At 35.2% G+C, this 72,089-nt stretch overlaps 3 protein-coding genes across 3 annotated transcripts; 1 reads left to right on the top strand and 2 right to left on the bottom strand.

The window, feature by feature from the left end:
- Positions 1-14,983: 14,983 nt before the first annotated feature.
- On the top strand, positions 14,984-35,456 carry LOC110906940 (homeobox-leucine zipper protein ATHB-22). Its single transcript, XM_022151995.2, has 3 exons — positions 14,984-15,192; positions 21,649-21,986; positions 34,993-35,456. Exons 1-3 carry the CDS (start codon positions 15,084-15,086, stop codon positions 35,290-35,292), a joined length of 747 nt encoding a protein of 248 aa, XP_022007687.1. The 5' UTR covers positions 14,984-15,083; the 3' UTR covers positions 35,293-35,456.
- A 1,983-nt stretch (positions 35,457-37,439) lies between these two features.
- LOC110924681 (threonine dehydratase 1 biosynthetic, chloroplastic-like) lies at positions 37,440-43,731 on the bottom strand. The gene is made up of 9 exons (XM_022168675.2): positions 43,161-43,731; positions 41,415-41,594; positions 41,047-41,316; positions 40,171-40,377; positions 39,216-39,464; positions 39,044-39,117; positions 38,363-38,480; positions 38,106-38,240; positions 37,440-38,008 (listed from the first exon to the last, which is right to left on the bottom strand). Exons 1-9 carry the CDS (start codon positions 43,590-43,592, stop codon positions 37,868-37,870), a joined length of 1,806 nt encoding a protein of 601 aa, XP_022024367.1. The 5' UTR covers positions 43,593-43,731; the 3' UTR covers positions 37,440-37,867.
- A 1,288-nt stretch (positions 43,732-45,019) lies between these two features.
- On the bottom strand, positions 45,020-55,659 carry LOC110924685 (aspartic proteinase-like protein 2). Its single transcript, XM_022168679.2, has 10 exons — positions 55,123-55,659; positions 53,955-54,084; positions 53,619-53,866; positions 52,605-52,832; positions 52,284-52,446; positions 50,492-50,565; positions 50,296-50,392; positions 50,118-50,181; positions 48,579-48,650; positions 45,020-45,524 (listed from the first exon to the last, which is right to left on the bottom strand). Exons 1-10 carry the CDS (start codon positions 55,365-55,367, stop codon positions 45,388-45,390), a joined length of 1,458 nt encoding a protein of 485 aa, XP_022024371.1. The 5' UTR covers positions 55,368-55,659; the 3' UTR covers positions 45,020-45,387.
- Positions 55,660-72,089: the final 16,430 nt, after the last annotated feature.

Here is a 72,089-nt window from a genome sequence, read left to right as displayed (position 1 = left end):
ATTACGATCAGATCGATCCGGAAGAACTGGAATTGATAGATATTAAGTGGTGTATGGTAAGTTTAGTTCGAAGAGCTCAACGATTTATGGAAATCACTGGTAGAAACAGTTTGTCGGGTCCGGATCAGAAATTAGGTTTCGATAAGACCAAGGTCACCTGTTTTAAATGCAAAGAGAAAGGTCATTTCAAGCGAGAATGTCCGAATCGTGAGGTGACAAATCATCAGAATCCGTTTACCAATGATTATTACAGACAAGCTATATATCATCGGCCGAACCAACAGCCTACAGTTCAGAGACCTCAGATCGAGAACAAACCTGAGAAGGCGTTGATCGTAAACCAAGATGATGAGAAGGTTGCGTCTGGTTTTAGTTGGGATAAGTATATTCCAGGAAAAGACGATCAAGCAATGATGGCTGAAGTTGTAGAGATTACTGAGACGGGTGCTGAACCAGAAGTTTTTGAAAAGGTAGTTGCTGAGAATGTTGTTGAAGAAGTTACTGAAATTGCTGAGTCTGGCTCTGAGGTGGTTGATAAAGCAGTTACTGAAGCTGTTGAGTCTGTTCCTGAGATCGTGGTTGAAGAGGTTATTGAAGTTGTTGATCAGGAGGTTCCGGAGGTCGTTAAAGATGTTTCTATGGAAGATTCTGCAAAAACTGAGGAATCTGTATCTGATGGTCTTAGTTTTAAATCTCGACGGGAGGAATTTGTCTATACTATGAAATCAATTTTACCTCCTAACGTTTTTGGTTCTTTTGCAGATTATTTTGAAGATCCAAGAACCGGAACCTGTCCGAGATTCGTAGCAGAGAAAGAAGAAGTCGAGGAGATTATCGATGTGTCGAAGGAAATGACTGAAGAAACTCTAAAGGAGATTGCGGATAAAGCACTAATGAGCAAATTAAAAGAGGTAGATTCAGACATTCAGGAGTCAGTCGATAGGGTGTCAAGTCTAGGAGAGGAATCTGGAGTCTTAGAAGTCAACATGGTCAAGTCGTCTGAGTTGGAGTCAAATCCTGTTGGTAAAATTGTTTGTGAGAATGAGATTATAGTAGAAAAAGTTTCAGTCTCCGATACACCGTGCCAACGCTGTTCACAACCATGCACGGAGTGTCTTGAAAAAGACACCATGTATCAGGAACTGAAACGACATGCAGACCTGATGAAGTTTGACTTAGGGCAAGTAAAAGAGGCGTACGACACATTGTCTAGGTCAATAAAAATGATCCAAAAAGAAAGTCTTGAAAACGATAAAGCAACCAAGCTGGCACAATCAACTTTATTTGATAAACAAAGAGAAGTAAACTTTCATTTAGACACAATCGCATCTTTAAGAAAAGAGCTTGAGTTGACTAAAATTGAAAATGATAGAATTGATCAGAAATTGATGAGCTATGTGGCGTCATCATATGTGTTAGAGCAAATAGTACCACAACAACCACATGCTTCACCTGCCTTTAACAGTGTTCCACCCCCAATGTGGAATCATTATACCCAGAAATATCCAGATGGGGTGGAAGCTGCATTAAACATCAAACTAAAAACACTTAAGAATGATTTACCTGATAACATTGATATCACGTTTACTGCGTCTGACACTGACAACGAATCCCAGGTAATCAAAAATGTTATTGATCAGGTGTTGGACGATGATAGTGAGAAATCTGAGAAGGCTAAATCAGTGGAGTCCGGTAGTGATTCTGAGGAGGACGGAAACTTTTTAGATCGTTATTTGACGAAAACGGATAAAAGTGTGGATGATGATTCAATCATGGTGGCTTACACTATGGTTAGATCTGACAAACTTTACTCCAACATCGAGTTTCCGCTTCAGAATGTTAAATTTGAGAATGTTCAGAAAGTGTTTAAGCTGATTGAGCTGAGCGTAAATGAGCTAAAGAAAAATGATTTCTTTTCAAAACTAAATGAGTCAGTTGGTTCGTCACGTTCTACTAGTCCAGAAAAGGTAGAGAGGGTGGGTAAAAACCAACACAAGAAAAATCAGTTAAAGAATACAGGTCTTGGTTTTGAGAAGAAAATGACTAAGAAGTTGGTGAAGCCAAAAGATAGAATTGATGATATATTTGTTTGTGGTCCGAGCACTGAGACTGAAAAAGAGTATATTTTTAGTCAAAAGGCCGTGGACGATTTCAATGCAGCGCAAAAGCTGAAAGCAGAAACTGTTGGTAGCACATTTGTCGAGTATGACAAACGTGTATGCTATCGCTGCAATGAAGTCGGCCACATGGCAAAGCAGTGTAAGAAAGTGATTGAAAAACCGGTTGTGGTAAAAGCGGTTAAGAAACAAGTGGTTGAGAAACCGAAGGTTGAAAAATCTAAGGATAAAAACAAATATGTGCCAAAACAGACTATTCAAAAACCTCGACCAAAATCACCGGTCGTTGCAAAAGATAAACAAGTGATGGTTTCACCGATCCGAATTCTCAAACGAGGTGAAAAGTTGAAGTCGGAGGATAAGCCAGAATCGATTTTCGAAATTGGCGAGTCTTCTAAGTCCCCCAAGACTTTGAAATTTTACCTTAAAGCAAAAACTTTTGAAAAACAATCATGGATTGTGAAATCTAAACCATCTGGTGAGATTAAAAAGATGGAAAATGTGTTGAAAAATGAGTCACGGTCTGTGAAAGATGATGTTTCTGTATTTGAGTCTGAAATTGATCAGTTTTTGTCGGAATTTCCCAAACTTCATAACAATGTGAAACAAGATAAAAAGGAAAATGTGCCAAACGTCACATTTAACTTTCCTAAAACAACTGAGAAATGCAATGTGGTTTTTGGTACAGTGTCGGAAGTTAAAAAGTCATGGGCATCATTGTTTAACTGATGTGTTTGTGAATTGATTGCAGGAGCTGCCCAAGTCTGTGCTCTCAAGGTGGATAATGGACAGCGGAGCGTCGCGACACATGACGGGATCCTTAGCACTGTTGTATGATGTTAAAGCGATTAATGGAAGTTACGTTGGATTTGCCGGTAACCAAGGAGGAAGGATTGTTGGTCAGGGAATGATCACGAACGGCATCATATCGTTTGACAAAGTGAATTATATTGTTGAACTGACGAACAATTTGTTAAGTATTTCGCAAATCTGCGACAAAGACTTTAGCGTACACTTTACAAAAACAGAATGTTTAGTTTTAAAACCAGGGTTTAAAGTCCCTGATGAGTTGGTTCTGTTGCGCGCCCCTAGGGTTAATGATCTTTACATTTTAGACATGAGCGCTGCAACACCAACAACTCCTCAAAAACAATGCTTTGTGACAAAATCTAAAGCAACTGAAAAAGAGTCGGTTATGTGGCACAGAAAGATGGGTCATATACACATTCGTAAAATGAACTTTCTTGTGCACAACGATTTGGTAGAAGGTGTGAATGTTAAAAATTTTCATTTACCTGACGATTGTATTGCGTGTAAGAAAGGTAAACAGATACGGAAGTCTCATCCGTCAAAGATGCTCAACACCATTCGGTTACCTCTCGAGAGATTGCATATGGATCTCTTCGGGCCGGTCAACGTCAAAAGCATCAGTGGAGATTCTTACTGTTTGGTGGTTACGGATGATTATACAAGGTTTTCATGGGTCGTTTGTTTGGAAAAGAAGGATGAAACGTTCGAGGCTTTAATGGTTTTGTTCAAAAAGATGGAAACAGTGTACAAGCTGCCGATCAGAAGAATTCGAAGCGATAATGGAACTGAGTTCAAAAACAACAAAATGTACGAGTTCTGCAATGAAAAGGGGATACTTCACGAATTCAGTGCGCCATATACACCACAACAGAACGGCGTGGCTGAACGAAAGAATAGAACCCTGATTGAGACTGCACGTACTATGTTGGCCGATTCAAAGCTTTCGATTTTCTTCTGGAGTGAAGCGGTGTCAGCAGCTTGCTATACGCTGAATAGAGTTCTGACAGTGAAAAAATATAAAAAGACTTGTTTTGAGTTGTTGCATCGCTATAAGCCAAATCTTGAGTTCTTGGAACCTTTTGGCTCTCCGTGTACGTTCATCGATGCTGATGGTAAATTCGGAGCGAAAGCAAATGAAGGATTTTTCGTAGGATACGCCAGCCCGTTAAAGAGGGTGTTTGTACCGTGTCTGGGGAAGGTGATTCAGGTCCATCATGTGGATTGTCAAAAGCATACGCCGTCACAACAACTTCCCGGACAAAGATTCCTATTTGATTACGACAAACTCTGGGAATCGTTTCATCTGCCGTCCGAGCCGAGTGAGGAGGAAATTGCTCTTATGTACCTGTATCAGCAAAGTCAGTTGCAAGAGCCGGAATCTAGATCGCTAGATGTTCCTACGCCAACTGTGGGCACTCACGATGATGAAGCTGGACCAAGTGGAACAGTTCATATACCGCCAGAGGAACCAGAGGAGCCAGCTCCATCATTTGACGTTTCTGACGACTCAGAGGAGGAACCCGCTCCTACCTTTGACGAGGAACCAAATGAGACATCAGAGGAGGATGTTGATCAAAACGTTGATCTTGATATTTCAAATCTGGAATCGGAAGTTGTGGTGCCTGATACTGTTATGCCACGGACACTGTCTTATCATCCTTCAGAACAAATTATCGGCGATTTACAGAGTGGTGTCAAAACAAGACATCAGATAGACCAAGCTTTTACATGTTTTTATTCTGATATAGCTGATATGCAGAAAGAAGTCTCATACAATTGTTTTATTTCGCAGATTGAGCCCAGAACTTACAAAGAAGCATTGACCGAGGACAGCTGGGTAAATGCTATGCAGGAGGAACTGCAACAATTTGAGAAACTGGGCGTCTGGAGACTGGTCGATCTGCCGAAGAATCAGAAGCTGATAAAGACAAAATGGGTGTTTAAATGTAAACGTGACGATAGAGGAGTCGTGGTGAGGAACAAAGCACGCCTAGTGGTCCAGGGCTTCAGCCAGCAGGAGGGAATAGACTATGAAGAAGTTTATGCGCCGGTAGCAAGGCTTGAAGCAATCCGCATTTTTCTAGCCTTTGCTTCATGGAAAGATTTCAAAGTCTATCAACTCGATGTTAAATCGGCATTTCTGTATGGCAAGATTCGAGAAGAAGTTTACGTGGGGCAACCACCGGGGTTTGCAGATCCGCTAAACAAAGACAAGGTGTATTTGTTGGATAAAGCTTTATACGGTCTTCACCAGGCCCCGAGAGCCTGGTATGAGACGCTATCGACCTACTTGCTGGACAACGGGTTCACAAGAGGGACAGTAGATAGCACCTTGTTCACGAAAGAAGTAGCTGGCCACTTGCTGATTGTGCAGATCTATGTCGATGATATTATTTTTGGTTCCACCAACGACGAGCTATGCAAAGAGTTTGAAGTTGTGATGAAGAAGAAATTCGAGATGAGCTCTATGGGGGAGATGAAGTTCTTCCTCGGGTTACAAGTTGAACAACTACCCGACGGAATCTTCATTCATCAATCGAAGTATGTAAAGGACGTGCTAGATAAGTTTGACATGACAGAATGCAGTCCTGCATCAACCCCCCTCGCACAAAATCATGGTATCTGTCCGGATGAACAAGGTGTGAAGATGGATGAAACATTATACAAATCGATCATCGGCTCGTTGATGTATCTTACAGCTTCCCGGCCCGACATCATGTATCCGACATGTTTGTGCGCACGATATCAGTCAAACCCGAAGCAATCACACCTGACAATCGTCAAAAGAATTCTACGGTATTTGAAGGGTTGCCCAAGCATTGGCTTGTGGTACCCTCGCTCGGGTGATTTTACATTATCTGGGTTTGCTGATTCAGACTTCGGTAGTTGTAAGCAGAACGCTAAGTCCACCACTGCTGGGTGCCAGTTCTTCGGAACTCGGCTCGTTACCTGGCAGTGCAAGAAGCAAACTGCAGTCGCGCTCTCAACTTGCGAGGCTGAGTACGTCTCAGCCTCTAGCTGTTGTTCTCAGATTCTCTGGATTCAACAGCAGATACGCGATTTTGGTCTGCAATTCTTGGATACGCCGATATTTGTGGACAATGAAGCGGCCATCAATGTTACGAAAAATCCGGTTCACCACTCAAAAACAAAACACATAGAAATCCGTCACCATTTTATTCGAGATTGTTACGAAAAGAAATTAATACGGATTGAACATGTGAGCACCGATGATCAGAAAGCTGATTTTTACACGAAACCGTTTGATAAAAAGAGATTTTATTATCTTTTAAGGTTAAATGGGTTAAAAAAATCTGCAATCTGGGAGGGTTATCGAGTGTGAAGCCGAGCTAGGCGGCGATCTGACTTGAACCGTATCGAGTTGTCAATTTTTGTTTGTACAGTTGTATTTCCTGCTTTTCGTTTAAAAACAAAAACACAAAAATATGTTTTAGTTTTAGGGGGAGATATTCGCAGAAAAATACAAAAACATGATAAAATCATAAAAATCCAAAAACATTAAAAAATACAAAAAGAGCTGTGTAATATAGGGGAAATGATAGTACATCAGCTAGACAGGCACAGTACGCTAGTGATATGTAATGAAAAATGCAATTAAGCAGTCTCGCTAAAGATGTGCCGGTAGGTTCTTGCAGATTTAGTAGATCGGTTTGGGATATAAACTAAATTTAACTTGCGTTTTCGTGGGGAACACCTCCAGGATATATAGGTAACCCCTGAAATCCTGTTTGAAAGGTCCCGTATTCTGAGATACTAGGTCTTTATACTCGGTGATATCTGGGGTATTATCCCGGGACTTCTGCTGTATGGAAATACTGACCTAGTCCCCGGATAATACTTTATGCAAAAAGCTTTGAAACATAAGCTTCACCCTCAGCATGCTGATGAAACAATAAAATTGATAGTCGCTGCTGTTGAAATGCAAAAGATCCTCTAAAGGGGACCCACCGAAAAGTCGAGCCGTCATCTCTCTGCTGAACGGAAGTTCTGACCTGAGCTCTCACGGTTTCGCATCTACCCCTAACAGATATCAGTTGTGGTATATTCACCTGTAAGACTGAGTACTGGGATCCGGATACGTGAGTATATACTGAGGTGGGAACACACGTTGACGTTTAAGTCTTTAAAACACTATATAACGTATCCCGAACAGATTGAAAATTCTGTGAGAATTTAAAGTGGATCTATATATCGACAATCAATGCGAATTGCTTAAATGTTTAAAATGAAATAAGCTTAACGGTGCTTGTGTTCTGTCGGAAGCTGATATGATCCCTTAACACGCTCGAAAAAATAGTGTGTGTATATATTTCTGTTTGTACAGCTTTAAACCCAAAAAGATTTTCTTTTCTCATTTTAGTTTCGACAACTGATACTGGGGATTGGAAGTTCAAAGCCCGTGTGCAGATCATGTCGGTATTTGATGAGGTTTGGGTAAGCTGTGATTGCAAACAAAGATCTGGGATGATGTTTGAAAGATAAAATGTACAAATGTTTTAAACGTAGAAAAGTTCATTAATTTGAACTGATTTTGAAACAAAAAGACAGAGTACTTCATAAAATCGATCATCCAGGGCCATTAACTTGGACTTGGTAGATCATACAGTTGTCCAGGGTCATTAACTTGGATTTGGTCAACTGGGTGCCAGTGTGTGAAATCGAAAAAGTTGAAAAATGATTAAAAAATGAATTTCTTGAAAAGTTAAGGGTGGATCGCTTTTATGACATTCTTGAACCGCCTTTTTATCAAATGGTCATTGTGAACCGCTTATAGGACATGACGAATAAGCGGTTCAGACACTCATATATAAGGGACATGGTCCGCTTATTCTGTCATTACCCTAAACCGCTTATACGACAATTGTCTCTGGGGCGATTCCACCTGTTTTATCGTGTTCATCAAGATTTCGTGCTGTTTTGACCTTGTTTTCACTTGTTCGTGTTAGATTACTACCTTTTACATCATGGGCAAGGTAAGCCATCTTTTAATTTCAGTTTTAAATGTGATAAATCATGTCAGTCGGCTTGTTTGTGTGAACGATTCATGTTTTAAGCCTGTTTGTGTGAAATGATTGTTGATTCAGTGTCGTATGATGATATTAGATGTAGTATTACATACTAATTGATGAAATTTGATCATTTGATAAGGGTTGTCGGCACTGAATGTGTTTAGATTTAGATCTAGGGTGTTTTAGGATATTTTAACAAAATTAAAGGACATTCTTAGGTTCGGAATTTTGTGTAGAATATGTTTGTAGCATCAATTTTAGGATTTAGAAATGTTTTACATGTTTTGAGTTTAGAGTCGCTTTTACAGTTGAGATTGTTCAGGACCGCTCATAGATCATACTTGAACCGCTTTTGTGAACAGATGTACTTTGAACCGCTCATAGGTTCCATGTTGAATCGCTCATTCATACATTTCTAGGACCGCCCATTGGAACAAATTCTGAACCGCTTTTAAGGCATATTAGGGGTGTATCGCTTATGTGACTAGGGGTGGCTCGCTTTTTATGTTTTTATAGTTGGACCGCTTTTTAGTCATTCTTGTGGATCGCTTATAGGGTTGTTAAGTCTTTGGATCGCTTTTGGGGTATTATCATGTTTGGATCGCTTTTAAGTTTCTGTGATGGATCGTTTTTTTTTTTGGTCAATGTGTTCAAAATGTGAAATTTTGTCTAAGTCCTTGTTTGTTGTTGTTGTGCAGGCATCTACGAATGTGTTGTTCGATCCAGTTCACAACAGTTGTGTGGATTTAGATGTGGAGAAATGTCCGCTATTATCTGAGTTTAGCAGTATTTTGACTTATATGGATCGTATTCCAGTGAAGAAAGCTATGACTGAACAAAGGCCGTTGTATCGATCACATATCAGCAGATTCTGGAAAAGTGCAAAGTAGGACGAGGAAAACAAGGTGATTTCAGAGAAGCGAAAGCGTGAAAAGATCAGAGTTGCATTGAGCAGGAAGCCTAAAGGGCGTGAAGAACATTACAAAGCTGCTATCTGAAGACCAATATTTAAGACAAAGACTGCGGCTTCATCCAAGGGGGAGTTTGTTGGTGCATAATGTCTAAAGCCTGCGTCTTTGTAAAGTTAGATTAACGTATATGGTCTAGATAGGATATTTTGTATTAGTTCAGGGGTTGAAAGTGTAATATTATGAAAGTTATGATGCTGGACCGCTTTTGTGACATTTGTCCACAAAAGCGAACCAGGCTGGATCGCTCATGTGGACATGTCACATGAGCGGTTCATGAATCCTATATATACCCCTGAAGTTGTCTTCATTTGTAACGTTGTCTTGTGCTCTACGTCGAACTGCTGACCATGTGGCAATCGTTATCAAGTGAAGTAAAAGTGTTTAAAGTGTGAATTCATATGTTTCTACTCCTTTCTGTTACGTTTATCTTTGTATCATGCTGAAAATGTGTTTCCGCCACATTTTCAGTAAGCACTAGCTCTGATTGACTCATTCGTGTGGTCAAAACTGATCCTACACCCGGCATGATCGGCTTGAAGAAGACGGTGAGGACGAGGACGGCCCTAGGGGGCAGTGTGTTGAGAATCTCATTACCCATCTAATCTCTTCAGATGTCAGAAATTTGATATTGTAGTAAGAAGCAAGCTTCTTTGAAAAAAGAGACTACCTCCTAGCAGTGTCGGATTCAAAAACTTCTTTCAGTGGATTCGTTTTGATAGATTCTCACTATTTTTTCAAATCATAAAAAGTTCTTACTAATTGTTTCCAAACCGAATCAGTTCATGTGAACCCACAAAATAAGGCTGGATCCACTGCTTACTAGCTTGAACACATAATGATGTTTAATTTGTACTTGAGAAATAACCTTAATTAATTAACATATTGTTTAACATTTTGTACTTTTGTAGGCTTGTGGCTCTCCCACTCCAGGGGTAAGGTCTTAAATTCTGCGTAAGGGCTTACAACCATGCGCACAAAGGACCATACTCAAACTTAATCAGCACAACGCTCAGTCATTTCCGGAGTTTCCGCGTGGATTCAATTTGCGCACGCACAATAATGACAGCAAATGTAAGTACAGCCAATACAAGTGGCAGGAGCTTGTAGCCAATCAGCGTGCGCCAGGCTCTGCCCATACAATTCTCACAATGATCAATCGTGCAGGAGATAAGAAGTACAAAATAATAGTAACGTGTAGCCAATCAGCGTGCGCCGTTCATTGCTCCTTGATCTCCACTCGTAGCTGATGACAGGCTCGACAACTAGTATACTCGGCAAGCCACGTGGTACCAACCACCATGCACTAACGTCCCTCTACCTCGGTAAACACTATTTGTTGTGTCAGATGGGATAAACCGGGTATTCCTTGTTGGTGACGTTCGGCCCAAGGCCCATCAGCTTATTTCCTTCTCCACACTTTTCGGCTATAAATACCAACCTTCAACCACAGGTTTAAGGACCGGTTCTCTCACTCTCTCACAATTAACACACACTCTTGTTTTATTCCTTAAAGCGATTACTTACGAGAAAAACCTTCACATCTCCTTCTCGTAACGAGCTTCAAAGTGTTCTTGTTTTGTAGATCTATTCTCGGAACATCATCAATCATTGATTAGAAGAGATTAAGGATTAACCTTCTTGTCGAGACTACCCCTTTGGTTCTAACCCCACGCGGATTAGAACCGGTGTTTCTTCACCCACTTTTTTAAGTTACTAACCACTCCTATTTTTATGTGAGTAAATACGATAACAAGGTGAAAAGTCTCATTAGTTATTAAGTTCTTAATAAAGTTTAACCTAGTTAACCCCAAAAAAAAAAGATTTTTCGTAAAACTGAGTTTTTATCGTCACAAGTTAATGACGATGATCATATATCATCAAACAGAAGAGATGTGTTTAGATTCATAGAATCAGTTGTCAAATGAAAATTTATTAATTTATCCTACACATATAAAAGTGTATATTACATATATCATACACATTATTGAATTTTATCCTACACAGCTCATAATTTATCATGCACACTAAATTATTATTATTAAAAAAAATATCTAATTTGAAAATAAGTTATAAAATTAATGTAGTTAGCTGTTAAAGAGAAAAACTACATATTAATTATTTATGTAAGTTTACCAATATACCCTTACAATAACATTTATATTTATATTTATATATATTACAGTTAACAACTTGTGTGAATAGTGTTTTGACTTTTGACTTTTTTTCTTTTTTTAGACTTTTACCCTAACTGTTAGGATTGACATTTACAACTCATTAACTTTCTAAAAACTTTGTAATCGAGTTTTACGTGTTTTTTATGTACGTGTCGCCATAAATTCAAGTTGATTTACGTTTCGAAGTAAATTTTTCACGAAAATGAGTTGGGTCAGATATAATATGTTCTTCTGCTAATTATTATGTATGTTTTCGGTTAGTCTACGTTTTGACGTGAGTTTTATTTTTTTTTCCAGAAGTGAGTCGGGGTCAAATATAATATGCTACGTGCTTATTTTTATATACATTTTTAGTTGGTCTACGTTTTGAATTAATTTTTTTTTTCTAAAACTGATCTGGTCAAATATAATACGTTTTCAGTAGATAGTAGATGGTATAAATTCGAGGTACTTTACATGATTATTGGATTTTATCACCCCTAACTGTTGGCTGTTGGCCACTGCCACCCTCAACTATCACTTTGACGTCCGTCACCCCCAACTTAACACTTAGTGTGTTCTGTCACCACGTCGTTAACTAATCACTAACTTTTGATCTTTTTAATAAACTTTTGGGGTGCCCTAAGATCCCTAAAACCTTCCTAACATCTCTATCACACCCCCAGATGTATGGTACCAAGGTCAAAAGTTAGTAATCAATTAATCTAGTTAACCCAAAAAAAAGATTTTTCGTAAAACTGAGTTTTTATCGTCACAAGTTAATGACGATGATCATATATCATCAAATAGAAGAGATGTGTTTAGATTCATAGAATCGGTTGTCAAATGAAAATTTATTAATTTATCTTACACATATAAAAGTGTATATTACATATATCATACACATCATCGAATTTTATTCTACACAGCTCATAATTTATCATGCACACTAAATTATTATTATTAAAAAAATATCTAATTTGAAAATAAGTTATAAAATTAATGTAGTTAGCTATTAAAGAGAAAAACTACATATTAATTATTTATGTAAGTTTACCAATATACCCTTACAATAACATTTATATATATTATAGTTAACAACTTGTGTGAATAGTGTTTTGACTTTTGACTTTTTTTCTTTTTTTAGACTTTTACCCTAACTTTTAGGATTGACATTTACAACTTATTAACTTTCTAAAAACTTTGTAATCCAGTTTTACGTGTTTTTTATGTACGTGTCGCCATAAATTCAAGTTGATTTACGTTTCGAAGTAAATTTTTCACGAAAATGAGTTGGGTCAAATATAATATGTTCTTCTGCTAATTATTATGTATGTTTTCGGTTAGTCTACGTGTTGACGTAAGTTTTATTATTTTTTTTTCCAGAAATGAGTCGGGGTCAAATATAATATGCTACGTGCTTATTTTTATATATACATTTTTAGTTGGTCTACGTTTTGAATTAATTTTTTTTTCTAAAACCGATCTGGTCAAATATAATACGTTTTCACTAGATGGTATAAATTCGAGGTACTTTACAGGGTTATTAGATTTTATCACCCCTAACTGTTGGCTATTGGCCACTGCCACCCTCAACTATCACTTTGACGTCCGTCACCCCGAACTTAATACTTAATGTGTTCTGTCACCACGTCGTTAACTAATCACTAACTTTTGATCTTTTTAATATACTTTTGGGGTGTCCTAAGATCCCTAAAACCTTCCTAACATCTCTATCACACTCCCAGATGTATGGTACCAAGATCAAAAGTTAATAATCAATTAACGATGTGGTGACAGAGACACACTAAGTGTTAAGTTGAGGGTGGCAACGGCCAATAGCCGATAGTTAGGGGTGATAAAATCCAATAACCCTACTTTTTATTTTAACGCCACGGTAATACGCGGGGCAACTTACTAGTTAAATACAAATATGAAATAAAGCAAAATCAAGCATTCTTAATTATTGGTTAAATTTTTTTTTCTTCTTACAAAGAATTTTTTTTTTTTTTCTTATTTGAACACTTCACTAACATTTTATACTATTCTTTTACCTCATTTGGCTAAAATTGTAAAATGGCATGTTTCACTTATCTACGTTGGTTTTGAAATATCATTTTCACTAATTTACATTAGCTATTCAAGTTTTAGTCCTTAACATGTCAAACGAATAAACAAGGGGTTCATATTCTATAATAGGTATTCAGTTGGGATCAAATACAAATTGCGCTCATGACGCGTAACTAATTTGACTTTTAGGAAGTGAAGTATTATTTTTGGTTTATTGTGTTTACAATTTGGATTATATGAACATTACACAACATGTTGTGTACGTTGTGGTAGTTAATACTGTTGTTGATGTCAAAGAACATCACCAAAACGAGACATATGAACGTTTATGAGACTACGAGTCTCATCTATGGTGGGTTGTAGACTTAACCCACAAGGTTGAGATCAAAGAATTTCATTGAATCCGAAACGGACCAAGATTTACATGTGTTCGAAGTATTTAAACTTTACTTGATTGTTTGAATATCCTCTACAAACACCCTCATTTGATGAAAGGCTCAAGATATAAAACTGTGATATGAAGTGAGAAAATTTTACATATATAAAACAAAGGCCACAATCTTTGTTGTAACCAACGTTGGTGCATGTCTGCTATACAAACAACCTAGAATTGTTCTTTGTCATACGTTGATTGTACGCCAGAAATAACATTAAGGAGTGGCGTACACGTACATGAACTGGTGTATGTGTACACCTTTTCGAAATGTTTAACAAATTAAATTTAAAACAATGTTTTTTCTCTTCATTACATTTTCAAATGATGATTTAACTTAAGTTGATCTTAGGTAGCTTTATAGTCTAATTCATTTAAGTTTTAATGTATTTCATGTAACGCAATATAAATGGATAGTTAGAGGGTACAAGTTTCGGGTTTGAAGACAAGCTAGCTTGTATATTGGAAAATGAATGATTTGAGTTTCGGGTTCGAAGACAAGCTTTTGTATATTGGAAATAACCGTAATTTTATTTGTAAATGTGATAGTTACCAACAACTAGACCCCCACTCTTGAACAAGGTTTAGGATGTTACTAAAGTGTGATTTTCATTTAATCACTTCCAGTTAACATGTTCTAAAAATGAAAAAGCTTTGAACCATTTATAAATGAAGTTTTATATTGTAAAATGATTAGTAAATTAGTTTTACAAATATGTGAGTGTTATATATTTGTATTCCGACCATGTCAAAGTATCTGAAACTAGTACTATACGTCACATATATATATTTATATGTATATATCATTTATCAGGGTTGATAGCTTTTCATCTGTCTGCATAAGGACCAGTTAATATCACGAGGAATACGGATCTCTGTTCAGCTGTTTGTCTTCATAGAACATACACATACACACTATGCATATACATGATTACATACACCATGTAAGTATAGATATAACCTTCTAAATAGGCATGTAGTGGGAGTATATATGTTGTGTCACTTTAATGAGTATTCATTGGGTGTTACCATCTTATGAAGCCACCTCTACCCCACCCTTTCTATACACCCATCTCTACACAATACACAAACTAACAATAGTTTTAAGAGTGTGTATATATACTAAACAATATTTTCATATGAAATAAAAGACTTTAATTTATCTCTGGAGCTCTTGACACATTCTTAGAGAGTTAGATAGATATATAGATGCAGTGAGTCAGAAGAGTGATGAAAGAGATAAGGCATCTTAAACCTTCCCTTCTCTCTAGGACCAGATGGTGACACACCCCTTCTAACATATTCTTTTAAGACCAGTACAACTTTTTACTTGTCTCACCCTTCAACAACTCAACTCAAACTTACCTTTCCTTTATATATATTTACATATCACATCTTTCTTGCACCATAAAACACACACACTACTACTGCACTTTACAATTGGTAGGTTGATCTTTTGGGAGACTGCCTGCAGACAAGAAGAAGAAGAAGAAGACAGCATGGACTGGAATGGTGGGAATCCCATACCATTTATTCCTAGACCCACAGCACAAAGTTCCTTTGCCTTTCTTTACAACTATAACAATGATCACTTTGTATACCCTCCTGGTAATTCTTACTTTTATACTCCCTTTTATAATCAGTCTTTGTTTAATTTAGATCTCATGTGATGTTGGCCTTTCATCCTGACAAGTTTCTTTTGTTTTTTAACCACAAACTAGCGGCGCAGATTATTGCCCACCTACTTGCCATTAGTCTCTAATCACAAACTAGCATACTCCCTAAATTACTCATATACAAATATCTCCACTTTGCGGAATCTGAACCCTACACCTCTAAGATAGCGGAGACTCACCTTACCACTACACCATATGTCCTTTGGAAGTTTCTTTTGTTAATTAGGGTTTCAAGAATCAAACCAGCGTAGTACCTTTTTATTTATTAAATAAATATAATTTCCTCTTTTTGCATATAGTGTGAAGTTTATCACGGAATACTGAATTATGAACAAAAGAGAAAATCTAAATCGTTAAATTTTTGGATCAATAGTTCGTATTTTAAAAACTTTATACTTTTTACACACGTATGAGTATGTTTGTGTACATTATAAAAGGTATAGACACTAATTTCTTCATGAGTTTTTCACAATTGCGTCATAGCTCTGTGCAGATTATCTCCCTAGAATATTATCTACACATATGTGTGCTATATACATAAACAGAATTTGTTCATATTTTTTTAATGTCAAATGAAACAAATAATTACATTGTGTTTCCACAATTTTCTTACATTTTTAGAAATATTTTAAGATTGCAACGATGAATTATACATTCTGTTTTGCTTATTCTCATAATATTTAGTAGTTCGTATATGTAGCCCCACCCCCCCCCCCCCCCCCTCTATATATAACTCAGCTTTTTTGGCAAGATGCCAAGAACATACAAAAATAAATCAGTCATTTTTCTAATTTAAAACTTTTTTTTCAAAAGAAATTGACTGGTATACAATGTTTAATTATTACTGTTAACAAATTACTTTAATATTTTCTATGTACATAACATACACATATAATCATATTCATATAACTGAATATAACGACAACTTTATATACACGATAATGTAACTGTTTAATATGTTATTGTTCTTTCAAAAACCAATTATAATACTCATAATTTAATTTAACATATCTTAAAACTATATTTATACGACAATAAAAATTAATTTTTATTTAATATTGACGTAAATATTTTAATATATTCTTAAAATTATTATTAGTAATCTATCTACTATAATAAAAGAAATCATCTTTTGGACACGTATCATTCATTGAAGGTATTCTTAAATCTATACTTATCTTATATTAATTAATTAAATAAATAATAAATCAATATTAAATCTTATCATACTTTAATAAAATATTATCTTTAAATCTAAATTGTTAATTTAATATATTTTTAAAACAAATACCTCTCCTTCCTACTTATCTTATATTAAATGTATAATTAATAATAAATTAATATTAAATGTTATCCTAATTTATTAAAAATATATTTTTTTTATTATTTGGTATACAAAATTATATTTATTCAACTCGTGTAAAACGTGGGGTTTTTAAAAATGTAATTTTTTTATTATTTACTATACAAAGTTAACCCGTGTAACACACGAAGTTTTTAAAGATATAATTTTTTTATTATTTGCTATGTAAAATTAGATTTAAGGATATAATTTTTTTATTATTTGGTAGATTTTTCAACCCGATTACACACGGATTTTTTTAAAGATATGACATTTTTAGTATTTAATATGTGTAATACACATGGTTTTTAAACATATAACTCTTTTTTAGATCTATTTAACACGTCTAATAAACGGGGTTTTTAGGGATGTAATTTTTTATTATTTGGTAGATTTATTCAACCCGATTATACACAGGTTTTTAAATTACATTTATTTAATATGTGTAATACACATGGTATTAAAATATAACTTTTATTATTTAATATATAAAATTACATTTACTTAACCCGTACAATATACGGGGTTCATAAAAATATAACTTTTTATTATTTAATATATAAAATTACATTTAATCAACCCATGTAATACACGGGGTTCTAACATAGTTATCTATATAACATTTGCAAAGTTGATGAACACTGAATTTCTTTTTGACTTTTTATTTTTTTTAAGTTTCAATCAATATTTGTCTTGACTTTCTTTTTCTTTATTTCCTTTTTTATTATAAATTTTGATTACTAGTCTTAAACAATAAATAATATAATATTTAATCAAACACTTTTATTTTTTTTCTTATAATTTTCGTATGTTAGTTTTTATTATTTTTAAAAAATTAAATACGTGTTTATGTAAAAAAAAATTTCGATATTCCGATAAAAATTATATTTAAAACGGAGTTGTATTTGAAATAATGGTGCATTGACGAACAAAGTCTTTACTGACCAACAACATCGATACCGATAATGGTATTCGTATTTATGGTTTCGATGGATGTAAAAGATGATATTATATTTTGACTTACATCAAACGACTTTTGTGTAATAAAACTATTGTAAATATTAATATACCGACTTAGTTTGTCATTTTACTGTTATTTCGATACAACCTTTTTTCAAATACAATTTATATCGTAATGTCGAGAAAAAACTTAAATACAACCGCGTGTCACAACTTTAATCTATACGAGGGCTGGTACCGTATCGATACCGATATTATAGTTTTCAATCGATGTAAAATAAGTGTTGTTATCTTTTTGGACGTGTCATAACTTTAGGTTTTTAGGTTCTCTTTCAGTTATTATAACGAGTTATTGTAACGAGTGCTGGTACCATAATGAACCAAGCAAACACCAGCCAAATTTCCACCACAACGTGCGACAAATTTTACTGGTTTGTAAACATTTGTAAGTAAAATATAAAAAATTAATTAAAAAAATATCAACCACTTATAAAAAAATAAACAATTTTAGTTTGTTTCCTTTTTTTCTCGCAATAATTTAGTGTTTTGAAACCCTACACACACCTCTTATTCTATTAACCTATTACTAGAGAAAACCGTGCGATGTTGGGGAGCAGTCAATGTAACTACAATAATATAATTTAAATAAGGTTAAAAATAGGAAAAACAAATTAATATGTCAGTTATTAGGAAGTTAAACAGCCGCTACGTAGGGAAGGAGGTGATCGGTCTTTAGATTAGAACAATAAAGAATTAAATTTTAAACTCTCACTTTTTTGTATCGTCTTAATATCTCGTGTTTTTATATCGTCTTCATATCGAAACATTATATCGCATGAAAATTACCTTTTTATCCCAAAGAGTTATATAATAATAAAATAATAATAATAATAACAACAACAACAATAATAATAATAATAATAATAGTATATTATTAATTAATAAGTGAAATCCACCACTTGTGGCCTAGTGGTAGGGAGGCTTGGATTCTTCAATGGAGACCCTAGTTCAACTCACACTTGTGTTACTTTGGTGGATTAGCCAATGATGGATAGAGTTACCCAGGGCCGGCCCGTTAGGCTTACTAATCTAGGCATGGGCCTAGGGCCACCAAAAATCAGGGGCCTCCAATTTTTAGTATAGTTTTATATATTGTATATGTTTTATTAGGCTCAAATAAAAAGCAAAACTAAACCATGTTTTTTAATAAAGTTATACAGATAAAAATTGTTTAGGAAAAAAGGTACACATTTAAGACTCAGTTTCAAAATTAAACCACAGACACAAAATCCAGTTTGTATCAACCATCTACCACTCGACCTCATCCGAATTCCGTGAATCAGCGCCAAAAATCCTTAAAATTGAGCCGCAGTCATCGTTCCTACCTCCTATCGCAACCTGCTCTTTCGATTTTCTAGGTTATCAGCTATCACTAACGATAATCACTCATGGCGTCGGGTCTGTCGGGATTGGAGGGGAATTTATGGGCAAAATTAGGGCTAATTACTAGACGTAGGTTAACTTTAGCAGCTAATTTTCTATTAACTCTATATGTTTTGCAAAAGAGCCTCCACTTCGTAGTCCGCTTAGGGCCTATAAAAACATTGGAACGGCTCTGGAGTTACCTCCTGGTAGAGGTGTCAAGTCTATCCAGAGCCCACCCGGGTTTTCATCTCACTGTGTGTTACGCTAGAGAGTGCTCAGCTCTTATGGTGGCACAACAGCTGTCAAGTGGCAATCGGCAGTATGGTTTCCCGGGGGAGCGCCCAAGCCAAACTCTGAAGCCAGCGTGAACCTTTTTTAGATAATAAAGTCTGGCCAAAATAGAGCAACAGGGTTCTTCAATTTGAGAAATGTGGTAACCTAATATAAGAAAGTCGTCATTCTAAAAATAATAATAAGTCAACTTCATTAAATTTTAATATATTAAATTGGTAGTTGAATTAATGTCTTGTGTTAAATTTATCTTAACATAGATTATGAATTTACAATTTTACACATCTAAAATAAATTATATAATAAATAACTAGCAGCTATACCCGCGTTAGCGCTACTCGACGAGATAATGGATTTTCTTACGTTGCAACTAGTTGTCTTTAAAATTTTAAACATAGAGAAAGCACGAAAAAGTTGATCGTCATTGTAAAAACATAGCTTAAGAAAAATGAATCAAAGAAATTCAAAATTAAAATATTAAGTTTAACTAATTAATAAATATAAAAATAACTAAAATGATCGAAAATATAAAAAAAATGATTACGGTAATATACATTTGTCTTAAAATTAAATGGTTAGGTTATGAATAAAAATAGATATATAATAATTATATTTGTAAAATTTAAAACTTTTTAGAATTATATTTGTAAAATTAAATGATTACATATGTCATTAGATACCAAAATAATGATGTCCCTTCGATGACTCTTGACAAAATTGTAATTTACAATGGACAGTGTGCATCTAAGGCTGTTCGGTATGGGGATCGGCTTTGAACCGTCCTCTAACGGTGCCGGTCCTCCTTCCATGTTGCCCCCCCCCCCAAGCCGCGTCCTCACAGTCCGCAGGAGGACGTCTCCGACGGTCCACAACAAAGATTTTTTAATATGTTTCATATAATACATCCATGATATTAATACGTCCACAGATCATTCTCCGAGGGAGGACCATCACTATACCGCATAACCTAAGAGTTATACAAAGCTTTAGCTGTTCCTAATGTCATCTTGAAATTCAGTGGAAATTATCATACAATCTTTTTTAATATGTTTCATATAATATATCCATGATATTATAATCTAGTGGCATCTTAGAGGTAGGATAAGGTTTAGCGACTATTAGGTTTTCAGGTTCAATTTCTACATGGGAGGTTTTTCTCAGATTTATTGGGTTTCCAGTGATACATCAGTGATCCAAATTTTCTAGAAAAAAATATTTTATATAATAATATAGATAAAACCACTAATATAAAATAAATAATTTTAGTTTTTTCTTTCTCACAATAATTTGGTATTCTAATATCCTACACAGATCTTTATTCTATTAAGCTATTATAAGATTAGCTATAACACGACCTATATGTAGTATGTAGGGTATCAATTTATACACTAGAACAAAATTAACTAGAGTGAATGTTATAGTGTAATAATTATTAGTCTAGTTACTTGTACATTTCGCACGTTAAAAGCACTTTGTATTGGATCTCTTCACACAAACAGGTTAGGGTAAAATGAAAAATCCTACAAATTGTGAAAACTTAAAGAACTCGGTCTTACGAAAGGTTTTTTTAAAAAAGAAACAATTTACCAAAAATCCTTAAAAAATAAACTTTTCCAAAAAAATGGGTTTTTGTTGATTAACACATGCACCCTTAAAAAACACATATAGTTGTTGTAAATGCCGATTCATGTTGATATCAGCATCTTTTTACAGCAGTTGTAACAGGCTTAAAATGCCACTTTGATTTTTTTACAGACGTGTTTGTAATATTTTAATCTAGGGTTGTGCAAAAAATTATGCGCAAACATCAATTGGGAAGTCGAAATTCTTTAAATTCTCACTACGAGTTTTTTCTTGATCTGGATTGTATGTGTATATATAAAACAAAAAGACATAACAGCACTGATTAAATATCTAAAGGATCATGCGTAGAAAATGTCTTATCAAGGACATAGTATCATGCATGCAGACAATACTTTTCCGCATGGTTTGTTATTCCACGTGTTATATATAAGATATATCTTCTGAAAACATTTAATAAGTTCCGATATCATGATTTACATAGCATGTGTACTACAAAGCATCGAAATAGTGGCTTTTTGCATTATATTATATTATATCATATTGTATTATATTATTTAGATAGGAAAGCAGGTGTACTATAAAGCATGGAAATAGTGACTTTATACAGTATCAATTGCATATAGGTTAATCATGTTCTTTCTGAAATTTAATTATTTTCAAACAGGCTTACATGCATAACGTCCAAAAATATGATGGTTTTAACTGTACATTATCATACAACATGCATACATTCATATTAATTAAAAGTGTGTATTATATATTTTTTTGAAAACTATATTTAAACAGGAATGGGTGAAATGAAGCATCATCAAATGATGCAAGCACCATTAGCAATGATGGAAATGAACCAAAATGAGTATGAAAACAACAATCAAGATAAGAAGAAAAGGTTAACAAGTGAACAGTTAGAGGCACTTGAAAACACTTTCCAAGAAGAGAAGAAACTTGACCCTGAAACAAAGATGAAGCTAGCACATGACCTCGGGTTGCAGCCCAGACAGATTGCGGTGTGGTTCCAAAACAGGCGCGCTCGATGGAAGACTAAGCAACTTGAGTGCATGTATGATACGCTTAAACAAGAGTTTGATGCTGTCTCTAGGGAGAAACAAAAGCTTCAAGAAGAGGTATGATACCTTTGCACTGCATTTATATAAAACCATGTTGTTTATACAAAATAGTTAACGTTATGACCCTTAAGAGGCATAATGTTATGCCTTTTGGGTAATTTGATCACTTCATCCTATAATATTTTAAGGTTTATACACTACTACAAATTTAGTGTTAGGGGCTGGGCCGGCCCTGGGGTGGGTGGGGAGGACCACCGGCCAGGACCCGATATTTTGGAGAGCACGCTATTTTTAGAAAAAAAAAACCCGATACGTATACGTAAAAAAATTCTTTTTTAATAGGGTATACATATACAAACACTAAAATAGGTCTAGTTACAAAACTATTCTTATGCTTTAGATTAGTTATTAGCCCATTGGCATTAGGTTTAGACCTTTATTGAGCCCAATACCCAATTTCGTTAAGGCCTAAGGGCACGTTTTTTGAAGCTCGAACAGTGAACACGAATACTCAGAGCCGGCCCTGTTAGGGTCGACATATTGTGACGCTTAGTCCTTAATGTTGTGACAGAAACATTATTTCACAAAATTATTTTAAGAATAAAATCTATAAATTTAAAATGCAATAACATTAATAAACAACGAACCAGCCTTTTGAAAAGAGCTAAACCATTTAAATAAACCTTTTGAAAAGAGCTAAACCAATTAATAAACATGGCTCTCGTCAGCCATGTTTTCTTAGGTGTTCTTCAAAAAACACTAACTTTTGAAAACATGATTGTAACTTGTTTGATTACAGAAATTTCATAAATTCTAACATGGAATCGAAAACAGTAAAACTAGACCTCAAATTGTAGGTATAGTTCAAATACAAGAGTCAAATAGAAGGTAAAACCTTGGAGATCGTGAGCCTTTGTATGTGTGATTCTAGATCAAACGAGAATCCTGACCACAGCCTCTATGTAGCTACTTTGAAAACGTTTGTACATAAAATCATCTTAACAAAAGGGAGAAAACACTCCATATCTTATTGTATCTGATCACCCAAACAAGTTTGCAATTTCAATTTGTATTCTTGTGTGACCGATGTAAAAACACACGAACATAGTTTCTTGTTCTTTGGTTTTCTCGGGTGAAAAGACAAGAGCGAAATCAGTGAAAGTCCCCAGGACCACTCACGGGCTAATATAAGTAACACGAACATCACTAAGCAGTGGCGCAACTTAGAGGAGGCCAGACCGGGCCTTGGCCCGTGCAATTTTTTCGCCCAGTAGTGTTAAATTTCAGGTTTTTGAGAATTTTTTTAAATGTGTATTGGTTCGGCCCAGGCTGATTTTATCTCCAAAAAACATCGGCCCATGCTGAGTTTTAGGTCAAGATCCGCCACTGATCACTATTGATTCAGACGACGAAGGCGTGTGTGAGTCTATCTTACATACAAACAAACATAATAGAAGATATAGAAAACTCGTTTCATTATAATCATCACAACTACATTACCGAATGAGTACAAATCTTCAACCTTTAAGCACCATGCCAACCCTAGGTTAGCTCCCCTGGGGTTGGAGACTCACTACCAACATAACACATAGTGTGGTTTCACTCTTACTAATAAGCTCTCCAAACACTCTCTGTTTCGTACTCTTAAAACTGACACAAACACACAAATATATAGGTGTGCGACTAAGTGCGCCAGTTAGTAAACTACGTTAGTTACTAGTTAGCACAGTTAGGCTAACTGCACCGATAACTAAGTACGCCACCTACAACTAAGTGTGCCTACACCACAAAATTCCATATCGACAGTTACAAGCCCTGGTCTTGCACTAACAGACTCCCCCTTAACTGTTGCTGTCAATTCTGACCAAAACTAAAAATCATTAGTCACAAGTCATGTATCAACGGAGACTCCCCTTGACTAATGATATCAGGTGTTCTCTGTAGTAAGACTTGATCTTCTGGTTTGCACTTTGATCTTCAACCTCAAATCCTAAGACTTGTTATAGATCAATTTTGTTTGGCTGCTTTATGAAACCTGATGAATCCAACACCAAACACTGTAGTTCTCCCCCTCAATAGTAACTACCTCCTAATCTTTCAGCAATCAAAGAATCTTTCGTCTGAAATCAATTCTGAAATTCCAAGACTTTAGTTGTATCAGGCATATGACAGACAGTTTGAATTTCTAACAATCAACATCGAATTAATCAGCTTCCAAAAAGATAAAAACTTATGTTCGATAATCTAATAACAAACTCAACTTCTAATAACGTATGCAACTACCATAATCATTTTTACGTGATCATCATCTTCAACCAGAAGTGTCTGAATCCATCTCGTATCTTCATTACTCTACCAGTTACCCAATGTCTTTCGTTTTCGATATCCACCTCGTGGTAAGCACCTCATGATTATTTCCAGAATCCAACTCGATTAGCAACTTCACCCCTCTGAGTAAGCTTTACAGCAAATCAATCATCCTTACTATAATCGGCATATGATAAAGGTTCAATTTTCAACTAATCACCGACCGAATAATCAGCTTCATCACAAACACACTTGACAAAATCACGAACACAAGCTCGATACTAATCATCATGTAACCACCAGTCTTTAAACGGAATGATTAATCTTTGTCTAATTTATCATCACCCATAGTGAGAAACCAAATTAGGTGACCAGCCTAGTTAATCATCATTCACAGTGAGAACCCAAATTAGCTTATCTATAGTGAGAAATCCAAATTAGGAAATCTTCCTAATTTATCATCACATAGATCCCAAATGAGAAATCAAACCAAAACTATAACATGATCTTGGTCACTTTAACTTTCATCGAGCATTTTGAAAATTTTCAAAGAAACAACATTTCTTGGAAAACTTTATCTCCTTTTTCTTCAAAAAAAAAAATCAAAAACCAACAAATCTCTCACTTTTATCTTCTAAAACACAATCTTCAAACTCTAAAATTGATCCGTCCTAAAAATCAACTAGAAATCCACGCCCAAGAAGAGTCTTAAACATAGAGCCAAATTGTCACAGAAACCCTTAATTGTAAGAACCAAAATCTTCAAGTAATTCTCCCATTCAGTAATGAAGTTCCCCCGGGGATACTCGTAGGCTATGGAAAGTTGAGAATACCCAGAAAGTTTGATTCGAATAGTGGAAGTCTTAAAGCAAACAAGGTCCACCATTACTGAACAAAACTTCCCAAAAATATTATCTCCAAAAATTTTCCTTAACATTTATCACCTTATTCAGAATATCCTTAAAAATTCCATTCAAGAAAAATTCCTGAAAATACTATCTGTTTTTTACCATCAATAAGTACGCCTGATGAGCTTGGTTTACTTGGGGATATTAACTTTAAAATATTTGAGGTTAAACAGCAGATAACCGCACCAATAAATAGACAACTGAGCCTGACAACAAGCGTAGTTAGAACAACTGCGTGAACCAAGTAACTGCGCTAGGTAACAACTACGCAAGACAGTAACCATGTGAATGGTAACTGTGCCTCAACTGCACTATATCTGATAATTGCACCCCAATTGTCAGTAACTGCGCTGAAGTTACTGTTTTCGAAACTGACCTCAAAAACTCAAACAAACAACTCTAATTAACTCGTTTTTTATCAGAAATAATCTAACAAACTTCAGTTTAATCCCAATTTAAATGCCTCATGGCATTTAATAGAGATAAACACTGAATCAATAGCAATGGTGATTCGGATAGACAGTTAATCCTTCCGCATCGAGCATCATGCTTTGATACCACCTGAAAGTCCCCAAGACCCCTCACGGGTCGATAAAACTAACAAGAACATCATTCTTGTTTCAGACAGGAGCGTGTAAGTCTTTCTTACATACAAACAAACATATTAGAAGATGTAGAAAACTTGCTTCATTATAATCATCAAAGTTATGATAGTGAAAGAGTACACATCTTCAATGTTTAAGTACCATTCCAACACTATGTGAGCTCCCCTAGGGTTAGAGATTCACTACCAATAATAACACATAGTAAAGTTTCCCTCTTACTAACAAGCTCTCTAAACACCCTCTATTTTGCTCTCTTAAAATTGACATAAACACACAAATATAAAGGTGCGCAACTGAGTGCTCCAGTTAGTCAACTGCGTTGGTTAGTGGCTAGTGTAGTTAGGCTAACTGCACTTACAACTAAGTGCACATGCACTACAATTTACATAGCGACACTTACAAGTCATGTTCTTACACCAACAATCACAATAGGGTTCGTACACTTTTACATATGATCTGTACATATACCGATTCTATAGACCGACACGATGTTTCATGAACACACCCTAATCCAAAGTTTAGGATCTTAAACAGTTTCCTTCTTTCTAACTTTACATAATAACCCCTAACTAACAATAATTACATTCTTTACTCTAAATACAACTTTTTAAGTAATTACATATATAAGCCAAACTTATCTTATTCATCTTTATAACCTGGGTCTAGAATTATTATGGCCAACGACTAATGGCTTTGGGTAATGTTACCATGGTGTTACTCATAGTTGTCATGTAAGGTTGAAATGGATTGATAGGTTTAGGAATTGAAATTGCTGAAGTCCAATAATATCTAATATTTGTATATGTATTTGTAGTTAGAGGATCCTGTACATTAATTCAGAAGTGTGAGAAGTGTATTATAACATTATATAACACCATATAAACACCGTATAACACTATGTAACACCATATAACACCATGTAACACTATGTAACACTATATAACACTATATAACAAATATAACACTATATTTTATCTGATAGCATGTCTATGATAGATGTATAGTGTTATATATTTTTATATAGTGTTACATAGTGTTATATGGTGTTACATAGTGTTATACGGTGTTTATATGGTGTTATATAGTGTTATACATGGTTGTAAAACAAGGTTTCCAAGGCCGAGTACTCGCCGAGTAGTCGCTACAAGGTAGGCTGCCGAGGCGACTTTCTTTGACTCCGCCTAATTACTCGGAATCGGTCAAACGTGGTCAACCTCAGCCAAAATCGTATCTAGTAGGTCAACTTGGGCCGAGTTTGACTTGAAAAATAATAAAACATAATTTTATACCTATCATATCGAAGAATGAATATTATTTTCACGTATTTTGTTATAGATATTAGTAAATTTATTTTATTTGACATGTATTTAATTTCCAAAAACTAATTTCTTTATAGTTTAACATGTCCGAGTACTCCCCGAGTACTCTCCGCCTAGGCCAAGTACTCTCAACTCCCCGGTCGACCGACTAGCGAGCGCCTAACGACTTTTGCAACCATGGTGTTATATATAGTGTTATAATACACTTCTCACACTTCTGTATTAATGTACAGGATCCATACCCTGTATTTGTAAGTAATTACATACTTTATAATTGGGATATTTAGTTCCATCTATCTTCATCAAAACTTTTTATATTGTCAACTTAATAAAAGATAGTAATATCCGATACACCATTTTATGATATTTATACCCTTAACTTAAAACTTGCATTGATTAGGATATGAGCGTTTAGAGTGCAATGAAAAGAGATGTATAATAGTCATATGATAGATTATAATTAACTACGTTTTTCTACCACGCTATGCGGCTGAAGTTTGTTGTTACTTGTTATCGATTCGGCTCATCGGAAACTGTCAAAACGAATACCGGTTCTGATATTGTCAATACCAAAAACAATGATGCTTTTGCTCATATCTGGTTTAGTTCATCACAGTACCGTAAGGCTAAATGCATTCGCTATACCAAAATTATATGTATATGAAACTTTAACAAAAAAAAAAAAAAAAAAAAAACATTTCACTTTTGTGACTAAATTTAAAAAAAAAAATCAAAGTTTTATTGCAAAAATAAAAAAAAAAATCCTAAAGTTAATATGTCTTCTTTGCCTTGAAAAGAAATAAACAAATATATCAAAAAGAAAAATACAAAAAAAACAAACAAAAAGACAAAAAAGCTACTATTACTAACTTTGCATTTTAAATATATATATATATCCCAGGATTTCCTCCACCGCGCGTTGCGGCGGGGAATCCGTATACGAACCAAATGATAAAAACTAGTATCAGACTACAAAATATAAATGTGTAAAAAACGAAATAAAATGTAACAAATACAAGAAAAATTATGACATGGTACCTAAGACATCCACTGCCGCAACTTGCGGTTGTGACCGGCAGGGTTCGCTGAACAGGAAGTTATGTTTTAATATTCACTATTTATAGTGACTGGGCTGGCCCAATTTTTAATAAATTTAAAGCGGAAACATATTTTGTTTTTGTAAAAAAAAGTTAATAATTTTTTTCGATGAATACTGAGTCGGTCTGTTTACAAAAGAAATTATCTCGTATATACTTTATGTAAACAAAACTAACAAACGGAAATTATAACAGAAAAATCAAACTATTAAAGGCATATATTATTTATAGTGTAATTGTAAAAAAAAAAAAGTTAATAAATTTTTTCGGTGGATACGGGGTCGGTCTGTTTACAAAAGAAATTATATCTCGTATATAGTTTATGTAAACAAAACTAATAAACGGAAGTTATAACAGAAAAATAAAACTATTAAACGCGTATATTGTTTATATTATAAGAGAGGTTAAACTAAAATTAAAACAACAAACAAACCTACTTAAAAAAAAACTCAACAACAAACATACCTTCATATTGTAAGAGAGGTTAAAAAAAATTAAAACAACAAACAAACAAACATACCTTATGCAGCTGCTATAGTGAAATTCATGATGTACTCGAAGATATACATAAAAATGAATACTTTTAGAAGTGAAATTGATAAAGCTTAATTTAAGGAAATATTAAGTAAATAATTAAAAAAAGTTATCTCAATAGATCAAAAATGTAAAGCAAATAAACAATAAAAAAATAAAAACAAAAACAAAAACCAAACCAAAAAAAAAAAAAAAAACTACATGCTAATTTGATCTATCTATTATAATAAAAGAAACCAACTTTTAAACACGTGTCATTTTATTCTCAAATCTATACTTATCTTATATTAATAAAATAAATAAATAATAAATTAATATTGAATCTTATCATACTTTAATAAAATATTATCCTTGAATCTAAATTGTTAATTGTTAATTGTTAATTTAATATATTTTTAAAACAAATACTTCTCTTTCCTCCTTATCTTATATTAAATATATAAATAATAAATTAATATTAAATGTTATCCTAATTTATTAAAAATATAAATTTTTTTATTATTTGATATACAAAATTATATTTATTTAACTCGTGTAAAGCACAGGGTTTTTAAAAATATAATTTTTTTATTATTTACTATACAAAGTTACATTTATATAGCCCGTTTAATACACGAAGTTTTTAAAGATATAACTTTTATCATTTTCTATGTAAAATTAGATTTATTCAACACGTGTAATACACGGGGTTTTTAAGGATACAATTTTTTTATTATTTGGTAGATTTTTCAACCAGACTAATACGGGTTTTTTAAAGATACGACGTTTTTAGTATTTAATATACAAAATTACATTTATTTAATCTGTGTAATACACATGGTTTTTAAAGATATAACTCTTTTTAAATCTATTCAACATGTGTAATATACGAGATTTTTAAGGATGTAATTTTTTATTATTTGGTAGATTTATTCAACCCGATTATACAAGGGTTTTTTTAAACATACAACATTTTTAGTATTTAGTATACAAAATTACATTTATTTAATCTGTGCAATACATATGATTTTTAAAGATATAACTTGTTTTTATTATTTGATATATAAAATTACATTTATTTAATCCGTATGATATACGGGGTTCACAAAGATATAACTTTTTATTATTTAATATATAAAATTACATTTATTCAACCTGTATAATACACGGAGTTCTAACCTAGTTTGGTATAAAGTAAAGTAGGTGTGGTTTACATTCAAGAAAGTTAACCGGTTCACTCGTTGGACTGGATATAAGATTCAGAAAGTATTTTATATACTAAAATAAAGTAGACGATTTAATAAATAAAAGTGTAAAAAGTTAAATATAGACAAAGCAAAAGCATAATAAATTTACACTTTTAACTTTTAACCACTTATTTTGGTCAACTGACATAGGGGGTGTTTGGGGTTGAGTTTTGAAAATAGATTATGCGTTTTGAATAATCAGAATCAGATAATTAGCTGTAACAAAACGTGCTGCAGAAAGATAGTGTTTGGATTTGATTATGTTGTTTGATATCACAATAATCAGATAATCAACATTGTTTGGATTTGATTATGTTGTTTGATATCACAATAATCAGATAATCAACTATTTGAGTGTTTGGCAAGTATATATATTTCAAAAAAATAAATAAGTGAAAACGTAAAAAATCAGTTTTTGGATTATCACGTTTTCCTGCAGCAAGGGGTGACCTACTTATGGATTATCACGTTTTGAACTCTACAAAACGTAAAAAATCACTTTTTATTAATTTTTTACCAAACACTTAAAATAGATTTTTTGCGATTTCAAAACACAATAATCAAATAATCAGGTTGAAAACGCAATCCCAAACACCCCCATAATAAATCTCAGAAAAGATTTCATACTATATGAATCTAAAAATATAAGTCTATGACCTTTAATTAATATAGTACATATAGCAAACATGTTGATACAATATTGGTTACGTTTATTAATATAGTAGGCATACCAAACATGTTGGTACAATATTAATGGTAAAACAAAAAAAAAATAAAAAAGTTTATGACTAAAAAAAATAAAACATAAAAGCTCTTATAGCTAACATGGTGTAGTAAAAAAGTTTGTGGCTAAAAAGATAAATTTAAAAAAGCTCTTGTAGCTAACATGATGATTTTTAATATATATTATATAAGAGTGGGGATCCTACGGAAAGTGTGTTTTTTCTAGAAAGTCTAGGAATCGGTCTGGGCCATCCAATGGGTGTGTTTAATATAAGAGTGGGGATCCTGCGGAAAGTTTGTTTTTCCTAGAAAGTCTAGGAAACGATTTGGGCCATCCAATGGGTGTGTTTAATTGTTGAGATCATCTTGGTGGCATTTTGGTAATATGTGTTTCTTAAAAATATGATTATTTAATTAATCAGGGGTAGATATGTCATTTAGCTTATTTTAAATATGGAAATAACTGTCATTCCATAAACCACCCCACATTTCTTGCGATTTTCTCTCTCTCCCCCTCTCTCTCTCTCCCTTTCTCTCGTCTCTCTCTTCCTTCTATCCTTCATGAAGAAACACAACATCAAGAAAACATATCGTGACAAATGTCACCCATCGTAACAGCATGAATGGTAAAACACAGCGTCAAGAAATCCTCCAGCATTACCAGCATGAATGCTAAAACACAACGGTATTAAACTGCTGGCTGTTAAAACACAATGTCAAGAAATCCTCCAGCATTACCAGCATGGATGGTAAAACACAGCGTCAAGAAATCCTCCAGCATTACCAGCATGGATGGTAAAACACAGCGTCAAGAAATCCTCCAGTATTACCAGCATGGATGGTAAAACACAACTGTATTAATCTGTTTGCTGTTAAAACACAATGTCAAGAAATCCTCCAACATTACCAGCATGGATGGTAAAACACAGCGTCAAGAAATCCTCCAGCATTACCAACATGAATGCTAAAACACAGCTGTATTAATCTGTTTGTTGTTAAAACACAATGTCAAGAAATCCTCCAGCATTACCAGCATGGATGGTAAAAACAGCGTCAAGAAATCCTCCAGCATTACCAACATGAATGCTAAAACACAACTGTATTAATCTGTTTGCTGTTAAAACACAATGTCAACAAATCCTCCAGCGTTACCAGCATGAATGCTTGCTGTTAAAACACATCGTCAAGAAATCCTCTAGCATTACCAGCATGAATGCTAAAACACAACGTCAAGAAATCCTCCATCATCACCCTTCCGTCGACATCTCCGACTCTCTTCGACACCCTCCGTCTTCAACCCCCACCTTCATCATCGTCTCCGGCTGTCACCCATCATAATCACCATGTTCATCCCCGTTCAGCCATCTCCGGCTGTTAACTTCCGACGACAACCACCTTCACCGTGAACTGAAATTAGGGTTTTCAGTTTGTGAGATACAAGAAGACTGACAGGATTCGTCTTTTGTTCCGTTCACATCTTACTATGTTTCGAAACCACCATTCAGAAAATCATGGAGAAACAGTTTCCATAATCTTATGCATTGTTAGTTAATGAGAGATAAATTCCAAAAATAAAATAAAAGTCAAATTACACAAGTGCCCTTTTAGTTAAAATCCTTCCATGCCACGTGTCACATTCTTATTGTTTCCTATACTTTATAGGATATATATATATATATATATATATATATATTAATACTAATAATAATAATAATAATAATAATAATAATAATAATTAAGTATATAGTAATAATAGTAATGCCATGCGTAAATATGAATTTGATGTATTTTAAATAGATATATATGATCTTAAACATTTTTAACTGATATAATTTTACTAAAATACATATTTATCTATAAAATTATTCACTTTAAAAAATTATCACATCTGACTCACTATATATATTCATAATCAATTAAATAATATATTTTTTTCACTTACAACCATATTAAAATATAAGAGAGGGGATGAAAGGGAACCCCCAAATATGGGGGCTTACTTTAATTTTCCATGTAATTTTGGGGATGGAGTTTTAGGATAGGGACTCCAATGAAAGAGTAAAAATTAATAAAATCCTATATATTCCTTATAATTTTGGTACTGAGACTATTGTGAGTGTTTTTAGAGCATTCACATCCCTTTCATTAAATATACCCTTTAATTACAATAAAAACAATTAAATTTTCTCTCACCTTTTCAATGTTTAAAAACCGGTTTTTATGTCATACCGGCTTGTGCTCTAAAATGGTTCAACCGGTTGAAACGGGTTGTATCAGGCGGTTGAACCGGGTTACTAGTAAACCCTATAAATTCCATAAAATACAAACTCATCTAAAAAAACAAACCAATATCAACTAGGATTTATGTAATTGATCATAGTTTTATCTAAAAACAACTATTTTTATTGTAAACTATTAAGCATTTTAAGAATATCTTCATTAGTTATAAACAATATTGCATTGTATGAGGTGAGTAACAAATTCAGCAACGACGAAATATTGGAATAGAAGGCACTAGGTTAATTACCAGAAATATGGAAGATCAATATTACCTTAATATTGTATTCTATTAAAATTAAGAAAACAAATCTTAAGATAATGCAAACCGGTTCAATGGTTTGAACCGGTAGAACCAGATTTACCGTCGGTACATAAGACATACTGTATTCGGGTTTTACCGGCCTTTATCGTACCGGATTCGTGTACGATATCCGGTTTAACCGGTATAACCGGCCGGTTAATACCGGTATTTAAAACATTGCACCTTTTAATTAAATAATATTTTTTATACCCTTATCATTACCTTTTCTCTCTCATCTACTCACAACCACATTCAAAATATATTAAAATATTATAAAAGGTGAACAGTGTCCTCTCAAATATACATATTAACGGTAACATTTTCTATCTCCTCCACTTACAACCATCTTTTATAATTCAAAAACCTCCCATATAAAATTTAATGGAAGGGAATGCTGTTATATTTTAAGATACATATAGCTATCCCTTAAAATCATGAACTTATAATGATAGCATCAATAGTGCTGCAAATGAACCAACCGTTTAGTGAATAGTTCGTAAGTCATTTGGCAAGAAGTTCATTTGTGTTCGCTCGTTTAATAAATGAACGAAAACGAACAATAAATTTTGTTCGTGTAGTTGTGTAGTTAAATGAAGGAACATGAACAGAAGTCGTGTTCTTTCATTTATGTTCGTGAACGTTCGGTAACATGTTCGTTTGTGTTCAATAGTTCATTAGTGTTTTTAATTTTTGTATTTATCTAAATACTTCAAAATTCCGATAAATAAAATATATAATAAGTATGGTGTATTATATATTATGTTCATGAATGCGTGTTTGTGTTCGTTTGTGTTCATGAATATTAGTTTGTGTTCATGAACGTTCGCTTGCATTCGTTACCTAAAATTGACAAATGAACAGTGACAAACGTGAGGGCGTTTATTTCCTTAATGAATGAATACTAACATAAAATCATGTTCGATAAGTGTTGATTACCGTTCGTGAGCACATATATATCCTTAACAAATGAATACGAACAATGTCTTATTTGTGTTCCTTAGGTTCATTTGCAGTCCTATGCATTAGTCATAATAAATTACTTATAATGGGTCTTAACATACAAATTGGCTTAACGTGAGAAGTGAATGAGGGATTTTTTTTTTTTTTTGAATTGTTTTTTCACATCTTATTAGGCACGTATTTTAGTCTCATAATAAAAAAAAATTCATAATTTTACACTAGTATAGTAATTACTGTAGAGTAATTACAAAAATTACATAATTACTCTACTAGTGTAAAATAATAATTTTTTTTACATTATTAAACATCATACTTAATAGATGGAAAAAAATAAAAAATAAAAACTTCCTTCACTGCTCATGTTGAGAATATTTCGTATATTAAAGACTCATATGTATTTGATCTTTATAGTACATTTATAATATGGAATACATTGCTTGAATTTTCTTAATTATAAATTTCCTCACTATTATTTATAAAAATTTATATGTGAGAAAGTTTCACTATTCATTTGAAGTGTTTTGATTGTCTGATGAAATTTGTAGGCCAATGGGTATACATACAAGTCATAAAACTATGTGTTGAAGTCTCTATTGCATATAAAGTTAAACATTTATACTTTCTTCCTTTGGATTATTTCTAAAATCAAAAATTTTTCCTTAGAATATTAGTATAAGTACCATATAGCCCTTGTAGTTTACTTTTAGTTTTAATAAATCTTATACTTTATAAATTTATTATATGGTTCTGATAGTTTTAACTAACTAATTCTTAAATCACTATTTTTGATTGATCCCTTAAAGGTGTTAGCATTGAGGACAATACTCAAAGAACAAGTTAGCAAGAGACAAGGGGCAGGCTCTAGCACGGGGTACACTTACATGTCCGGTGAAGAGACGGTTGAGAGCACATCGGCAGCCACCATTCGTACCACCAACAACCACCCTCATCATCAGTTGAGCCTCGGTCAACATCAGGCGGTTGTTGCCACTACAACAGCCATGGTCGCCGACGAAAACAACTTCATGATAAACTATGATCCAGCCTCATCAGTGCCTGCTCCATCTTACTCTAATTGGCATGTTCTTCCATCGTATCCTTAAAGTAGTTGCTACCTGTTTAATTTGTTTACTGCCTCGGTCGGATATCAATCAAATAATATTTTTTATATTTATTTTTACAGTGAGTGAAAGTTAGGAAAATGTGATCTAGATCAGCATTTGATGTTTGTTATATTTGTTCTTATTCATTAGGTTGATTAATTGCATTTTTTGTTACTTTAATGAAGTGGGAAGGGTACCTGTAACCCTAACTCACACCAATCATATGATTCATATCGTGACACGCCACTTAGACCATCCACTACCCGATTTAGTGGCACCACTACCCTAAAATATGGACTCCACCATTTTGCTCCACTCTCTCTCCATACACACAACTCTCTCATACCTTCACACACAATTACATAGACCATCGGCAACCACAAAGACCACCCCCTACATGTAGGGCACTACCCGCATGACCAGTGGCAAGAGTCCGGGCACCCTGTCCCCCCTTAGGTTAAGTAATACGAGCATCTATTTTGGGTAACGGGTTAAAACGAACCTTTTAATAAGGTATCATTTTAGGTTAAACCGAGGTTTGACCAAAATGAATTTAATTTGAAATAATTTGTTCTAGAAAAAAATTGTAAAACAGGTTCACCAGCCATAATTGTTTTTATGTGTTTTTATGACGGCTTGTGACGACAAAATGCAGTTTGGTTTTAAAAAAACCTGCAAGCAAATGTGTGAGACGCTCAAAACATAAGCGAGGTGCAAAGTATTATAAAGGCGCACTCAATGCGCAAAGGGTGAGCCTTGGTTCTCAATGCAAGGCGCTTAAAAAATAAGACTTTTTTAGACGAGTCATTTAGTATAAAAATACAACTTTTAGGGATTTTAGACATATTTTAGGCTTCTTTAGGGCTAGTTTAAATTGTTTTAGGTTGTTTCCATGCTTGTTTAGGGTTCTTATAATTGTTTCAAACATGTTTAAACCTGTTCAAACAATTTTTGACTGGAATTTCATTGTAAATTAGCCTGAAAAAGTGCCTGAGGGCCTGAAAGTTGGGCTTTTGAAGCGAAACAAGGCTGAGATGAGCCTGAAAAATGGGCCTAGACGTGTGCTTGAGTGAGCCTTGACACAAAGTTATAAACATACTTTAGATGATATTTACCACATTATTCATTGAATAACAAAAATAGGATAAGAAAAAAGTACACACAAATCTATACTATATAATAAAAGAAACCAATGAATGGACACTTGTCATTATTCTAGACCATCCTTAATTATAGATAATAATTATTTAATTTAAATTTTTAAATATTAATTAAATTAATATAAATCTTATCAACTATAAATTACTTCTATAAACTTAAGTTAACTTCAAATCAACTTTAAATCGTAAAGTGTTAGGCCCATTTGAATAAACCCAAGATAAATCTATTTTATATTTTTATTATTTTAGAAATTAATACTGTTTATTTATTTTAGCATTATTTTTTAGGTTTTTGTATATTCCGTGTATATGATGATCTGATTTCTTTATGCATTAGGTTGTTTTTATATTTTATATTTCGTGTATTTGATTTCTTTATGGATGTTTATTTATTTTAGCATTATTTTTTTTAGGTTTTTCTATATTTCTTTATGTATTAGGTTGTTTTTATATTTTATTTTTCATGTATTTGATTTCTTTATGGTTTTACTAGGTTAAAATCTCATATATTACACGGGTTGAATATATAATAAATTGTGAAAAAGAAAAAACTCTTTGTAATTTTATATATTAAATAATAAAAAGTTATATCTATAAAAACCATATTGTACCGGTTGAATAAATGTAATTTTATGTATCAAATAATAAAAACGTTATATCTTTATTGTTAACTATGAGAAATTATATTAAACAACTTATTAACTAAACCAAAAATTTAAAAACGAGATTTTTAAATATATGTATTGTTTTATATGTTAATATATAAAATTACATTTATTCAACCCGTGTAATAAGCGGGATTTTTAAAGATATATATATTTTTATATTATTTAGTATACAAAATTACATTTGTTTAACCCGTGTAATACACGGGGTTCTAACCTAGTAAATAATATAAAACTACAAAATGATCCTATTTATTAGCTTTTTCACATTATGTATAACCAGAAACGCTCAATAAAGCTCAATGCATATCAAACTATATTGTAATAAACAACCAACGGTTACCTAAACCCTAACAGGTAACTTCAATTTGATCACCTGTCCTTATTGTGAGGAAGCATTACAATTTACAAACCCTAATAAATTAGAAATACTAGAATTGATCGAGTAATAACTTCGGTTCTAATGCTAAGAAATGCTCTAGCATATAATACATACCAACGCTTATTTCGATCCTAAACCAAACCGTTTAACCCAAACTTTATTTATATTTGGCTCCGGTTTTTTTCAACACCCATTCTAACATATAATATTAATTTGGTTGCTTTAAAAGTGGGGGCTAGAACTGGAAGTCACTGTTGAGCTACAAAAGTGTTCCTGTGACATGGATACTAGTACAATTTTCTCTATAAAACAAACCTTATTGCTACAACCTTTAAGTAATGGTTCGGTCAAGCTTCGGGATCGATAACTTAACGCATTAAAAGCTGGAATGCTTCATTATCGGTCTCAAGTTCATACTCGTATCCAAGATCGTTCGCATGATACCGAAACTCATCTAATTCATTTGATGGAACTTGAATACCGACTAAAACATTTGCCCCCATTCCTCCCTGAAAAAGACAGTAATCAGGCATTAGAAATTTAAAATCACCAAAATCCAAAGGGTAAAATAGGAATTTTATGAAAATCGTATCATGCAACTCAAACCTGTGCACGGTAGTGAAACAAACTGATGTTCCAACGTGGACTAAGAGCATGCAAGAACTTCATCAAAGCCCCTGGCCTCTCGGGGAATACAAACCGACAAAGAAGCTCGTTTTCTACATTAGTTCTGCCTCCCATCTGATTATTGACACCGGTTTTTGGTAAGTTCTTAACGCATGCAACATGCTAAATCGCTTTTATTCCAAGAACGCGATTATTAAATGTTTTACAGAATAATATAAAATAGAGAAGAATGTTACCAGATGGCGTAAATGATCTTTAACCATGTCATTCTTTGTAAATTCAATGGTTTTTAGTTCATGTGACTCCATTCTCTCCACCATTTCTTGGAGTTCAAACTTGGTATGAAGACCGACACTACAAAAATCAGAGAACAAACATCAGTTTTAGATAAAATATGTCAAAATATATTTAAACTTTCTCAAAACAAATGTCCAGCACAAGCTGCGTTTTACATGGTGCCCATCGGCTAGCAGGGTATTGGTATGGCCCAATGAGTTTTGGGTAACAGTTTCTCAGGGTTATAAAATAATAAGAGTAAAATGTCATTTTCGTCCTTGAGGTTTAGCCAGTTTTGTGACTTTCGTCGTTAACTCCATCCACTTTTCTCTTTTAAATCAGGGGTATTTCCGTCTTTTTTGTTACTTAAAGGGCAAGTCGGTATTTTTCTGAGGTATTTGGTCTTTTTACATAAAATGGAAAAGACCAAAATGCCCTTTATGTTAACAAAAAAGATAAAAATACCCCTGACTTAATGCGGAAAAATGGATGGAGTTGAAGAGCCGGATGAAAATGGCAAGATTTCAAACCATTTGGATCCAGATGCGAAAAAACAAACCTTTGGGCGAAAGTCGCTAAAGTAACCAAACCTCAGGGATGAAAATGGCATTTTACTCATAATAATATTAAAAGGCTCTTACCTGTACAGAACAAGAGCTTCTTTCTTTTCATGTTCATATCTGTACTTGAACTCGGTAATATTCATCTTCCCAACCTGCCAACACATGTCAAAATTCATTTGGTATTTAGAAAGTTAACATTTGACGAGTTTGAACTTTTTTTATTAAAAACTTTTAAGGAAAAAAAACTGACCAGTTCAGCAAACTGTTTAAAACTTCCAGGTTCTTCAGGCAGGAAAGTTGCGAGTACAGCCTCCCGTTGTCTACCAACATTTGCAAGTTCGGTAACCAATCTTAATCTATCGAAATTCATGTTGGCCCCACTAGTTATAGCTACAACATTTATATCCTTAAGATTATAGAATTTGCAGTATGCTTCTGCCCCAGCAAGAGCAAGGGCACCTGCTGGTTCTAGAATGCTCCTTTTTTCCTCAAACATGTCCTACAACAAAACAAAAACCAAAAAACTTGTAATATTAAAAAAAAAAAAAAAAAGACACAAACCAATATGAATCGACTAAGATTTTCAAGTTGATTCTTCCTAGCAGATTCATAATTACAAGGTTACCCTTATATGCTTATAAGCATAAGCTAACTAAATAAGCAAATCACATACACCCCCTTACGATGATTAAAAAAAAAGAGTAAAATGCCATTTCGTCCCTAAGGTTTGGCCAGTTTTGCGACTTTCGTCCAAAGGTTTGTTTTTCCGCATCTGGATCCAAAAGGTTTGAAATCTTGCCATTTTCATCTGGCTCGTTAAATCCATCCATTTTTCTTCATTAAGTCAGGGGTATTTTTGTCTTTTTTGTTAACTTAAAGGGCAATTCAGTCTTTTTCACTTTATGCACAACAGTACAAGCATTTAGCATAATGTACAAATATTTAAAATACTAAATTGCCCTTTAAGTTAACAAAAAATAAGGAAATAACTGACTTAGCAGAGAAAAATGGATGGAGTTAACGAGCTGGATGAAAATGGCAAGGTTTCAAACCTTTTGGATCTAGATGTGGAAAAACAAACCTTTGGACGAAAGTCGCAAAACTAACCAAACCTCATAGACGAATATGGCATTTTACTCTAAAAAATAACTAACGAAGATTGAAGAAATGAGTGAATATCCAAACAGCATGCAAAAGAGACTCACTTTTATGGATGCACAAATGGCGTCACGGCTGACAAGAACCACACCATCAATCAGTTCCCTGCATAAACGGAAAGTTTCCAAACCAACCTCCTTAACAGCAACACCGTCTGCAAAGCCTCCAACTTGATCAAGCACTACTCGTTGCCCATGATGTAATGACAATGCCATTGCATTTGCATCAGTAGGCTCTACTCCAATAATCCGTACCTGCACAGGTTGCACGTATGTCATAATTAAATTTAAGGTCAGGAATAAAAGGTATTTTCAATCATGACAATTAATTACCGACGATTATGTTTAGGGCTGCAAATGAACCAAACGTTTGCCGAACAGTTTTTGAACCGTTCGGCGGGAAGTCCGTTTGTGTTTGTTCGTTTATTAAACAAACGAACATGAACAAAGGCCGTGTTCCTTTATTTATGTTCGTGAACGTTCGGCAACACGTTCATTTGTGTTCGATAGTTCATTAGTGTTCTAGTTTTTATTTGATTTAAAATACTTTAATATTCCGACAAATAAAATATATAATAAGTGTCAGTGTATTATATATTTTGTTCATGAACGTTTGTTTGTGTTCGTTTGTTTCCCTTTTTGTTCATGAACATTAGTCTGTGCTCATTTGTGTTCATCAACGTTTGTTTTCGTTTGTTGCCTAAAATTAACAAACGAACACGAACAAGTTCAATTCCTTAACAAACGAGCTCGAACATAAAATCTAGTTCGGTAAGTGTTCATGAACAGTTCATGAACAAGGTTTGTGTTCGTTCGTTTCGTTTGCAGCCCTAATTATGTTTAACGCGCTACTTTTATTAGTAAAGAAAAAAGAATCTTTTGATTGAATAGAGTACAAGGTACTTTACAGCAAAAGACACTTACCTCTGGTGATACCCTCTTCACATAGGCAGCAAGACCAGCTATCAAACCACCACCACCAACAGGCACAAATATAGCATGAATTGGACCTTGCATTTGGCGCACAATCTCCATTCCAACGGTCCCCTGACCCGTTATAATATCCGGGTGATCAAAAGGAGGGATGAACGTTCGGTTCTCACTTTCACCTCTTCTTTTAGCGTATGCCTGTGCTTCGTCATAGGAATCACCTTCAAGGACAACTGTTGCACCTAATCTCTTGACGGACTCCCACTACATGCATCATTTAAGTAACCGTAAGGTCAAGTAACGAACAAAAAAGTATATGAAGGCTGTATACGTTACGTGTGTTTATGATTTATCAAGCTAACCTTGATCCGGGGTGTGGTAACTGGCATGACAATCACGGCATCACAGCCGAGTGTCTTGGCTGATAATGCAACCCCTTGAGCATGATTGCCGGCTGACGAGCATATGACACCTTTTGCCAGCTGTTCTTTTGGGAGCTTTGCCATCATATTGTATGCTCCGCGAAGCTTGAATGAGAAGACCTGCATACTCAATTATCATATCGTATGTTAATAAAGATACTTTTTATACAGTTTACATAAACATTAACACGAAAACAAGTCTTCGATTTACCAATACAATCAAGGCATCAAGCAGAGTGATAAGTAATTAGGTAATAGAATTTGAATAATAGCGATCAACTTTTCGATAAAATACAACAGCTTAACTTTAGAATGTGAAAATGATGCTACCAATTTAAAGTTTACAGCTCTATTAACAGGAATAAGTATCATAAATAAGAGCATCTTAGTGTTATTGTCGAAAAGTATGACGCGGATTTGATCCATATACCCGCTATGTCCAATCTGGCCCCAAACTCATTTGGGGCCTACATAGCAGATAGTACAACATGACAAAAATGACAAAAAGAATGTACTCTTCCATCAGCAAAAAAGATGTCATTATCAAAACAGTTATGCCTTCAATCCGGACCCACCACCACACGATAGTGACATCAAAACCCTAATTCACCTAATAAGGCTAGACGGTGTGGGTTTCGTCCCACGCCCGCCGTGGCCCGGCGCCGCTCCTCCCCCCATTTCTTCCCCCACCGGCGGCGTCCTCCCCGGCTTCTCCAGGACGTTCAAGCCGGTCCACTACAGGACAAAACCCCCTCACACACACATATATACATACAACATATACATATATTTTAGGCCCATCCCCCATTTCCATACCTCCATCCTCTTTGCCCCATCCTCACACCCGATCTACGTGGTGCCTACGTGGCAGATCATCCTCCAAGGATGGACCATCACCATACCGCATAGCCTAATATAAACACCCGTGAAGATAGTACAACATGACAAAAAGAATGTTTTCCTCCTCCAATAAAAAAAGATATCATTGTCTAAACGGTTATGCCGTCAATCCGGCCCCACCACCAGAGTTGTTAATGGCGAATAGCGACAAATAGTGTTAAGTTACCTATATGCTACATAGTGAATAGTGATAAGTAACCTATATGCTACATAGCGAATAGCAATACACTAAAAAAAAATTATATCAAAATACCCTCGTATATTTTACATGTATATTTAACAAAAACCTAAAATCCAGCTATTTTATAGCTATATTTAATCGCTATTCATATTTAAAAAGATTAACAAAAAAAACTGAAATCCCGCTATTTATGGCTACATATCCTGTAGCGACCTTCGACCTATTCGCTATAGTGACCGCTATTGACAACTATGCCCACCACCACACGATAGTAACATCGAAACCCTAATTCACCTGATACAGACACCCTATAATGACGTAACACAATTTTTTCACTCACTAATACTCTCACTCATACCTTACACTTTACAATATTTTCTCTCAAAGAATCTCTACTTATTCAGTTATTAACAACTTCATGTATTAAGTTTAACAGCAAGTATCAAAATCAGAATCCGTTTCTGTTTAACAAACAGAGTACACTTACAATCTAATCATCAAAACCACCAAACTTCAACAACACACTTAACCTAAACATACATACACAATCATCACAACTAATTCAAATCAAATCAAAACAAACACAAATCCAAAACTATACTTACAGGCTGCAGATCTTCTCGCTTAAGCCACACATTCACTCCCAACCGTTCCGAAAGCTTCGGCGCAAGCGACAACGGCGATTCAATCGCCACATCATAAACTCGATTCGACGACAATATATTCGTCAAATACTCCATCTCACTCATCGCACCGTTACCTTCCTCCACCTTATGGTCCGGCACAGCTCCTAACTCACCTGATTCGTACTGCAACGAAGACGGACTCACTCGCAGCACCGCCGGTGGTTGTTCACGCGTCTGCAACACCGCCGTCATCGATTTAGCCTCCGCCGTGGATAATATATCGATCTCCGGTTTCGATTTGGACATTGTGGCGGAGATTGACGGTTTTCGGTTTCTGTTTGTGGTGATGTTGTGTAATATGACGCCATTGTTAGGGATTTTTAGTTGCGGAGTGAAGCACAGGCCTTGCATTAGAGAGTTTGTGGTGGTTACCGGCGGCGGAATGCGGTGACGGTGGCGGTGGCGGTGGTGGTGGCGGGAATGAATTAGGGTTTTGGGAGGTTTGTTAGAGTGACAGGGAGGTGATGGTGTGGAATAAATTGAATAGATCCACGTCAGATAGTGACCGTCAGTTGTCACGATGTTTAGTGAAAGGTGACGGTGGGTCTTTTGGTTGATTAAAATATATTATTTTTATTGTCATTTTGTATGATATAAAAAAGTGGTGGTGTCGTATGTTGACAACAAGCATGTTAGATGTTTTTTGTCTGCGAGTTGTAAGGACGGCATACCTAACCACCTTTTTTACAACCAACTAAATTATTGGATAAACATCCTGAAAATCACTCAATCGAGCAATTACATAGTCAGTTGAATGCATATACGAGCCACCAAGTCATCAGTTTCACGGAAACCCGCTCGCCCGAAGGCCCACTGCTGTAAAACTTGGTTCGGCTCGGTTTCAAACTGACGACCTCTAGAGAGGCCTAGTTCTAAACTCCATTGCTACTACCAATGTACTTCAAACTGATGCTAGTGGCGGTTGAACTTGCGACCTCAAAGAAAGAACCCAAATGACTAACCACTAGACCATCTTATCAGAACAAAAATTAAACTAAAAGGTAAGTAGCCAGCCCACTAACCGGTATCATCTTGTTTTTGTTATCCATAAATTTTTCTATGTTAATGCTAAAACAAAATTACACTATAAAAATAAGCATTTCTATTTAGAAGGGGATGACGGCGCAATTTGTCACTCATCTACCTTCTATCCTTATGTAATTTGCCCTGGTGATTGTAATGAAACAAAAAAAAAAATACTTAATTTGAGTATGATGTTATCAAAGTTTTCTTAACATGGTATGTAATTACATATCAATACGTGATTATGTAATTACGTACTATTACATGATTATGTAATATGTCTAATTTTCAGAACAATTATAAATGTGATTATGTAAACTCTTTTACATGATTGGTTACGTTAATTGTAGTAAATTTGAATGAAATAATTCACTAAGAATGATTAACCTAGTTAAATGTGTGAAAGGTTATCATCCTTTATGAAAGTTAAGTGGGTTTCTGGTTAAAAAAGTACACAATAAAACTTAAGGGACTGAAGTTGCACATCTTAGGAAGTTAAATTAATAAAAGATGCAAAAAATAAAAACACCGTATGTGTGTGTGCGTGATCAAGATTAGTATTGATTAGTATTGTTTAGCAGGATAGGGTTTGCTATTCAGAAGGGGGTAGCGACGCAGCTTGTTGCTCGCCTACCTGCCATTAGTTTGTAATCGTATTGAGCTTGTTCCTGTATACGACTATTCTTTTATGAAATAAGTATATTTTATGAGAAAAAAAAATTATTTATATAATATGCTATAATTTGAAATGAATCGACTCCAAAATATAAAAATTAAAAATAAAACCCAAATGAGCCAAAAGATCTAAAACCAAGTTTCTACACATCATGTCCCACCAGTTAATTACCAGCCACAAAACATTTTAGACCTCCTAACTCGAATTTGGCCCCTTAACCTAAACCTAAAAGAGCGAATGACCCGCGGTTCAGATCTTTTAGAGTCGTTGCACTTAACTTTTCGTTATAAATATTGTTTTTCCTTTCAAAAAATACAAAACTGAACGATCTCCTTTCGTGCATCTACATTTCCAAAGTTCGACTGATACTGTTCAATCTTGCAGACCGTGTATATATATATATATATATATATATATATATATATATATATATATATATTTTACTTTTTACCATAGTGAAGAACCAAGAGCCACTGCTACTATATGGGGCAAAAGAGCTTGAAGAACACTTGTGGTTCTAGATGAACCGCTGTCGCTCAATTCATCCTTGCTTGAGGTTATGGAGACGTTTACATCATTTGAACCTGAAAGACGATGTGAAGCAGTAACAGATTATCCTATACGATTGTTATCTATACTATATTATAATGCATGAGGGAAGGGTATTTTAAGATACCCAAAAAATAAGAACTTTTTCCCCTCTTTATTTATAGAAAGACCCCTAAAATGAGGGTAGTTTGGTCTTTTAAATACTATTTATTTTTTAGCCCCTAAACTTATTACATTTAAATCCCTAAGGTTTTAACAAAATTATAGATAATTAGTTACAATTCATCCATCCACAACAAACTTATAATTTTTTTACATTTCATTGACATATCTTATAAACTATACCGTTTAAAAAAAAAATCCAAAGATAGCATGACGACCTACACATTTTTGTCAACGTTTCGGTAGTTGTCTTGTTCAATATCGACGCACGGATTAAAAGGTACAAATCGATAATGCTGTAATGTACAAGTAATTAATACATGTGATCTAATGCGTCTAATCTACAAAGATGTGCTCCATCTATGCAAACAAAAATAAAAAGAATTGAAAGTACCGTAACATAAAATAAATATATTATGTGTCACATTTTATTTTATTAAAACTGCCTAATATCTATACTTAGATATATCTTATAAAAATTTAAAACTAACCACACCAAACTTTCTAAATAAAGGGGTGACAAATCTAAAATTAAACCCTAATGCACTTGTATAGTTACTACTATAAATACATAGCATGACACCCTATATCTATTGCTAAACAAAGTTAAAAAAATAGATCCAGTTCTAAATTCAATTGTTGCGAAAAACCAAGCATGCGGGATTGAAAATTATAAGGTCAGTTTTGTTATATCGCAGCAGTGAATAATTGTTTTCTTTTATTTACTTTTATGTGAATGTTAACTTATTTGATTTTTCAGATTCACTTGCATGATGAACATGCCAATTTAAACAACCCATTTGTCGAACAAGCTTCTAAGGTATTGATTTTGTTGGTTTTTAATTTTTTATTTTTTTTTTTTTTGCGTATATCTTTCATATTAAAATGTTCGTTATGTTGTTATATGCGTGTTTTATTGCAGGATGATGGTGATAAAAGTGTTGATATTATTTCTTATTGTGCAATGTTTAGTCCATACAAGTCTAATCTTCAACATGAACTTAGTGAAGTGGTAATTTTAAGGTTTATTTAATCTTTTTTAACTTTTGTATTCAATTTTTGTCCTTTTTAAGGATCGAAAGTTTGAGACTTAAAAGGAAGAGATCCAAGAGACTCTCTGAATGGAAATGGAGTGAGGTTATTAATTTAGACGATTCTGGTGACAATGACAAAGAAGAGGAATTAGAAAATATTGCCGATTCAAGCACAAACCAGAAAACCCGATTAAAAATACATCGAGTGCCAATTTAGAAGCAAAACAGATTTCATGCAGTTTAATATAAAAACTATCAAGTGTTTTTATGTTTTTTTTTTTTCATTTTCAGTTGTTATTAGACGTATGAATAAATTTTATTTTGTATTCGAAATTTATTTTTTTGTGTTAATATAATGCAGTTATTGACCATATTAATAAAGTTCAAAATAAAGTTAGTATCCTAAATTTACAAGTCAACTGAACTTATATAAGTTAATATCCTAAAGTTGCAATAAATAGATATTGCAGTTAGATATAGTCAAACTGAAATTATAAAATATTGCTGTTATTCTTGGATATTAATTTAATAATTTGTATTTCTTAATTAAAAAATAATAAAGTAATAAACTTTAAAGCTAAACTAAAAACCTGAACTTACTATAATATAAAGTTAATAAAGATATAAACTCTTAACATCCTATTTTTTATAAAACTTGTTATTAAAATTTTATAAAAAATATAATTTTATATATATATAAAAACGAAATATAACAATTAAAGTTAAAGGTGTAAAACTTATTTACGAGTCAACTACTATTTTTTTATTTTCATAAAAACGAATATTTTAAACTTAAAGTTTATTCGATGAGTACCGTGTGGGTATTTAAAAAAAGTTATGAACTGAAAAAAAGTTATGAACTTTAAAAAATAAAATTATAAGCATTATCATTTAACAACAAAATAAACTTACTTTACAACTATAACAACTTATCTTTTATTTTTTGTCATTTGATTATTATTTTTTTATTAAAAACAAAACTTTAAATGTGTAAAATAGTTTTTTTTACTTTATTTATAAACAAAACATTTTGTTTTTATAACAAAATAATTCTTTTATAAACATTTTTTGTAACAAGTAATATAAGTAAAACACTCTAGAAATTTACAATCTTTACTAGATAAATACTAAAATGTGTTGCAAATTTTTAGGAATTATAAGTTCAACTATATTGTTATAGATAATAATAGTTAGTTTCAAAAGAATTCTTTACCAACTTGACTAGATATATGGTAGATGGTGTTGCATATTTTTAGGGATTATAAGTTAAAAGTAGACTCATATAGATAAGATTAGTTAGTAACTAAAAATTTGAACATAGTATGATATAAAGTTAATAAAGATATAAACTCTTAACATCCTATTTTTTTATTAAAACAAATCTTGAAATTTTATAAAAATATAAATTTTTATATCTGTAAAAAACCGAAATTTAACAATTTAAGTTAAAGCTCTAAAACGTACTTACGAGTCAAATAGTATTTTTTATTTTTATAAAAACGAAAATTTTAAACTTAAAGTGTATTGGATGAGTACTATGTGGATATTTAATAAAAGTTATGAATTTTAAGAATAAAATTATACTTTATAAATTAACCAATAAAATACTTTACAATTATAAGAACTTATCTTTTATTTTTTGTCTTTAGATTAATAAATTCTTATAAAAAACAATATTTTTTGTCTTTTGATTATTAATTTTTATAAAAAAAACAAAACTTTACAAATGTGTAACACTTATGACATATATCCAACACAATAATGTTATCATAATTATTATACTAATAAGAAAACTACCAGAAACGAGTGCCGCAATGCAAAGTGTCGTCCCCGCCGCATCGCGCGGGCACCCCACTAGTAAAATGAATATATGAGAGAGAATAGTAGGCTTACAATCGTAATCTGTCCATCCAATTCGTTTCTTTGATAGATCGTAAACAAATATCTTATCTTTAAGAACAAGATCTGCAAACGAGAAAATGTATCAAGTGATCAAGAAGTAAATCATGAAAAGTAAACTAGGGGTGGCAGAAAGGATGGGGCGGGGCGGGTGGGCCGACCCACAAACACTTTTTATCTTTTACTTTTATAACTAACTAGTGTTTTAACCCCTGCGTTGCGGGCGCGGGGGTCGTAAAACCGTGCTAAGTATTAAGCAAACAACGACCGGGGTAGTAAAACCGTGCTAAGTATTAAGCAAACAACGACCAAAACCAAAAAAAGTCGTAAGACAAAAACACGAATTTATACCACCACGTGACGTAAAACGTAGACAAACTCGAACTTATACCAAGAAAGCTTTAACTTAAAGACAAAAAAAATGCAAAACTTGAAAGGTCAAAAGTAAAACGTACAAACCTAGGGAACTGAAAAATGTTAACCACATTTACTAAAAAACGAAAACCATAAAAGATTAAAAAATAACCTCACTAAGACAAAAACAACAAAAGACAAAAATAAAAAATCAAAACACTATTCATAAGAACCTACCCTAATTGTGTGTGTGTATATATATAATTGATATGCAAGTATGATTACAAAAACTATGTTATTATAACAATAACCTAAACTTTTACTTAATAAAATGATCTAGAAGATATGTATTTAAATACATGTTAGATGACTTTCCCCCCATTTGACCCGTTAGAAATACAACATAACCCAAATCGACCCAAGACGTCACGTCTAAAATAAACCATAGAGATTTAATCATTTCAAATCTTATATCCAATGATAGTATGCCTTTGTTATAGAAACAATTGTAATGTTATGCCAAGGTTTCTACCGAAGTCAAAATGATGTAGTCGAGTCTCAAGGGTAGAATAGTCAAATACTATTGCGTTGAGGGATGAGAGAACACGGGTGTGAGTCCAAAGACAAACACATGGTCGGTTTGAAGGGTAGAATAGTCTTTTACTATGTACAAAGATGTAAAATATAACATATTAAATCTAGAGTAAAATGCCATTTTCGCCCCTGAGGTTTGCCAGTTTTGCGACTTTTGTAGGTTTGTATTTCCGTATCTGGATCCAAAAGGTTTGAAATCTTGCCATTTTCATCCGGCTCATTAACTCTTATCCGTTTTTCTCCGTTAAGTCAGGGGTATTTTCGTCTTTTTTGTTAACTTAAAAGGTTTTGAATACTTGAACATTATGCTAAATGCTAGTACATAAAAAGACCAAATTGCCCTTTAAGTTAACAAAAAAGACGAAAACACCCCTGACTTAACAGAGAAAAACGAATGGAGTTAATGAGCCCGATGAAAATGGCAAGATTTCAAACTTTTTATATCCAGATGCGGAAAAACAAACCTTTGAACGAAAGTCGCAAAACTGGTCAAACCTCAGGGACGAAAATAGCATTTTACTCTAAAATCAATCTCTAAAAGTACAAACATTATTGCCATGTCATATCCAAGCTATCGTAACTAACCTCCAAGAATTGACACCCCGTTTTGAGCTTTCTGGAAGCCGATGCACCACGGTGTACCTCCCTCCTGTAACCATAAATTCAGTGAGGAAGTCAAAATCGATCACGTGATTCACGTATATCGATAAATTCTGAAAAATTAGGTAAATAAAGAGACAATATTAAAAAAAAAAAAACTCACAATGGGGTCCCCATGTACAAGATAGTTTTCCGGCTTAAGGATCATGGCTGCACCGCCAGCAAAGTTTAAGGAAACCTCCGGGAAAATTCCAGTTATGCTGTTTATGATTGAAAAAAAAAATACAAAAACGACAATCATTTGGATGTTCAAAATGGCAATAAGAATTTTAAAAAAAAAACAGACATTTCAGGGGTACCTTGATGTAACTAAATAACATTGTGTGCCCTTGGAGATTACAGGTGTTGTTACTCGCGAAACAGCAGAATTTATCTGCAATCAAGACACAAACAGTTCGTCATTGATCAAAAATTTTATTAACAAATAAAGATCTTTAAAAAACTCGTCATTGATCACAAATACACCTTATTTGTGTAATTGTGATCATCACCAAAAAAAAAAAAAAAAAAAAAAAAAAAAAAACTTTATTCACCCCGTAGGTTCTTAAAATTTTACTAGATAATGATCCGAAAAACTATATTATTTCCATAAAGATCTATTTATTCAATAGGCTGACGAGGGCAAAAGCATAAGAATACATTTTTAGTGGTTTTATTACCCATTTTATTTTGGGGAATTGGCCTGTAATAATCCCACCTAGACCTTATTGGTCATTAATAATCCCACCTCATAATATTCCCCCCACCAGTTCCACCTTTCACCTATTTTTTCCTACAATGGTCCACCGTTAAAAAAACTTAACGGAGTTAAGCTTTTTTCCAAATTACAAACAGATTTTTTAGGGCTTTTGATCAGAACGATGATACGAGTCCATTGATGTAAAACTTACTTCGAAATGGTGCTCCAAGTAACTTGATTTTGGTTAATTGGAAATTTAAACACCCGAATTAAAGCGTCGTTTTCATCGTTTGGAGCACCGTTTCGAGGCAAGTTTTACATCAATGGACTCGTATCATCGTTCTAATCAAAAGCCCTAAAAAATCTGTTTGTAATTTGGAAAAAAGCTTAACTCTGTTAAGTTTTTTTAACGGGGGACCATTGTAGGAAAAATAGATGAAAGGTGGGACTGGTGGGGGGAAATATTCTGAGGTGGGATTATTAATGGCCAATAAGGTCTAGGTGGGATTATTACCTTTTATTTTTAGCTAAAGTTTTTGTTGGACTTATTTGATCGGTTCAAGATAACATATGACTAGAATTAATCCAGTTTTAGGTAAATTTTGCTACCTCTAGAAAAGTTGTTACATGAGCATTTCACAATGAAAATTATTTATATTGTAATATTTGGATTCTGGACTCATATTTTTGAAATTCTGGGACAGCAGTAAATTGTACAAAATTTCATAAATTTTGAACGAAGACGACAAACAATTCGTTTGACCAACAAAACTAAAAAACATAGGATGTGATACGAGTACGGGTGTTAAACGAATCAAATAACGAATTTTCGAGTTAATCAAATTGAATTTCGAATTTTTTTTAACCTGAATTCGTATTCGATTCGAATTCGATTTAGATTCGATTTATTCTATTCGAATTTTATACCCAATTCGAAATTTGATTCCTATTTGAAACTCGAATTAGAATGAATTCGATTTAATTCAAGTTCACTCTAAATAATAAATAATTTTACTTTAATTTTTTTAACTACTACAAACTAATTATAAGAGCTTTTCGAATTTATGATTTTTAGTTCGATTCGAAACTCAAATTCAAATTATACATATATATCTTTTATATTTGTGTATACAATAATATATATAATATATATTAATGTATACACAAATATAAAAGATATATATGTATAACTTGAATTCGAATTTCGAATCGAACTAAAAATCATAAATTCGTATTCGCTTTGAATTCGATTACTGAAGTCAAATTTGAATCGGGAATCGAATTTTAAGTTTTGAAAACTGATTTCGAAGCTTGATAATCGAATTCAAATAGACTCAAATTTCAAAATTTTCGAATCCGAATCGAATACTAAACACCCCTAGATACGACCCCCGGAAAAATCTAAAACTTACAGCATTGACAAAAGGTTCAAACGCTTCTGCAACAAGGAATGTCAAAGTTGTTCCGGTATCAACAATGGTTCCTCGGTTGTCTGATGTGGCAAAAACAGCCGGCACAATTGGCAACATCTGTCCATTGACGGCAATACTCTGTAAATCCAGATTGTAATGAGGCCTGTAAGTTTGAGATCAAGTACCGTCACAATCCTTTCATATTTTGTAATTACACAATTAGAAGTTCCATTTTCTACCCACTTATAAATACGTCGATTCGGGTTTATTTCTAATGAGTGAAACAAGTTAAAAAGTTTTAGTGCTCGAGGTAATACGTACTGTGATGGGACAAGGGGACTATAAACCATATTGGGGTCCAAAATCTCACCGAGAACAAGCTTGCCACCACCCGTTCCGTCGCCTCTAAAGCAATGCGAGAATACGTTTGGAGTAATTCCTCGTGAAGCGAGTTGTGACACGACAGACAGACGGTGTTGACCAAAACCGAAAATCCCGTCAATCGCCTTATCCGGTTTAGTCAAGCTACCCGTTTGATACGTGCTACACCTATCATTAGAAGAATTTAAAAAAACATTATTAAATTTCCACATGTCCTTCGCATAATTAAATAAAATCATTAGAAAAGCATCCAAAAACTTCTTTCCTACATTATTCAAAAAGCTCACGGCTTTTTAGAAGCTCACTCGAAAAAAGCTCGGTTGTAAACGAGCTGGCTCGGCTCGCTCGTGAGGCAGCTCAAATTATTTTATTTTATTTTATATAAATTAACTTTAATTTTAAATGTATTAAAATAAAAATAATATGTAGGAGGGACTTTAAGTGTTAACATTTTAAGTTTAATTAATCAATAACATATAAAAGTATGGGAAAATAAACAAAAATTATATAATACCTTAATATGCTTTTCGGTCTTTAAAATATTAGAAAAATAAGAATAATACATATAGATCTATGTTTAATTTTTATATTTTTAGTTATAAAAAATTGTAAAAAAAATTAACGAGCCGGCTCGAACATTTTACGAGCTGAGCTCGAGCTCGACAAAACAAACAAGCCGAGCCAAGGCGGCTCGTTTAAGTTCGAGCTTGAGCTCGGCTCGGCTCGATTACAACCCTACTCTGGTAATATGATATCACATAATCACTTTCGAAATGTACATCCAAACACTCCTATAAAGTTGTAAAGTTCCCTTTTTTATCAATGATATGGACTTGCTCGCTGAAACGATTATATAACGTTCTAAACTAACGTAGCCGTTTGCGTACTCCCGTTATGTGATTAAATCACGATGCAAGTGGAAGAAATCTTCTAAAGAAATGACAAGGAGCTCACCCGAAAGTAATGGAAGAGGAAGAGTTAGCAATCAAGGAAGGGCCCACAATTGTGTCGAAATGCAACAAATCCGTGACGTAATGACCCGATGTCCCGCTACCATCTCCATACTGAAAATTATAACCACACTGATTGCCTGTGGAACACGATGCATCCGACGTTTGAATGATTGATGAACATATAGAGTCCGAACATGATACGGTAGAAGCAGTTGATGAGCTTCCAGCATCAAAGAAATTGAGATCGATCTGTAAACAACCACGAATAAAAAACGGTTTTAGTAGGAATTTTGGTATGGGCTTTATTTAAATTTGAGAAGTGTGAAAAGAAGCATACACCGAATCCACTTGATCGAGGACAGTCACTGCAAGAACTGCAAGTAACCCATAAAATGTCACTTCCGGTGTCGATTTGAACGTTGAATTCTTTTGCTGGAGAACCCAACTTCACTTTAGTAAAGTACAACCTATAACACGGACGAAAATCAAGAAATTATACACTTTTGACTTTTTAGTCAAACGGTTTTTTCAAATCTTCATAATTGTTCTGAATTATGTAGGAAAATTAATAACCACATTCTAGTGTACAACCAGCAGCACGGATTGAAAAACGACGCGATAAATCAGTAACAAAATTATAATAAATCTTGTTGCTGGAGACTAATAGGTTTGAAATCAAAAGGTCAAATGTATCCAACTGCCAGTAATTCAGTAAATTTTGAAGTTTTTTTAAAGCATGATTAGGCTATACAGATATACACATATAAAAGGTTGAGTCTAAAGGAACACCACTGACACACTATACAAACACCATCGACATGTCATACAGGCATGACACGGGAAAATGGTCACAACGTATAATGTGTATAATATTTTATACGAGTATGTATGACATGTGAAAACGGTCATACAGGGTCGTATAACGTGTTAGACTTTACATCATACAAGCCATTATTTTTAATACGGGCCGTATGAGTTGGTGTCGTCATATTACACTCCACGTATAATATGATACACCAACACAATGTCATGCTGCAAGCATGACCATTTTCTCATACGGCCCGTATGATTCCTTCGGCAACTGTATAATAGCATCACTAGTGTATGAGCATCCTATAAGTGGCAAAACTTGAGATTCCGACCGGGGGGTCAAAAACGTATTTACCAAAAATTTCTATAAAACCAGGGGGTCAAAAACGTATATACCCAAAAATTTCTATACGAAACTACATACTCTCCATCGCTGAACGAAAAGTTCGGGGGTCGGCCGCCCCCTCAAAGCTACGCCCTTGCCTATAACAACATTCATTGTCCTACCAAAAGAAGTAGATTTAAGATAAACCCTCTAATAAAATTCCAAACTTAAAAAGACCACCACATTCATAACAACATGGTCACCCACAATAATGCACATTCAATAACAACAACAACAAAATATATTTATAAAAAAAAAAAAAAAAAACCCATTTTAATCTTGATAAAGATCAAAACTTTAACAACATTACCCGCCATAGTAAGGATCAGAGGTACCAACAACATTAAAATCAACAATACCACCAGAAAACCGTTGCAAGATTCGCGCGTGTCTCACACGGTCTCGTGTTCTGAGTACTTCAACATCAACCGTCGTCATGTTCGCCGGAAAAACCCTTTCAAGAGTCAAAACCCTCGCCGGAAACCCACCGACACCGCCGTTCACCACCGCAACAACTCCGGCAGCCACAAATAAAGCGATTAAGAAGAACCCCATTTCAATCTTTATCAAGAAAATTACTTTTTTCACAAATTTGTTAATCAAAAGAATGTGATTGTTGATTGGTTTTTGTGGGTGTGTGGTAGAATGGGGATCCCAATAATAAAAAAGTGAACTTTGTGTTTATGGAAATGTGGATTGTAAATTGTAATGGTTGATTGATTGATTCTTGAATGTGTGTATACAGATAGATAGATACATGAGTGTGTATCTATGTGTTTTGTGGAGAGAGAGTTGAGGACGGTGATGATGATTGTTGGCTCTGACTGTTTGCTTTATTTAAAGTTGGACTTTTGAGTCTTGATTCCAAGAAAGTGAATTTACATCCCCTTCTGAATTAAATATGATTTAAAGAATAATTAAATGCTTAAAATATTCCTTAATAAAACAGTATAAAAATATATTTTTTTTTTGAAAAGTAGTATAAAAATATTTTGACACCCGTAGACTCAATTGGATCTTTTGAGAGTTAATGTATGAGTTGTATGTATACGCGTATATGTTTTGTTAGGTCTTAGGTGAGGTGTGTATATACGACCATATACGAGCCTTTTCCTTCGTAGTGGGGCCACATATCACGCCGGAGTCATCTACAGCGCCCCATAGCGCCTGATAATACCGATACGGTCGATGCTATGGGGATTAAAAATCCATCCTTCGCGAAAATTATAATGCTGCACAATGTTCCTCCCCCACTCACACACATATATACATACATATGTATGTATAATTGAAGGGGTTTTATAACCCCCTTACCACTACACCCTCTTGTGATATCCCCCCCCCCCCCCTAAAGCCCAATCTTACACTTTTTCGTCACTTGTCGCATAATCCCCACCAAAGGGTTTTATGGGGCTTTATGACTACACGTGTCTAAAAATATATACGACTTGTATATTTGTATACGAGTCATATAGTTCATGTACTTGTATACGAGTCATATAGTTCATGTATTTGTATACAAGTCATATAGTTCATGTATTTGTATACAAGTCATATAGTTCATGCAAAGAAAAATATGTACGAGGTGTATCTATTTATACGGCTCATATATTTGTCAGTGTTAAAAGATTCATCAGGATATGTTAATATCCTACACCATATTGATGATATTTGCCATGTGTTAGTGAAAAATTTTAATACCATATTTGCAACATAAACTTTGTTTAAAAACATTTTCTACTAACATGTATCTACATCAAATATCAGTTATTTAACAAATGCACATTCTATGTCGGTTTCATGAAACAATAAGAAAGTGAGTTCATTGATTTGTCTTCGTCTTCATATATTGCATACTGAAAGTAAATAGCAAGTCATATTCTATTACTTTTACGTAAGAGTAAAATGAAATACAAATACAAACTAATAAATTATTACAAGCCGAAAGAACAAACTAATTAAACAAATCGATGATACTAACATTTTCGCGTAAAATTGTCGGAAAGTAAATGATGTGTCGTAGTGTAGGGGCTAAATATGTAACTAGGTGTTCTATATAAACACCCTCATTTTTTTATGATATACCAAATAAAGTCCATAAAACTTGTCAAGTTACATCAAAACAGAAGGTAGACGGGCAACAAGCTGCGCCGCCAATTCTTTCTGAATTGCAAACCCCAACCTCCCGAACACAAACCCCTGCCCCCCTGGGGTCGTACAATTGCTGTGGATAACCCGTTGAACCCTCGTCAAGAAGTTGATGGCTTCTGGTGCTAGGGAGCCAAAAGTATCAAAGGCAAAAGGGATAAAGACATGTTGGTTCTCTGCGCAAGCTTTAGCGTGCTTATCCACTTTCTTTGATTATGCCTTTCTTGCTGCTAGTCCAGCTACAAACCCGTTTTCCCTTAAACCAACCAAAGGGGAAACCCCCGTGAGGTCTACACAAGCATGTTTCCCCCCAGCCCAGCCAAAGACGAGCAGATCCGCTGGTCGCATAGTAGATCTCCCTTCCATAGGGTCCGTGAGGAAATTCACATGGGCCTCTTTCTTAGCAGAAATCCCAGCTCTTCTTAAGATGTCCCCTAAAACATCTCGCACCCAGTCATGCCGATATTTAAACCCAGGGAGCTCTTTACAGTGAACTGCGTGCTCCCCATATTTATCCATACAAGCTTTACGACATATCGGGCAGGTTTCATCTTCTGGGTACATAGGGATCATTAGCCGGTATTTGAGAATGGTTCTATATTCTACTGCCGACATGCATTGTCCTAACCCCTCAATCGGGATAACGGTCAAAAATTCCTGAGCATGGGGACCCTTCAAACACTCAAACACTGCCTTCTGGCGGGGTGATAAATCAAATGCTTCTCCCAGGCTTTGAGCGATTTTGCTAAAAAGTGCATTCGCCAAAGTTTTTCGCGACTTCGAGGGGGCGGTGTCCTTGTTAAAGAAACCGCCAATATCCAAGTCTGGGAGAGAGACATTTAAGCGTTTGAGCGCTTGTTGATAGTCTGGGTCAAGCCCGACGACCCCACTGTTTCGAAGGATATGATCCTGTAGTTCCCAAGACTGAGCTCTAAACGCCACAAAGGCATAAGCCCCAACATCTCGGGCTGAGAAGAGGCCCAAACCACCTAGACGCATTGGCAAAGATGCTAGACGCCACTGGAGGTCACCAAAGAAGGGGCCGCCACCCACAACTATGTCTTCTATAGCCTTTCTAAGGCCATCATCGAACCGAGATACCGCATCCTCCATCAAATGGGGTTGACAAGTCCGCAGCCCAAAAAGCAAGTTAGCAACACCCATGCACGACCTTAGCAAGAGGAGTTCACATTTTGTAACCCTAAAAGTGGTACAATACATTTCAATACAAACAACCAAACAACATGGTATTGCAGTATTTCTGATTCTAGAACACTTTGCTCACCATCTACAGTCAACCCCAATCAATCTAACCTCAAACCAGAACAAAATCCGATAATCAAATCACAAAATCAGACTCTGAAAATCGAACCTGTCGAATCTGCATCAAACAACAGCAGCAGACGCTGACATCATCAATCATTCAATTAGCAGTCGTCGTCACCGTTCCAGCCAGCAAAACTCCAAAACCCTAAAATTCCCATAAATCCGTCGCCGCCGCCGCATTCATCCATGTCGGCAAACCCTAAAACCACCGCCGTCGCGTTAATCTATGCCGACATCAGCAGGACAGACGATTTGGGAGTCTTGTTGACCGCTTGTGATATGTGCAGCCGCAACCTGCTCATTCTCCTACTTCATTATAAAAGTTTCGACATCAACCGCTGGTGATCTGTGCCGACATCAGCCGCGTTCTCCATAGTAGCTGAGTCTCCTCACAGGTTGTTTGGAGCATTTGAAGCTTAAAGTTGAAACCCTAGTTTTTTTGGGATTGGATTTATGGTGGTGATGACCGTTCTATAAAGGGGTTGTAGAAAAAGAGAAAGAGTGCCCAAAGAAACCCTAGAACTCTTTTAATAAATACGCTGCATATAAACCCACTCCTACTTCATTATAAAACCGCTGCACATTCCAAAGTTTAGTTCCTTAGCAGATTTGTGGTTTGTGGGCAACTTTAAATCTTGAACGCGAGTTCAAGTTGCCCGGTGTATTTGATAAATGCGCCGGTAAGCTAACGCCTTTCTCTGGTGTCACAACCCCTGATCCCACCCTGGGAGCGGGAGCCGTGAGCCAGTTTCGGTGGTATCATGTTTGTCTAATTTGGCAGCGGAATTTTTTCATCAGGACCGTAGTTAGGAAATATTTTATCAGAGTAAAATACCACATTTCCATAATATTAAACACATGGGTAAAACCCAAGTTTTCAGTACACACATTTTCGTAGGGTTACACCCTATTTTTTATTTAAGAAAAACATCTATTTCTTTTAGGTAACTTTGTTGCCACTTTTCCAAGCCTTCAGTGCTGTCCAGCTGGCTTCTATTTGGCTTTCACAGTTTGTTACCTGAAACGCGTTTTAAAAACATTTTGTCAGTGGGAAATACTGGTGAGTGAATCCCAGTTCAATCAAGTTTTAATAAAAACAATTGTACAGTATTGAGGGCGGTCTCGCAATTACATTTGTTTCCAAGGTATACCAATTAACATCCATGGTACTGTCATACTCAACTTGTGGAAATGTTACCCATTCAGTAACAAATTTTGTATACAAAACCCCAACATACTCATGATAATTGTATCCTTACAAATACTCAATAACTGTTTAATATATATTTAATTAAGTGAGGTTTTGTAAAAACAGTTTGCAAAAAGGAGATTACTCACAAAAAGGTTTACACAAAAAGAAGTTTACTCACATTGCTGTCTTAGATTATCCATAAGGGTTTCCTGATGACAATCTAAAAATTACACAAATGCACGCGTGTTAGTATAATAACCCATTTTAACATTAGTAATACCCTCCCCGAGACGGCATTCCAACGACTACGTCGGGCAGAACCACGACAGCCGTTACGGAACCCTAGATCAATCGAGCAGAGTATCTAATACGTCTCCAAGGGTTATGATACTTACATCGGAGCAGAACCTCGCTATTTAGGGGGGGGGGATAATACCCGTGTATTATTCCTACAATTCAGATTTGAGAGAAAGAAACGATTTTTGTACGATTTCGACTGAGATCCGATGGCTCCTTTATATAGGGCCTCACTTCCACTTTTACGCGGCCCGCGTAAGTGTCAACAACGGGCTACGCGGCCCGCGTCAAACCCGGTCAATGCGATAGCTTAGCTGGGTCATCGAGTAGGTCTGCCGGGTGTTGGGCCACGTGGCGGCCCAGGGTTTCGCCAGGTTTTAAGTTCTCGCGGCCCGCGTAAGAGTTAAAGGTGGCTTACACGGCCCGCCTAAAACCCAAAAATCAACTTTTATTTATTTTTATTAATATTTAGGGTATTCGAGGCCCGTTTTCACGTATGGGGTGTATTTTAGGACATATTGGGATATTTTAAATATTTTTAGGGTGTCGAAAAAATTATGAGGGTGTCGGTTTACGTTAGGGTTGCTATATCCTCCCCACCTTATTTTAGAGCTCGTCCTCGAGGTCTACTGGAACAAGTGTGGATATTTTCTTTGCATTTCTGATTCAAACTCCCATGCGTATTCAGGTCCTCTTTTGGAGTCCCACTTCACTTTGACCAGAACTAATCTCTTGTGCTTGAGATTTTTAATTTTCCTGTCTTCAATCTGTAGAGGTCTTTCTACAAATTTGAGTTGCTCATTTACCTCTATATCCTTAAGAGGTACTACGAGTGATTCATCGGCTAAGCATTTCTTGAGATTTGATACATGAAATACATCATGTATTCCTGCCATTTCTTCTGGCAGTTGTAGTTGATAAGCTACAGGTCCTATTCTTTTAATAATCTCAAAAGGTCCAACATACCTGGGACTTAGCTTTCCCCGCTTGATGAATCTTACCACTCCTTTCCAAGGAGAGACTTTTAACAATACTTTGTCACCTACCTGGAATTCTAATGGCTTACGTCTGTTATCAGCGTAGCTCTTCTATCGATCGCGTGCTGCTTTCAGTCGTTCTTTGACTTGAATGATCTTGTCGGTTGTTTCTTGCACTATCTCAGGTCCAGGTAGTTGTTTTTCCCCAATTTCTACCCAACTGACTGGGGTTCTGCACTTTCGTCCATAAAGTGCTTCCAATGGTGCAGCATTGATACTTGTGTGATAACTGTTATTATAAGAAAATTCTATTAAAGGTAAGTGATCGTCCCAATTACCTCCGAAATCAATTACACAAGCTCTAAGCATGTCCTCCATTGTCTGAATTGTCCTTTCGCTTTGTCCGTCCGTTTGAGGATGATAAGTTGTGCTTAGATTCAGCTTGGTTCCCATTGCTTTTTGGAAACTTGACCAAAAATGAGAAGTAAAACGGTTATCCCTATCAGAAACAATTGATAAAGGAATTCCATGTAATACTTTCGACTTAAAGCATCAGCCACTACATTGGCTTTTCCTGCATGATACTGGATATCACAATCATAATCACTAAGAATTTCCATCCAGCGTCTTTGTCTCATGTTTAGCTCTTTTTGCCCGAAAACATACCTTAAACTCTTATGATCTGTGAATATGGTAAACTTACTACCATAAAGGTAATGTCTCCAAATCTTAAGGGCAAAAATTATGGCTCCTAATTCTAGATCATGGGTTGAATAATTCTCTTCATGATTCTTAAGTTGTCTAGATGCGTAAGCTATAACCTTTTGACGTTGCATCAATACACATCCATAACCTAATTTTAAAGCGTCACAATAGACTACAGAGTCTTCAGTTCCTTCTGGTAACGCTAATATGGGTGCCTTGGTTAATTTTTGCTTAAGGATTCTAAAGGCTTCTTCTTGTTTTGGTCCCCATTCAAACTTAATGGATTTACAGGTTAACTTGGTTAAGGGAATGGCTATTCTAGAAAAATCTCGAATAAACCGTCTATAATAACCAGCCAATCCTAAGAAACTTCTAACCTCGGTTGGCGACTCAGGGGTTTTCCATTTGGTAATCGCCTCAATCTTTGTTGGATCCACATGAATTCCTTCATGATCGACCAAGTGTCCAAGAAACTGTACCTGTTCTAACTAAAATTCGCATTTTGAAAACTTAGCGTAAAGATTTTCCTTTCTTAATAGACTTAAAAGTGCATGCAAATGCTTTGCATGTTCCTCTTTACTCTTAGAGTAAATGAGAATATCATCAATAAAAATAATTATGAATTTATCCAAATATGGCTTACATATTCGGTTCATCATGTCCATAAATGTAGCTGGGGTATTGGTTAAACCAAATGGCATGACAGTAAATTCATAATGGTCATACCTTGTTCTGAATGCGGTTTTAGGAATGTCCTCTTCCTGTACCTTTAATTGATGATATCCCGATCTTAAATCGATTTTAGAGAAAAATCGAGCTCCTTGAAGTTGATCGAACAGATCATCGATCCTTGGTAATGGGTACCAATTCTTAATCGTGACCTTGTTCAATTCACGGTAGTCAATGCACATACACATTGATCCGTCTTTCTTTTTGACAAACAAAATCGGCGCTCCCCACGGTGATGAGCTTGGCTGTATGAATCCTTTCTCCAATAGTTCATCTAGTTGCTTCTTTAGCTCCTGCATTTCGGCGGGTGCAAAACGGTAAGGTGCTTTGGCAATTGGTGCCGTTCCTGGTAACAGATGGATTCTGAATTCAACTTCCCTGTCTGGCGGTAGTCCTGGCAATTCTTCTAGAAAAACATCTGAAAACTGGGACACCACTGGAATGTCTTTTATTTCTTTTCCTTTAGTGTTAGTGATTATAGAAATCAAATACACTATAGATCCTTTTCTTATATAACTTGCAGTTTTCATCACAGAGATAAATTTAGTAGATCTAGATGGTTTATCTCCTTTAATTGTGATTTTTTCACCCCTTGGTGAATTTACTTGGATTAACTTTTGATCACACAAAATACTGGCTTTATTGGCTATTAACCAATCCATTCCTAATACAACATCAAATCCTGCCAAATTCATTGGGTAAAGGTTTGCAATAAATTTTTGGTAAAAAATTTTCTATTCTTGCTCCTTGCAAGATTCCAGAAATCCTAACAGTTTCTCCATTTGCTGTCTTTACTAAACATTCTTGTGGTAGTTTAGTTAATGATTGATTTAGAAGTTTGCAAAACGAAGTATTAATAAAACTTTGGTTTGCACCAGAGTCAAATAATACTTTAGAAAAAATATCATTAACTAAAAACGTACCAGCTATGACGTCTGGGATCATTTTGGCTTCATCTGCAGTTAGAACAAATGCTCTAGCATTTTTAGTGTTCTTGTTGTTTGCAGCTGGAGCCAATTTCGGACAATTTGGCCTGATGTGACCTTTTTCTCCACAATTGAAGCACAGTCCATTACTAGATTTCCTTTTGCAATCTTCTTCCTTGTGTCCTGGTGCTTTGCAGAAATTGCAGTGAGTGGAGCATCTTCCAGAATGCTTCTTTCTGCAGGTTTTGCAGTACGGTGCAGAGGTAGAACCTATGTTCCTACGGTTGGAATTCCCAGAACGGAATTATTGAGTAAGCCTTTGGGTTAGGTTTCTCCTCTGATCTTCTTCTCTAGTACGGATTAATTCATCTGTCAAGGTATTGGCTAGTTCTACAGCTTCTTCTATGGTTTGGGGTCTAGCTGCCTTGACTACATGCCTAATCTCTCCAATTAATCCCCAAATGTAACGGGAGATTAATACTGGTTCAGGTGATGCAAGGGTTGGCACTATTCTAGCATATTCAAAGAATGTAGTAGTATAACCCTTACTATCTACCCCGGTCATTCTAAGGTTCAAAAATTTATTCGCTATCTGTTCCTTTTCATTGGGAGGGCATAATTTCCTTTCTACCATATTTTTGAACTCCTCCCATTCCATGTTATATACCCTATCACTTCCTCTTGACTGGAGGTTAGTGTTCCACCATTCTAGGGCTGAGTTCTTAAACAGATTAGAAGCAAACATTATCTTATCTTCTTCCACACACTTGCTTATTTTCAGAACAGCCTCAGTCTTTTCTATCCAGCGTAGAGCTGCAATGGGTCCTTCATTGCCCGAGAATTCTATTGGTTTGCAGGACCAGAATTCTTTATAAGAACAACCATATGGCATGGTTCTTCTTCTTTTGGGAATGGGCACTTGAAGTACAGGTCCATTGTTCACGCTGTGTTTTGGTTCAGTTGGTCGCTTACTGCTATGCTTACTTTTATTTTCGGCTTCCTTAACATTTTGGATAATAAATGGCATCGCATTTATAATTCCTTGTGCCACTATGTGTTGGATGGCACTATTATCCACATGGTTTCCATTGTTATTGTTGTTCGGATTCTCGTTATTCAGATTATCGTTATTCGAGTGGTTATCATTCTGGTTTTCCTTATTCACTTCGTTGTCCATCTGAATTTTTAACATTTACCACATATTAATATCACCAATAATACTTGAATATAGCCAATCACATGTCACACACTTTTGGTCAAAAGCGTCGAGCATTGCGACTTTACTCTATTTATATACTATGCATCTATTACACACCAGTACTGAAATAAAATTTACAATACCGACTGAAATTTAAAGTTATTCTACTAATAATAGGCATCTGTAGTTTTTTTCACATACACACATATTTTATTATTATATTATATTATTATTATTTCTACCATCTCCACCATCGATTCAAGGATATGGATTTGTCCAAAAATCCATATTGCGTTCATCGTATTTCCATACGAGACGCTTTCCCACCTATCTCATTCGTTCACTACTTTTGAAAATTTCCTCACCAAAAGTCCTAAGTTCTTGTACATTATCTGCACTCATTGGGGGTGTAGGTTCTAGGACTGGGTTCGGAATCTGGGGTGCGGGTTCCTGGTACGGGGCCTGGTATGGGTAAGGATTCTCTAAAATCTCCCTAATGAATGCATCGTTATCGTAATAGGGATCTAGAGGATCTAACCCTGGGTAGGCTCCTAGATTGGGCATGGGCAAATCTTCATGGATGGGGTAACATTGCACATAGTCCCTGTTGTCGTCCCACCATGGGTCGTAATTTGGGTCTAAAGGATTTGGTGCAGGTACCCTAGGTATTTCTTCCGGATTAAAATCATGCATTTCTACTTGATTTTCAGGGTTTTCTATCTCCATGGGTTGATCAGGAATTGGTGGTTGTGGTTGGGGTGCTAACATTTGCTCCAGATTTGGGTCAGCTGCTGTGGTTGCTAAGATATGGATATTGGCTATTCCCCTATTAAGCATATCATGGGCATAAGCATCGGTTTCTCTTTTAGCTGTGGCTAGTGCTCTCTGGTCTTGTAACCTTTTCATACGCTTCCTACCCTCGTGTGCTCCCCTACTGAACCATCCTCTCTTTTTCTGAGGAAATGGCTCTTCAGATTGAGCCTTAAACACGAATATTCCTTCTTCTGTATCAGCAGAGTACCCAGAGAGGGCAGGCTGAAAGAGGCACCTTCGCTTCTAGGCGAACCAGACAATTGACGGTACGCGTCAGATGGTCCTTGGTCGCTCATACTGTAAACTAACAAATAGTCAGATAACACATAACAAGAAAATAAAATTATGCACGTAGTTCCGTAATTTATTTCCTAACACTTTGATTTTGGTGTCAGTAGAACACTTCTGTGGCTGAATCAGTGGCTTAGCTCTGATACCACCTTCTGTCTCAACCCCTGATCCCACCCTGGGAGCGGGAGCCGTGAGCCAATTTCGGTGGTATCCTGTTTGTCTAATTTGGCAGTGGAATTTTCATCAAGACCGTAGTTAGAAAATATTTTATCAGAGTAAAATACCACATTTCCATAATATTAAACACATGGGTAAAACCCAAGTTTTCAGTACACACATTTTCGTAGCGTTACACCCTATTTTTTATTTAAGAAAAACATCTATTTCTTTTAGGTAACTTTGTTGCCACTTTTCCAAGCCTTCAGTGCTGTCCAGCTGGCTTCTATTTGGCTTTCACAGTTTGTTACCTGAAACGCATTTTAAAAACATTTTGTCAGTGGGAAATACTGGTGAGTGAATCCCAGTTCAATCAAGTTTAAATAAAAACCATTGTACAGTATTGAGGGCGGTCTCGCAATTACATTTGTTTCCAAGGTATACCAATTAACATCCATGGTACTGTCATACTCAACTTGTGGAAATGTTACCCCTCTAGTAACAAATTTTGTATACAAAACCCCAACATACTCATGATAATTGTATCCTTACAAATACTCAATAACTGTTTAATATATATTTAATTAAGTGAGGTTTTGTAAAAACAGTTTGCAAAAAGGAGATTACTCACAAAAAGGTTTACATAAAAAGAGGATTACTCACATTGCTGTCTTAGATTATCCGTAAGGGTTTCCTGATGACAATCTATAAATTACACAAATGCACGCGTGTTAGTATAATAACCCATTTTAACATTAGTAATACCCTCCCCGAGACGGCATTCCAACGACTACGTCGGGCAGAACCACGACAGGCGTTACGGAACCCTAGATCAATCGGGCAGAGTATCTAATACGTCTCCAAGGGTTATGATACTTACATCGGAGCAGAACCTCGCTATTTAGGGGGGGGATAATACCCGTGTATTATTCCTACAATTCAGATTTGAGAGAAAGAAACGATTTTTGAACGATTTCGACTGAGATCCGATGGCTCCTTTATATAGGGCCTCACTTCCACTTTTACGCGGCCCGCGTAAGTGTCAACAACGGGCTACGCGGCCCGCGTCAAACCCGGTCAACGCGATAGCTTAGCTGGGTCATTGAGTAGGTCTGCCGGGTGTTGGGCCACGTGGCGGCCCAGGGTTTCGCCAGGTTTTAAGTTCTCGCGGCCCGCGTAAGAGTTAAAGGTGACTTACGCGGCCCGCCTAAAACCCAAAAATCAATTTTTATTTATTTTCATTAATATTTAGGGTATTCGAGGCCCGTTTTCACGTATGGGGTGTATTTTAGGACATATTGGGATATTTTAAATATTTTTAGGGTGTCGGAAAAATTATGAGGGTGTCGGTTTACGTTAGGGTTGCTATATCTGGCGTCGTTATTCTGGCGGATTTAAGTTGCCCAGTTTTTTGTTCCCGGCGTAATTGATAAATCTTGAACGCGAGTTCAAGTGTCCAGCATATCTATTAAATACGCTGGTCTGCTATCTTATTCGTAACGACAACTTATTTACAAAAAAAAAAAAAAACAAAAAAAAAACATAAAAAGACAAAAAAACAAAAAAAATGGAAATCAATCATGGAAAAAACAGTTCTTAGATATTTGATTCTGCTGCCACTGACACCATGACGTTTGAACCGTTGGATATACGGTCAATGACCAATCCTCAGAAAACTCAAATCCATACCGCAAACAACGAAACAATGCAAGTGAGAGGAGGAGCTCTCCAACTATGAAATTATCAAATTGTCTCTATGTTCCATCATTATCAAACAAACTGCTCTCAATTAGCCATATTACCAAAGAGCTAAATTGCACTGTACTAATGCATCCTACCTTTTGTCTTCTACAGGATATTAGGACGGGTGTGATTATTGGACGTGGTACTGAGTGCCAAGGATTATACTATGTGGATGAAGTGGCTCAACAGGGTATTGTGATGTTGGCACATGGAACCGAAAATCGAGAAGCCTGGCTATGGCATAGACGGTTGGGATACCCATCCGTTGGTTATTCACACCTTTTGTTTCCAAAATTCTTCCCTTCAAATGGGAAAATTATAACAACCCTCCTAGAACCCTTAACATGACCCTAATACATTCCTTATATACCCCGTATACGAGAAACGAGCCCGAAATACCCTTATACTTATAAAAATCATGAAAAACAAAATCTGTAGGGCTGTCGCGGGTCGCGACCCAGACACCCTTGGTTCTTCGCGGGGCGCGAGGACCTTTGTTTGTCAGACAAGGCAGACTACCGCGTGGCAGATGACTCGGCGACCCTACACGTTGAATCAGCAAAGCTATAAACGACACGCGTCTTGTCGTGGGCCGTGAGCCGCCATACGAAAAGCCTATAAATAGGATCGATCAGCTTCATTTGAATTCGTTCATTTCTCTGATTTCTCTCTCAATTTCTGAATAGTAGAAATAATACTCGGGCATAATACCACTATAAAGCGAAGCTCTGTCTCGTTGTAAGTACTATAACCTTTCTGTTACCCTACACGATCGATTGAGGTCTCCGTAACGCATGTCAAGGCTCTGCCTGACTCAGTCGTTGGAATTCTGTCTCATGTTACACCCGATTGATCTAGTGCTCCGTAATGCATGTCAAGGCTCTCCCTGACTCAGTCATCGGAGTTCTGTCTCGAGTGTACGGTCAATGTGATTTGGATTATTTTACTAACACGTGTGCATTGTTTAATTTTAATAGATAATAACCAAGAGAATCACCAGGAAGCTATAGTAGTATCACCTAAGTCTACAATGTGAGTACATCTTGCTTTTTCTCACTATTTGTGAGTACATTCTCTTTTTGTAAATCTTTCTGTGAGTCAAAATGTTTTACCAAAACCTCAAATGTTTTAAAATTATAACTAAACGGTGATTGAGTCTATGTATTCTACAATTACTGCTGGTATGTTGGGGTTTTGTATACAAAATGTGAAAGACGTTACCATTGGACAAAGAGTTAGCCAATGAGTAATATGACCCACCAGTCAGAATTGACAGCACTGAATGAGTAACTGTGTAGATATAAACATTGTAATCGCTCTCAATACTGTGAAATTTTAAAAGTTGTTTTGATTAAACTGGGATGCACTCGCCAGTATTTCTTGTTGATAAAATGTTTTTAAAATGCGTTTCAGGTAACACAATGTGAAAGCCAAATAGCAGCCAGCTGGAGAGCACTGAAGGCTTGGAAAAGTGGCTATAAAAGTTAACTAAATAAAAAGGAGTTTTTATTTTCAATAATTAGGGTCTATCCCTACAAATGTATTGTCAAATGAACTTGGGTTTTATCCCAAAGATTTGTTATAAAAAGTTTGGTGTTTTACTCTGATAAAAATATTTCCTAACTACGGTCCTGATGTATTCCGCTGCTAAATTAATAAACATCGATACCACTGATCTTGATGTTCGCGGCATCCGCTCCCGGGATAGGGGTCGGGGTCGGGGGTTGCAACAAAAATGGTCTTTGAAACCTGTTTTTGTGCTAAATGCCATCGACAATCATTCAAACCTAGCAATACGAAAGTTTCTTCACCCTTTTCACTAATCCACTCTGATGTGTGGGGTCCTGCTTCTGTGATGGGGGGGGGGCAGGCTCTTCGGTACTTTCTACTATTCGTGTATGATTGCACTCGCATGACATACGTATATTTTTAAAAAAATAAACCCGAAGTTTACAAGAAATTTATCCTGTTTTATGCTATGATTCACACTCAATTCCAAACTCAAATCCAAATCCTTCGATCCGACAATGGGGGGGGGGGGGGTGGGGAATTTTCAATACATCCATGAACCAATTCTTTAATACCAAAGGATTAATTCATCAAACCTCTTGTTCTCATACCCCCGAACAAAACAGTGTTGCCGAACGGAAAAACCGTATTATTCTTGAAATGACTCGAGCTCTTTTAATTGAATCTCAGGTACCTAAATCTTTCTGGCCAGAGGCAGTTGCAACCTCCGTGTATCTCCTAAATCGGCTTCCCACCAAAGCTCTTAAGTTTAAGACTCCCTTAGATTGTCTATCTAAGTCTGCCAGTATCCCCCATCCTCTTACACTTGAACATCGAATCTTCGGGTGTACAACATTTGTCCACATCCCAAAACCAATAGAAGCAAGCTTGGCCCATGTGCTGAGAAATGTGTATTTGTCGGCTATGAGATCGATCAAATAGGTTACCGGTGTTATAATCCAAAAACTCATCAAATCTACACCATGATGAATGTTGACTTTCTTGAAACAAAATAATTTTATAACACCCAGCTCAGTGGTCAGGGGGAGAATGAACATACAGACACTCTGAGTTGGATAACCCAACTTCCATCATCTGAAGAAGTTGAACCAGAAAAACGTCACAGTACTCCGAGTCAGTCACCTTCAAACACAACCACACAATCTACGGAGCGAAGTACCACTGAAGAAAGTCCATCCAACGTGATACCAGAGGTAAGAAATAATCAGAACCCTGAATGTACTACATCTTATAACTATGAGACAACAGGGGAACACACAGAACCGATATAACAACCCTCCTAAAATATTTCCGACACCCCTAAAATAATTATAAGATCCCTATACGCCTTAAAATACACCACGTATACTAAAAGTGTGCCCTAAATACCTTAAATTTATAAAAATAAAATAAAAACGAAGAATTTGGGGTCGCTCGCAGGCCGCGAAGACCTTCATGGTCTTCTACGCGGGCCGCGACCACTAGGAGGTCAGACGACACCCTGAGGTGCCATGTGTCGCCACTTGTCGAGTCTATATTCGTGACCGAGCAACCCTATGACCTTACAACCCTACGTCGCGGGTCGCGAAGGCTAAGCCTTCGGCTTACGCGGGTCGTGAGGAACTCGAAATCAGCTCCTATAAATTGGGAGCTTCGGCAGTCAGTTTCCGACGCTCAGAACTTTTCTTTCTCTCTCAATTCTACATAGCAATCACTATACCCGGGCATTATACCCCCCTAATTAAACGAAGTTCTGCCTCGTTGTAAGTATTTTAACCCCCGGTTACGTATTAGATACGCTGCCTGATTGATTTAGTGCTCCGTAACGGCTGTCGAGGTTCTGCCCGACGTAGTCGTTGGAGTTCTGTATCGAGGAGGGTATAACTAATGTAAATATTGGGTTATAACACTAACGCGTGTGCATTGTGTAATTAATAGATAATCACCAGGAAATCACAAAGGAAAACCCTAAATTAGCAATGTGAGTAATCTCCTTTTTGTAAACCTTTTTGCAAACTGTTTTTACAAAACCTCAAGTGTTTTAATTCATACTTAACAGTGATTGAGTATTTGTATTCTACAATTATCGTCGGTATGTTGGGGTTTTGTATACAAAATTTGTTACTACACTGTTGTTATGGGTCATTTTCTGAGTACACATATCCTGACTAATATCCCGCTTTTAATTGTTTATTTGTGATCAGGATACTGGACAAGGATATTGTTAACATCCTGGGCAATATCCTAACGTTGAGTGAATTAAACACGTGCAGGTTAATGGCTGTAAGTTACTAACGGTCATCAGGACTTCTTCTCCTCAAGACCCGGGCGTATTTGTTATAAGGAAGTCGTTGAACCCGAAAGACTTGGTCCTCAACGTTCGAGTGGGAATATTCGCTGGATCCCGAAAGTTTAGGATAGTTTGTTACATTATCTTTACTATAAATAGATGGGGGTGGATCAGTTTAAGGCACGTAATTTTACACTGACACTCTCGAACACTTTTACTCTCTAGCTCACCGCAAACACCACACTCAAACACTTGTATTCAAATTACATTGTAACACATAGTCGATCCGCACCACATCCTGCACTGTATCCTGATATTTGAAGCAATAAGAAGAACAAGGCAGCTGCGATTGTCAGCTCCCGAGGTTTTATACCGGCGATCTAGATTGATCAAGGGCTTTCCTCGTACATCACGTGTCAACCTTTACTTTTTTGCTCATTGTTTGATCATTGATACAGCTCTATATCCCGGGCTGTATCCTGAAACTGTTTTCATATCTAATTTGGCCAACACATTTTTCACATTTAATTTTAGCACACTACCTCACCTAACTAATTTGATCACTTAATTGCTTAGGTAATTTTTGACTAAAACAATTTGGCGCCCACCGTGGGGCAAGTGGTGCTACTTTTACTAAAAATCTTTGTAAAATCATTAATCGGTTTTCTATTTTCAAAACTTTTTGCCACATTGTTTACAATGGCCTCCAGATCAAACATGAGCTCTTCCACTATGTCTGCTACGACCTCTGCTACTACTGGTTTGGTGCTTCCACCACCTCCTCCAAGGATGCCGTTTTCTTCACAATCTCAAGATGTTATCCCTACTCGGAGTGTCCAGGGATCTGCTCCCGTTTTAGCCTCTAACGATGAAATTTTGACTTTATTTGGAAGTGTGCAGGAACAAATGAGGCAGCAACAGGAGACTAATCAAATGCTGTTAAGAGAAATACAACTCTTAAAAGCTAGCTCGAGCAG

The sequence above is a fragment of the Helianthus annuus genome, chromosome 2, assembly GCF_002127325.2.
Source record: "Helianthus annuus cultivar XRQ/B chromosome 2, HanXRQr2.0-SUNRISE, whole genome shotgun sequence".
Taxonomy (NCBI): domain Eukaryota; kingdom Viridiplantae; phylum Streptophyta; class Magnoliopsida; order Asterales; family Asteraceae; genus Helianthus; species Helianthus annuus.
The sequence above is the reverse complement of the archived record's forward strand: the minus strand, read 5'-3'. Positions and strand labels throughout refer to the sequence as shown.

Excerpts from the sequence above, each read along its gene's own strand:
- LOC110924681 (XM_022168675.2), bottom strand. The coding sequence starts at position 43,592 with ATGCAAGGCCTGTGCTTCACTCCGCAACTAAAAATCCCTAACAATGGC. Across the intron at positions 39,465-40,170 it reads CCATTTGTGCATCCATAAAA|GACATGTTTGAGGAAAAAAG; the intron begins GTGAGTCTCTTT and ends GTTTTGTTGTAG. Across the intron at positions 38,009-38,105 it reads TGTTTCACTACCGTGCACAG|GGAGGAATGGGGGCAAATGT; the intron begins GTTTGAGTTGCA and ends TGTCTTTTTCAG.
- LOC110924685 (XM_022168679.2), bottom strand. The coding sequence starts at position 55,367 with ATGGGGTTCTTCTTAATCGCTTTATTTGTGGCTGCCGGAGTTGTTGCG. Across the intron at positions 52,447-52,604 it reads AGTCCCCTTGTCCCATCACA|GCCTCATTACAATCTGGATT; the intron begins GTACGTATTACC and ends TCAAACTTACAG. Across the intron at positions 48,651-50,117 it reads CGGGGTGTCAATTCTTGGAG|ATCTTGTTCTTAAAGATAAG; the intron begins GTTAGTTACGAT and ends TCTCGTTTGCAG.
- LOC110906940 (XM_022151995.2), top strand. The coding sequence starts at position 15,084 with ATGGACTGGAATGGTGGGAATCCCATACCATTTATTCCTAGACCCACA. Across the intron at positions 15,193-21,648 it reads TCACTTTGTATACCCTCCTG|GAATGGGTGAAATGAAGCAT; the intron begins GTAATTCTTACT and ends ATATTTAAACAG. Across the intron at positions 21,987-34,992 it reads AACAAAAGCTTCAAGAAGAG|GTGTTAGCATTGAGGACAAT; the intron begins GTATGATACCTT and ends GATCCCTTAAAG.